This window comes from Colobus angolensis, unplaced genomic scaffold (assembly GCF_000951035.1).
Source record: "Colobus angolensis palliatus isolate OR3802 unplaced genomic scaffold, Cang.pa_1.0 Scaffold281, whole genome shotgun sequence".
NCBI lineage: Eukaryota > Metazoa > Chordata > Mammalia > Primates > Cercopithecidae > Colobus > Colobus angolensis.
The window spans coordinates 2,625,133-2,694,961 of record NW_012116055.1 but is presented as its reverse complement, the minus strand read 5'-3'; the positions used below and the strand labels follow the sequence as shown (position 1 = coordinate 2,694,961).

Below are 69,829 nucleotides of genomic sequence, written 5' to 3'. Positions count from 1 at the left end.
TGGGACCCTCCCGGCCAGGTGTGGGATATAATCTCCTGGTGTGCCCGTTTACTTAAAGCGCAGTATTGGGGTGGGAGTTACCCGATTTTCCAGGCATTGTGTGTCTCAGTTCCCCTGGCTAGGAAAAGGGAATCCCTTCCCCCTTGCACTTCCCAGGTGAGGCGATGCCTCGCCCTGCTTCAGCTCTTGCTGGTCAGCCAGCACCGATTGTCCGGCACTCCCTAGTGAGATAAACCCAGTACCTCAGTTGAAAATGCAGAAATCACCTGCCTTCTGTGTCACTCACGCTGGGAGCTGGAGACTGGAGCTGTTCCTATTTGGCCATCTTGCTCCGCCCCCCCGCCTTTCTTTTTAATGAGAACTTGGAGCTGTGTCCAAGAGTGCATTCCTTGACTTTATGCACCAAGTTGAACATTAAATAATGTGGATCTTAGCTCTGCCTTTCCTTGGGAGTTCATGTTAAAATTATAATATTTCACCAAGGACATTGTAAACAATAGAAAGAAGATATTTATGTTTATTCTAAGCATTTTTATTTGATTATACATGCATAAGTCAATATTATTTTCAGACATTACAATGATTTTTGTTATAAGATATACTTAATTTAGGATAAATTAATCTATTAAAGTTACTTTTACCTACCTCAAAACTATTTTTAATGAATATTATGGGCATTTTGATAGAAATTGATATATATCATATATGTATAATTTGTGTATTTCTACATATGTAGAGAATACAAGATTTCCAAAAACATTGTGTATTAAAAATGAGAATAGATTATATTAGTTAAGAACGGACTATAGAAACAGATGAGTTAAGTTTGTGTCCAAGCATTGCATTTAGAAACTCCAGGACTGGGACAATCACTCCACAGTTTTGTTATTTGATCTCCTTAGGTATGTATTTTCACCAATAATTTTATATCTCTAATCATATTATTGTGGGTTAAACATGATATTATATATAAAATTGTTGTTGCAATGCTTGTAACAGAGTGAAGTCTTAGTAAATATTATCTATCATAGAGTTTAATTTGTTTCCTGATGCTTATTTCTTTTAAATATATCCTTCTATATATTTCAGCCTTTTAAGAAAATAAATACCCATTTTAAGCTATTTTCCCTTTTTGTATCAATCATTGCATGAACTGAGAGTGACTTCATTTTTACCTATAACTTTTTCAATAGGTTATGCTCAATAATATAATATTGTTGAATTTTGATTGATACAGAAAGGACTTTCATGTTTGGAAAATATTCACTTCTTCAATGCTGTGGTGCTCTAAAGAGTTATTTGAAGGAAAATGTTTTTAAAGATTGTAAAATTGTAGATGTTTTTAACGCTTTTAAGCACTTTAGAAGACAGAACTGTATGCATTACACATTAATTTTGGTGATTTTTACCTTATTTTCTCTGGAATCCCCCTTATTAAAGGTAAAAAATCATCAAACTATTAGTTACTGGCTAACCACTTTTTTAAACACTTGTAAGGATTTTTTGTAACATACTCACTTTTTGTTTCAATTCTATTTTTATAAAGGCAAACATATAACATAAAACAGAATTTCTCCCATTAAATTGAGTGAAATAAATTTCAGTACTTGTTCTCTAGTCCTCAGCTGCTCAATGATATCTGTTTTGTTTGCCTTTTCAGTGAATCTCCTGAATAATCTTTTTTTTTTTTTCTTATGCCCTACCGATACAGAGTGGAATTGCTTCCCCCTGGCTTTAATTCTGATTTGCCTTGAATTCATCGATTTTTCATGTATTCTGCCTTCCCCTTTAATGCTGCTATTAATACTTCCTTGAGTTACTTTCATGCCAGGTAACATGTATTGATGGTTTATTATAAGCTACCTATGTACTATCACAAAATCCAATTAAATGTGTGGTCATTTACTCTCCAAAGTCCCTTTTCTGTATCAGTACATGACAAATTGTGCATCGTTCTTTCAAAAGCACTTGTTTTTTCTCTGCCTGGAGGAATTCTAATACAATCATTAACCTACAAGTTAGGGATTGCTGCTATGTTTTTAAGTTGCCGTAGTGAGCTGAGTCTGTATGTCTTAAATACTGCCATAATGTGATTTTTGGAGCAGTTGTATTTTTTGATCGAACTTACAAGTAACTGTCTTACTTTCCTAGTCAATTTTAATTATTTGACATTGTATCACCACAAAGCAAAAACAACAGAAACAAAATTTACCCAAAATATTGATTTCAGCTGTCACAGAAATAGAAGCCACATCTAAAAGGAGTATTACTGTTCTTTCTGTTTGAAATATTTTCAAGAAATCTATCTTGGTGACAAAATTGCAATAGAACTACAGTCTTTGTCTGGGACTATTACTGAAAGCTGAGGGCTAAATGAATGCAAGTCAATGGCAAAATTAGGAAGTCAAAAATTATCTCATGATTTAACTTGACTACACTCTCTGTCATCTCTCATCATGATTAAAAACTGTAAATCTTCATAAACCAGTAGATTATGGTTCAGTATAAATATATGCCTAAAGGATACTGAAGGATTTATTTATATATTATTTGTATGTACAATAATTTTTAAATTTATAAATATGTAATAGTAAATTATCAAAATGTATAGAAAGACATATCTAAATATTGTAATAATCTGTACTTACATATACAAATAAAAAAATATGTGCTTATCTAAATAAAATCACGATTTGTATTTTCGGCTTTGGTACCACATTTCCTGAATATTCACTTAACCTGAAAACTATTTTGGGCTGGGGACGAATGAACCTCTTTTGCCTTCTGTTTTCCTTTGAGTTCTATTTTACTTTGATCTTGGCAATCCAAAAGAAGCTATCTTTGCTTTTCAAAGTAAATTTTGCACCAGATTCATCTTACTATATAGACAGCAAGAGATAAGTAATCCAAAATGAAGACAAAGAGGGTGAGGAAATAGTAAACAAGAACGCTGCATTACTAAAATGTTACTATGCAAAAGACATTTCTGTTTATGTATAATTAAAAATAAATTAGCCCTAGAGCATCCAATGAAAACCCCGTTTCCCAGAGTTACTTAGTGTAGCATCTTTTATCCTAACTCCTGGGAACCACTTTTCAACCACATTTGTACTATAGTTAGATTTATTTGCTACAGTCTTCATTTCACCTTGAGATACTCCAAAATATTGGCAGATTTTTAAAAAAATTTGCAAAGCATTAAATTCATTACTTGTGTTATCGAGATTTATGGGTTTTGGTAAATGCTTACTCTACCACCCTCGCAGCACTACACAGAACCATTCAATCACTGTAAAACTTCCTCTCTACAGCCCCTGGCAGTGAATTCCTTGACCCTTCTCCAACTCTTGACAGATACAGATATATTTTCTATCCCTATGATTTTGGTATTTGTATAGTGGTGTCTCACGTGTTTTAATTTGCTTTTCTCTAATGACTAATAATAATAATCTTTATCATTTTTTCACAATCTTATTTGCCATCCATATGACTTCTTTTACTAACTGCCTGTTCACATCTTTTTTTTTTTTCATTTATTAATTGGGTTGTTGTACGTCTTATGGATGTATTTAAGAGCTCTCTAAAAATTCTGGATACAAATTTTTTATCAGACGTGGGACTTGCAAATGTTTTCTTCCCATTTGAGGCTTGTCTTTGAAGTTCTTTCCCAATATATTTTGCAGAGTGGTTTTTTTTTTTTTATTTTCTTCAATTCCAATTCATTCAATTTTTTTTTTCTCTTTCTCTTGGATGGTACTTTTAGTGTCATATATAAAAACTCATCACTAAAACCAATGTTGTGTATATTGTTATGTTTATTTTCTTCTAGAAATATAAACATTGTATATTCTGCATGTAGATCTAAGATATATGTTATGTTTTGTTATGAATTAACTGTGTGCCCCCAAAATCATATGTTGAAGCCCTAATCTCCCATACATCCGAATGGAATGCATTTGGAGATGAGGACTTTAAACAAGTAATTGGTTAAAATGAGGCTCTTATGGTGGACCCTAATCTAATCTGGCTGGTATCCATATGGAAAATAGAAATTTGGACACACAAGAGACACCAGGGATGTGCATGCACAGAGGCACGACCATGTGAGAAGGCAGCTAGAGGGGGTCTATCTGCAAGTAAAGGAGAGAAGACTCAGAAGAAACCAGGTCTGTCGACACTTTAATTGTGGACTTTCAGAAATGTAAGAAAATAAATTTCTGTTGTTGAAGTCACCTAACTCATGGTATTTGGTTAAGGCAACCTCAGCAAACAAATACATATACTCTATGCAAACAAGTTTTATACAAGTTGTGAGATATATGTTGAGATTGATAATTTTTGCATATGGACATCCACTTGTTCCAACAAAATTTATTGCAAAGACAATCCTTTCTTCATGAAACTGACTTTGAGCTTTTATCAAAAATCAATTGCCTATATCTTTGTATCGATTTTTGAGTTCTTCTTTTGTTTTTTTCTTTTTCAACTTTTATTTTAGATTCAGGGAGCACATGTGCAAGTTGGTTATATGGGTATATTGTGTGATGCTGAGGTTTGGGGTAAAATCAATTACCCAGTACATTGTTTTTCAACCCTTGCCTCCCCCACTTTTCCCCTCTAGTAATCTTCAGTATCTATTAAACTTTCCTTTCTTTCCATGGATATTTTTGTCGTTTGCCAATACCACACTGTTTTTATTATTCTATCATTATGATAATTTTTAAATTCATTTATGTGAATCCTTCAACTTTGTTCTTCAAACTGAAAATTATCTTGGTTATTCTAGTGACTTTTCATATAAACGTTAAACTCTGCTTGTTAATATCTGTAAAAACATTACGAAGATTTTGATTGTAAGTGTCTTGATATCTATAGATCAAACTGGAGAAATGTTAATACCTTAGCAATACTGCGTCCTACAGTTAATATGGATATATGATATTTAAAATTATATAAGTACTTTGTCTTATATTTTCATCTTTCTATCATTGATCTAGAATCTAAGAATCCAGGTTTAGTTTCTGACTAAGGGCTAATCTTTGAGAATTCTTTTACAAAAAAAAGAAATACATATTTTATCAGTAGATTATTTTAATATGTCTATATAATAATTATCAGTGTTTGGACAGATACATATTTTATCAGTAGATTATTTTAATATGTCTATATAATAATTATCAGTGTTTGGACAGTTTTAATGTTTCTTTTCCAACATTTATGAATATCATGTCTAAAGAAAATTGATGAAGAATAAATAATTTTCTCAGAAAGCATGTCAAAATTTGCCATCAACCATTGGTGTGAAACATCTCATCACAATGAAAAGCAGTGATTACAAATCTACTGATGAACTATTAGCATTTATTTTAAAATTATTTATTCAAGTTTGATATTTATCAAGTTATCTCCATTTTTACTTTGTCTTGACCAAACTTTAGCAGGCTTCTTTCCTGCTCATAGATCTTGAACTTCAGGTTGCCCCCAAGCCTGAGCAAGCAGTAAAATAAGGAGTGTGCCCTCTTAGCTCATCCCCAGAATCTACTAACCAGAGTAGAACACATTCTTGCTGAAGGTTGCCAATTGTTCAGTCTGTATACGCACCATCATCTTTCCAACATCCTCTTTCTCACTTCTTACCCCTCTGGTTACAGGAAAACCTTTGCCGGTTTGATTCTGAGATACTTACAGTTCCTGAGTTAGAAGTGTTCTTATGAGAATCGTCTTTCTATATGAAGTACCACATTATGTAATCTGGATTTATTTTTATTTGACAATATAATTGTACCAATGACAAAAATATATGCAGCCCATGGTGTAATAATGTATTATTCATTGACATAAGACTTTTTTTAAAAAAGGAAACTGGGCAGGACGCGGTGGCTCGCGCCTGTAATCCCAGCACTTTGGGAGGCCGAGACGGGTGGATCACGAGGTCAGGAAATTGAGACCCTATTGGCTAACACGATGCAACCCCGTCTCTACCAAAAATACAAAAAATATTAGCTGGGCGTGGTGGCGGGCGCTTGTAGTCCCAGCTACTCGAGAGGTTGAGGCAGGAGAATGGCATGAACCCGGGAGGTGGCGCTTGCAGGGAACTGAGATGGCACCACTGCACTCCAGCCTGGGCAACAGAGCAAGACTCCATCTCAAAAAAAAAAAAAGACTTTGAAATAGATTATACTCATATTTTATATCCTGATTTCAGGCACATGCTAAGAGGTGCTGCTCATCTTTAATGTTTTGGTTCTGTTTAAAGCGGAATTTCACAAATAATTTAATATCTCTACTTTTATATCACTATAATTACATGACTCACAAACAGTATTTATTAATTCCATTAATCTTTTTCATTCAAATCATCAATTTAAGTAGAGTGGTAGGAAGTTTCAGCTTTTTTATATCAAAGAAAATGTTTGACATTAATTTTATGGTTGTTTCAAATTCAGTAAAGTTTAATTTGAAAGAAGGGACATTTGGGTTAAAGTGATGATACACTGGTAAAATTTGGCAGGAAATCATGTTGTGGTAAATAAAAATCATAATAAGAAACAAGATAGCTTAATAGTGAGGTGAAATATCCTGTCATCTGAAATAGAAACTGTGGTTTTCAAAATCCACATATGCATATGTACACCACACACACACAGATACATATTTTAGAGCAGAGTTGGCCAACTTTTTCTGTAGAAAGCAAAAATACATAAATGAATGAGCATGGATATATTTCAATAAAAACATATTTGCATACACTGATTTTAAACTTTATATAATTGTAAATGTCACGAAATATTTTTTTTTCCATTTCAAATGATTTTAAAATGTAAAATCCATTTTTAGCTCATGGGCTACACTAAAACAGGTGGTGTGCCAGATTTGGTATGTAGGTCTACTTTTTTGGATTCCTAATTCGAAGAAATGAAAATACAAAATTTCTGTGATGAAGCTGGTATTAAATATATTTTAAGAAATAACTTAGCGTGGCAATATGCACTATATTTTCTGTCTATCTTAGAATGGATTTCTAATTTAAAGAATTAATATTTAAATCAACCAATGTGTCCTACATTGGGGTTACCAAATAAAATATAGGAGGCATGGTTAAATCTCAATTTTAGATTAAAAAATGCTTTTTACTCTACTTACAAGCCAAATATTATACAGGTCATACTGTTAGTTAAAAAAAAAGAAATCATTTTATAAGAAGTTGAAATTTAACTGTGTAGATTTTTCCTCCTAAATCTAGCAACTTTACCTGCGACTGTACTTAAAATGTAAAATAATTGTGTTTATATTTTGGTTAGATCTTGTTAAAAATCTGCTAGAAATCCCTCAAGTTGTTGAGGGAGCACAAAAATATTTCAGATTTGAAAACTTTCATCATTGAAAGCAAAGTTTGTCAAAATGAGTTCTTCATAATTTTCCTTATAATAGCAAGCTGGTAACTGCAAACCATTAAAATATGAGATTCCAAAGACATAAAATATTTAATATAAACAACTACAACTAACATTGAATTAATCTTTTAAGTTTCTATTTTTAATTGGAAATTTGTATTCTATAAAATGATAAAATGAAATTGAAAGGACCTGTAATTTTGTAGCATTTACTTTTGGTAAACATTCAAAAAATGATAAATAAAGAACTTATGTGATGAGTTTTGGCTTACAATATGTTTCATAAAACAAATGCTCATACAATATGTTTCATACGCATAGTTCATACAAAATGCTCATACAATATGTTTCATCAAGCAAATGAAAAACTCAGTAACCATTTAAATATTTAGGCCAAAGTAGTTATACACTTCTATATGACAATTAGAATTGAGAATATCCTCGATCTAGTAGAAATTTTTCTGAATTTATCAGTACCTGAACACCTAAGAGACAAAAAGTATTTTCTCAAAGCTATAATGGTCCATGAGTAAAGTTGAAAATGGAAACAATTTAAAATATATTAATCATGCAATGCAACTTAGAAGAACATTGAGGTAAGGTTATGGAAACAACAAAATTATAAACCTATATTGAATGAAAAATACACATTTTATGATAATGCTGGTATAAAATATAAAAATGATTTTAGGAAGAAATTTGTCTAAGAAGCTGAAAACAAATGTATGAATATGTACCAAGAATAACTATCTTCTTATGTTACTTTTAATATTCAGAAAATCAATATTAATATTATTTTAGTTGTCCATAAGGCACATATATATACATGAATATATAATATGTGTATAAATACGTTATTTTATGACCAAATTTCTTGTGTGGAAACAGTTTTTGAAATGGACTATTTTGCTTAATAGAGTTAATTTATTGGTGTTTAAATACATGCTTATAAAGTAATATAACTGTAATTATTTTAATGTTCATCTACCCTAAGAAAAAAAAAGTCATCCTGATTTGAACAGTAAATCACATGGCTGTCCTAATTTTTAATCCTTACCTCTTCTGCATGACATCTTTCACCAGGATGGACCTGGTTTTTCTCAGTACTACTGTGCAGTACACAGTTCTATTATTTTTGTGTAATCATGCATTTTATTTACCTATCTGAATGTCACTCTGTTACAGAAGACTTGACAACAGATTTTTTTCATATTTTTATTTCTAGTTCCTAAAATACCATATGTAGAATTGCTCAGTAAATGCTTTATGAACTGAATTAAAGTCATAGCTCTAGAAATAAACTTAAGACTATATTTTCATTTTCATTGCAAATTTATTTTGTATTTAAGTTGCAGGTTTTGGGTTACACATTTTTGGTTTGGGTGCAATAGTGAACATAAAATTTTGGAGAAATATTAAATATCATTTTTCTTGTGTTTTCCTACATAGAAAAAAATTTAAAATTTGGGTTGTCAGAAGTGGTTATATATCTTGTGGTTAGCCCCAGGCAACATAAAACATGAGGTGAGTTTTCTTTTTCTTTTTTGCAACAGAATCTTGCTCTGTCGCCCTGGCTGAAGTGCAGTAGAGCAATCTTGGTTCACTGCAAGCTCTGCCTTTCAGGTTCACTCCATTCTCCTGCCGCAGCCTCCGGAGTAGCTGGGACTACAGGCGCCCGCCACCTCGCCCAGCTAATTTTTTTGTGTTTTTAGTAGAGACGGGGTTTCACCGTGTTAGCCAGGATGGTCTCGATCTCCTGACCTCGTGATCCACCCGTCTCGGCCTCCCAAAGTGCTGGGATTACAGGCTTGAGCCACCGCGCCCGGCCGAGGTGATTTTTCTTTTAACTTATCATTTCAAGGAATGGAGAAGCTTCTGCTGTATTTATTTAGGAATACTCTGCGTACGTACGAAAAGTATTTGGATCAATTTCTATAAAGGTCTTCAAAAATTGTGTTTGTATTGGCAGTGTGGTGAGGTAGATAACGAGCAAAAAATGTTGATAACATCTTGCTACTTTGCTTTCAATTAATGTTTTCCTTGTGTAGTTTCATATTTTATTCTGGAGTTCATGAATATACAGACTTAAAAAATTTATTGTTGTAACTTCGTGGAATTAATTATCGGTTCACAATCCTAATTTTTTAATATCAAATGAGATAGTTCAGCTGTTTACTATCATTCGTGACGTGAAACCACAATAATATTTTAAAATATATATAATGTTTGTTACAAAAGAAAGAAAATTTTAAAGAATATTAAGAAATTAATCATCTAGTAAGAGAATCCGTGTAACTATAAAAGCTTTAATTAGTCCACAGTTCGAAGAACATACAAATATTATACACATACACACAGTATAATTTTTTCCATGATTGTCTAGTTTCTGAAAATTAATATTTCTAATATATGCCTATTTAAATGGAAAAGATGATAGAAGAGTAATATCATTAGAAAAGTCTATCTTCATTTTTAAATGTTTGTTTAGTAGTTTTAACTGAAATACACCAGAACTTAATTACACAAGATAATTATATGTAGTAATAGCATTTCATTTATTATTTATGTATGGTTACAAAATATACTATTATAGTACATTATGTTTATTTTATTCTCAAAACAACCATGTATATAGATAACATTTTATCCTTATTTTGTAGATGAGAAAACTGAGGCAGAAAAATTGTTCCTAAAACTACAAATATTCTAATTGGAGATGATAGAGCTTGATTCCAGTGTTTTTCTCAAATGTTTTATTGCTTCAAGATGAGAAGCAGTTTCACAAATATATATTAGAGTTGTATAGTAATTTTCCAGAGAATTTAAGAGGGCTACTAGTCTTTAAATAATTATGAGAACACTGTAATCTTATATGTTTCTCTTGAGTTTAACAAATGATTTTAAAAGTACTTAAATAATCAAGTTTAAAAAAAGCAGTTAACCTAATATCAGTAAATCAATCATCCTGTTTTACATTACTTCTAAGCATGTAAAGTTTGATATAACAGAATTAATAAAATATATTCACCATGTTAATAATTAAGGAAAAGTAATAGCATAATGTTGTGTTGGTAGCAGAAAATAACTTTGAAAAAATTAAAATTCTTTCATAATAAAAATTCTTACAACATATCAGAGAGAGAAGAAAACTTGTTTAACATAATGGAGGGTATTTACAAAAACCTTCAGTAAACATCACAGTAAAATACTGAAAGAATTTCATTAAAACCTGACCAATAGAAAAGATTACAGCAACTTTGTAATAAAAGATATTGTAAAATACATAATGAAAAATCAAGAATGGGTATAAAGTGTTTAATAAAAAGCTGTGAATATTGGTAGTTTATATTATCTCCTACACAGAAAACTCAAAATACCTACATTAAATATAAATTAAATGCAAAAATAAATTGTATTTATATAAACCAGCAATAGTCATTTAGAAAATATATCTTAATAGAGGATGCCACTTACAATTTTAATAAAAATATAAAATACACAGGCATAAATTCAATAATAAATTTAAGAAAGGTATCCAGAGAAATATAGAAGTATACTGAAAGAAAATATCATGTGAATAACTTAAAATATATAAAAATTTCATGGCTATGAAGTCTCAGTATCATTTAGATATTAATTATACTCATATTTATGTTTACATTCCAGGCAATCCTAATAAATATTATAATCGTTTTTATTTGTTTGGTGCTTGTTTAGTTTAGTATTGGTTTCTTGTTTACATTAAACTTGAAAAACTAATTCTTTTATTTATAAGTTAAGTTTCAAGACTAACTATAAAATAATGGGAGACAATTGTAATTGGAGGACTTGTCCAACCAGACAAGATCACATTATAGTAATTAACAGACTATGCACTTGCCACAGAAATTATAGATTCGCATATTTGGTCTACTTACTAGAGTATCCCACCACTTACTGCTATAGAAAATATGTGAGCACATGAACAGAATTGTAGAATAAATGAAGAATTCATTTGGGACATACTGAGTTTGTGAAACCCATGGAAAAATAAATTATATATCCACTAATCAGTTTAAACGAGTCTAAATTATTAGAGACTAAGTTTTGGTGAGCATCAGCAGCAATAAAACTGTACTCAAAGTCATACATTTGAAAAAGTTAACCTAAGAGAATGTAGACACAAAAATGAGAGCGAATAAACAAAAAGAAAGCATATTAAAGTTCCGACCTTTAAGTGCACAAGCATCTAAGTTGCTGTTTTAGTTTACTAGGTCTGCCATAACAAAATACCACAGATTGGGTAGTTTAAACAACATAAAAATACTTCCTCACAATTATGGAAGCCTGGAAGTTTAAGATCAAGGTGTTGGCATTGGCAAGTTAATTTCCTCTGTGGCCCCTTTTCTTGGCTTGAGGATGGCCACTGTCTAGCTGTGTCCTCACATAGGTTGACCCACTGTGCTGTGTGTATCCTAATTGCCTCTTCTAATAAATCATATTGGATTAGGGTCTATTCTAGAGACAAGATTTTAAATTAATTACCTCTTTAAAGGCCATATGTCCAAAGACAGTGAAATTCTGACGTTTTGGAATATAATTCAACATATGAAGTTTTGGGACGTTCACACGTCAAGCTATAACAGTCGTGAATAAAGTGAGATTAGTCTGGAATGAACTATTTTCAAATAGTAGATTGCATGTCCATAGTATTAGCTTATTATGTGCATAACCACATGATTTGAGCAGAGAGGATTTTACTTTGGCTATACGCTGTGTTCACAGCAATATCCAAAGAAGGAAGAAAGAAAGGAAGCAAGAAAGGAAAGAAGCCAGGAAGGAAGGAAGAAGGAGAGACAGAGAGAGGGAGAGAGAAAGAAAGAAAGGAAAGTCCCATTCAATGATACAATAAGAGAACATTATAATGTCACTTTGATTTTAAAAATATGTCTATATATTGATCTGTATGTTTTTCCTGATTATCTCCTGAGTACTTTAGAAGATTATAATGAAAGTAGCTTTAAATGATCAACTCTTGTATACACAAAAATGTTCTGACAAAAAAAGAGTTACCAATGATACTAAAAAATCAAACACAATGGAATGAAGAAATGGGACCTACTTAATACATATTGTCATTTCTATATTCTTTGTGAACAAAGAAAGGAAAATATACATAAAATGTGAATATAGACAAAGGAAAATAGCATAAGTCATATAGTATATATGAGTTCATAGAGGTGGTCAGGCACAGTGGGTCACACCAGTAATCCCAGCACTGTAAGAGGATGTAGACTTGAGCCCAAGTGTTCCAGATCAGCCTGGGCGCGCCTAACAAAATCCCGTCTCTACAAAAAATACAAAAATTAGTGTGGTGTGGTAACCGTGGTGGCATGGGGCGTGGTGGCGTGGGGCATGGTGATGCGTGCCTGTAGTCCTAGCTACTCAGGAGGCTAAGGTGGGAGGATCGTTTGAGCCTGGGAGTTCAAGGCTGCAGTGAGCCGTGATTGCACCACTGCCCTCCAGCCTGGATGACACAGGAAGAGCATGTCTTGAAAAAACAAAACAAAAAAAACAAAAATCTCATAGTGATTCAGTTAAGTTATAAAAATACTTTCACTACATTTTACATTTTCATAGTGATGGTTAATAAATAATCATAGTCATACACACATTGTCTACATATATATATGTATTTAGGTTGCCCCCAAATATAAAGACATGTGTTTCTAGATTTAATATCATAGTCCTTCATCTTTATGTGCAATCTCTAAGCTATATATAGTAAGTAAAGTACTACACTTTCTATTTTAAAATGAACTAGCTAAACATTTAAGTGGTTATCCTGAGATTAATTCACTGTACTGAAGGTATTATTATTACAAATTCTATTGGTTTATCCTACATGATATAAATGAAATTAGCTCCTTCTTTAAGGCACTGAGTTTTTTTTTTCTATTAATTCTAAATTACATACATGCTTTTACATCCTATTACAATTTCTCCAGGTTTTTTCCTGAAAATATATAGAAACACTTTTGCGTATTATCGACTTTCCACTACTGTACCCTACTTTACCTGTTAAAGCTGACTTTAAATTCAAATATACAAAACTTAGTTTCAGTTTTCTTTGTGTTCCTTGTCCAAAACCTTGTAATTCCTTCAGACCTTCTAATAAAAGTGGCTTATACTAAACCTCTTCAGCCAGTTACTTTTCGAAAGAAATCAGAGTCTCCATTATTGTGTCAAGTCCATAGGGAAGAACCTTTCTTTGGCATAATTAGTTATCTTCTGCCCTGTGTATATATGGCCCTAAGGATATAATAAATAATATTAACAACTTCCTCTCTGGATCCTGAGGGCTCACTCTCCCAAATTATACCTGGAAATAAATGAATGCAATTTTAGAAAAAAAGTGTTCTATCCACTGCTTTTGATTGAAAGAAAATAAGTTAATTTAAGCAGTATCAGCAGAACAAGCAACCACAACAATTAAAATATCTTCCAATTCTATTTCAAAGCTAATCTAAGAAATATTTTTAGATGAGATAAATGTCTGAAATACTGTGGACTATTTTTGGACACTGTAAATATTATGCATTGCCAAACTTAGTACACTTATGAGTTTTGTAAATCATTATTTAATTTTTACAGAATTATAGTTATGTCTTGTCCATTTGGTTAGGTGCATATATTAATTGTTTGCTCTCATTAGAGATTAGCTATGTGTATAAATGTGTGTATTGACTTCTATATCACAGATTCCTTGAGTATATTTTAATTATCTTTAAGTCTATTACCAGAACTTCAGAGATTGTCTTATACATAGTAGGCATTAAATGTTTATAGTTTTGAATAAATCATTTTTAAGTTAGTGGAATTGTCTCTTTCTTAATTTTTACTGTCTTTGTCTCTTCCCCATTTCAAAATCAAACTTGAATATTTGTATCAGTTCACTAAATCTGAGTTAAGAAGCATACTCCAAAAGGCCATGCATTATTCATGCCTTATTATGTAGGTATGATAATAGTAAGAAATTTTCTGTCATTAAATAGTACTTTGTGATTTGTTAATTATAATTCATGCCTTACTTTAAGAGTCATCAAATTTTTGATTTGAGGGAAAGTTTCCTTGGTTTACTTAGTATGGTACAAAGTACTACCTCAGTCTTATTTTTTTCTTTAAATAATTTTAAGCCTATTTTTAAGTTTCAAGGTAAATTTTAATAGGAGATGGAACATGAAATTCAATAAGTAAACCTGCAAATGGTATTTTTGGTTCTGTATTTAAATCATAGTATACCTGGTAAAGACACTGTTTTCTATAGAAAGAGCAATACAAGGCTATAAACTCTGTTAACACTTAATTTTTTTCCCTAAAATGCCTGGTTAATGTTTAATAATGAATTGATTTCAAAATCTATTTTTTTTAGAAATAAATTGGGTTATTCACATTTAAATCAAAATAGGTTTTATTTATACCGATATATTTCCTAGGGACATCAAAATTATTATAACTTTGGAAGAGGTGTACTTTATAGATACATGAAATTTCATAATAACAATACTAAATTTTCATAGAAAATTCAAGTTTTTCTAAAGTGTTTCTAGTCTTCTGAAGAAAATACATGTCTCTCTAATCAAATAAATCACATTACAGTAATCACGATTATCTCCACCACAACCAAATAAAACCCTGGCAGGTTGTGTGCCTCTGTGAAATTTACATATATAAACAGATCTAGTCGGCATTCTTCATGTACCAAGATATATGATGTGCAAAACTGATTAATTAAAAAAGACATTCTCTTTTATCCCCTGACAGAACTTTGCTTGAGTTATACTACAAATTAGGTTTCAGACAATAATAATTAGATCATTATTACCTTTCAGCTAGTTCCTAATAGCAAAAAGAAAAAAAAAAAGTTTCCTGATTTAGGCAGAAGAAAGAAAGACCAACCAAAGAATGGTCACTATTAATGACTGGAGATGAAGATCAAGAGTCAAAAACACCTTATATGGGTATTTACAGAATGCCAGACACTATGGTAAGAATTTTGCATTCATTGCCTCAATTATTTCATCCTATTTAACTATGAAGAATGTACTAATACTATGTCTATTTTAAGGGTGGACATACATAAGTTAAGGGTACTTTGTCTGCATTATATGTATAAAGAATAGACAGGATGCAAACTCACTCTCTGACCTAAGGGCTTATACTGATTTTGGTTTCTATTTGGTTTACAACTGACATATAATAAGTCTACATGTTTATGGGGTACAGTATGATGTTTCAGTATATGTATACATTAATCCTTGTTAAATCAAGGTAGTCAGCACGTTCATCACCTCAAACCCTTTCATTTCTTTGCTTGGTTAACTTTCAAAATCTTCTATTCTGCCAATTTTGAAATGTATAATACATGGCATAAACTAATACTTCTGAGAATGTGAATAACGTATCAAAGCACCTCTTCTTTTCTTGGGAAAAAAAAACCCAAGCAAAAATTCTTATGTAATTTTAATGTTTCTGAATTTTACCACTTATTCTTTTCAAACTCTCAAAATATTATTTATATTTTCTAATAATCGAAATCTAATTTTGGTCAGTAGTGTTGATATTTTTTTAATAACATTGCCATATAAAGTTTTAATACTTCTAGTGGCAAAAGTTTCTACACATACATACTTATACATACAGAAGTAACTACTTTTGGATACATCTGTGTGAATTTGACTTCCTACCATTTCTTACAGTAAAGAAGATGAACCATATCTGTCATTATTTCCCTAACTGTAATAAATTCTTGTAGCAATACTATAATAGCAATGACAACAGCAATGTTGCAACTCTTTGGCATATTAGTCCCATGCTGTAGAAAATGTCCAACTGATAGCAATCAGTTTTACCCCTCCCAGCTGTTATGCTAGAAGGCATATGTGATGATATTGTAATTAAGGAAATTAAGTGATGGAAGAAATTGGAGAAACAACCACTCTGTGATTTAAGCAAATGTTCAAAGGAAACTTCTTTACAATTTCTCATAGTTAAACCGGTGAATATAAGAGGATTTACTAAACTCTGTTTCTCACTTTTGGAGAAAACATAGTAATAAAATTACTTGTCACCAGGTTGAACTTTCAAATGGTCACTGTGATAACCGAAATAGAGAAAATATTGATTAATATTTATAAATCATTCAATTATTATGTACTGTGCTATGTGCTTACTAATTGCCTCTGGGACGTTAGCACTATAGAAAACACATCTTGTTCCTTCTCTCTGGAGTTTACACTGAGGTCGGGTAATAAATGACCATCTTAACAAAGTGATAAGATGAATTTAGGCATTGATATGTATGTTGAAGAAAATTAATGGGATAGAAATTGGATTATCACCTAAATGGGAGAAAAAGGGCAGAAGACAAGTCCCTTATCAAAAAGCATTCCTCATTTATACCACAGGGCATAGAAAATGATTTTAGTTACTGTGTTTCAAGTAATCCCAAGAGGGTTCATCACTAGCCATAGTCTAGTTGCATTGGAAAGATAATTCAATAAAAACAGTGAATATCTTAGAGCAAGAGGGTTTAATTCACTTGAAGAAATCAGATAGAAGAGGAGTTATCAGAAACAGTCTTTGCTGGAGTTGTTATATTTGGCTTAAGACCTGAATGTTAAGAATCTGTCATATTAACGTTATAAAGACCTTGTGCTCTAATCTAGGAAGATGAAACAATACATGGAAAGGGTTGAGGCAGGAATATGTTCGTTCTTTCAGTTGACCCTCTACTAGACGTTTGGTGAATTAGTTCAGCTACTCAAAGGCATACATCTTGGCTCAATGAAAAATAAATATGCAAATATTGATGTAAGATGCTTCTAAATTTTAAGAAGATACCAGTAAAATCTGGATGATTTTTATTTACTATGATATTCTGTGTTTTTATAATAAGAGTTCGTGTTTTTTTCCTGTCCCCCGTTGGATTTCATATCATTCATCAAACTGCTCAACCTAATAACTTCCGAATTGCTATGTTTCTTTTTCTTTCATAATAATGAGATCAAATCAGTTGTCTAATGTACGGTGGAATTATAAAAAGTATATTATTTAAGAAGACATTTGAAAGCTATATCTCATGTTAGTTTTATATTTTTTTCTGAATTGATCACATCATAAATTTCAGACTTGCTTACCTCTCACTGATGCTCTTTTGCTCATCTCCCTGCAGCTGCCAATCTTGTTTTTACTCTTTTACATATTAGAATAATATAGTACCTGAGAGATTCAAAACAAACACAATATATCACACGCTAAGAGCAAATTATAAATAGGAAATATATTATCTAATTCCTGCACAGCTTTCAATAAAATTTGTCATAATAACTTGTGCATATTTATTTACCTTTTAATAACATCTTCTTGGTGGTACCTGCCCACCTCTTTGGTAAATAGTACTATGCTCAACCCTCTCATGTTTCCACTCCTGCCCTCCCCTCCCCCAAATGCAAAGCTGTTTCTGATATAAAATTACATATGCAAGCAGGTTTATGTAACCATTCTTTTAAGGGATTATAAACCCAAGTTATGTGTATGAAAGAAAATATGTGACCTAAGGTGTTGGTGAGACATAGATTCAAATTTCAGTTCTGCAGCTTACTTCTAATCAATTATAAATTAACTTTTTTTAGTTAAACAAAATGAATTATGTAAATTATTGTCACATAAATAGCACTAAAAGTAAACATAAATATGCGGGGTTTTTTTTCTTAATTCCCTCCATTTTTCATGTGAAAAACATTGGAAAATTTTTGCATTACAATTCCAATCTTGTCAAAATCCTTCTTAAATTATGCCCCAAAACACATCAATATTTAAATTCAAATCTCTACCCTATTCAAAACTATGCCTTTTAACCTATTTAACTGCAAGCCAATTCCAATTCTGTGCCCTGTGTCAAATAATCAGTGTAAACTGGTCACTGAATCTAGAACAAGCGAAAAATTCAAGACCCCTTTTTTTACTTTTTCCTTACACTCCTATTGTTAATCTCCATATGCAGCTATTCTACTCCTAATTAAATTCAAATTTATACCTTTTATCCATTTTAATGGCCTGCTCAAGCTCAGGACTTTATTTTCTCTTTTCCATGCTCTTCTAATAAGAGCACATATAAGATAAACATTTATGTTTCTCATATATATAAACTATATATGAACTATGTATAAAACATATATGAACTATAAATAATGTATATATGATTCATATATAGTTCTTATCAAAATAAGACATGCATATAGCAATAATTATCTACTACAGAATAGCTATTAGAGGAAAGCAAATATTTCTAAATTCATACCTTTGTAAATGTAATTATATTTCTCAAAATTATATTTTATTATTTAGGAGATTATCTCCATAATGCTACACAGTAGGCTTACACCACCATTTTATTAACTAACTTAGACCATTTCTGTTTAATTCTCAATATGAAAGATGAGGATTTACATTACTGAAGCTAACTACACCTATCTTTTCTCCTCAGAATTTGAATTTCTGTTTTACTGTTGGATTGCTTTGTATTTGTAATAATTTGAATATCTGAAAATATGTCTAACTTCCCATTTTGTAACAGAAATATAACTTCCACTACCCTTTCCCTCACCTTCTTTATCACAAACACACACACACACACACACACACACACATTCCTTAATTGATTTATCAGCTATGTCTTTGTAACTTTTAATTTAGTAACTTAAGAAGACTACAGTTTTTTTTCTGATGTTATCTGTTCTTTATTTTGTGTGCTTAGTATTCTCCTTAAACATTAATCAGAAATGTTACTGTTTAATTTTCTCTTCTCTTTTCTCTCTATTAAATTTCATTTTTTATTTGTTGATTTTGATTTTCAACTTTTATGTCTGTGAATCTGCTCAAATGTTGAATTACCCTGGCTATCTACTGAAATTTAAGAAAGAACTAGTGTTGTTTTCTAAATCTCTAGTTTCCACAATGCTGTTTCCCAGTGGCTGTCTCTCCTAAATTTTTCTGATTTGCAACTTAAACTATTTATGAAATTTGTTGACATAATCTATAACATTCTACTACATCATAAAGACATCTTGAAATCTACCAATTATTAAGCTTTTTGGTTATGTCAAAAAGATAAATACATAAATTTAACATTAAAACTGCTATTTGAATGATAGCCATTTCCCAATTTTATTTCTAGAATTCAGAGAAAATCACTTAGCAGCTCACATGATAATGTAATGTTCTAATTACATAAATTAATAAACTCAATGCATAAAAGATATATCTATATATACTTAGTTTTCTTAACTAAATCTTTGTAATACTTAGTGTTAGCCCACAAGGCAGTGTCAGAACAAAAATTATTCTTGCTCAGAAATGAAAGACTTTCTCTCCGTTAATTATTAAAAAGGCAAAAACAGGAGCTCTTACAAAAAAAAAGAAAAACCAATGTCATAAATTTTCAGCAGCAGTTACCACTTGTGATTAATAAAATATAGTTAGAACAAAATCTTGCATTCCTCACCAATGCCTAAATGTCTTTAACCATTTAAAGGCTTTATTTCCATTAGTTACTTTATAGTACTAAGAATCACTGGGATTTTGATGTGTATATATGCAATAAATTTATGTATCTTTTCTCATTTAGAAGGTCTGAATCTGATCAATGGGAAGTTTGTGAATTATTGCATTTATATGTATATTTGCTTTAATATTAACAAAGGGGTGAAAATATGGAATTTTTATATGTTTAAATTCATGAGAATGAGAAAGTTTGTAATGACATTTAAAAGATAGTTCGAAAGCATGGAGTAGACAACACTGCTAGAAATTCAACAAGTTTGGCAACGCCACAAGACAAAGAACTAAAATCAAATTCACTTTTTCCAATTCATTAAATTTAATAAAACTTCAGAAACTATTGTGATTTTAATTTGGAGGTAGATATTGCATTCTTTTTAAATAAAATCTCTTTAATATTTTACCCATGTAAATTTAGAAATTAAACCAGAGTATTTTCCCATAAATGATTCAGACATCTTTTTTCTCAGTTAGATAAAATTAAAGTATCAGTTATATGAAAATTTGTGTGATATTTTCAAAATTACCTAAGAAAAACTTTTATGTAAGTATACCTACGTATTAACTATAAATTCTCAATAAAGTTTGCTAAATATTCAAGACTGAGTATCATTTTGTGTGAGGAGAAAAATAAATATCTTAGGTTATATAAACCCTGTCTTTTTATCTTAATGAGAAAAGAGAAAAGGACATGTCTTCTTTCAACCATTAAAAAGCTTATAAAGTTGTTTAAGTTTGAAATTTATACTTATGGGTGACATTTTGGCTTTTACCTCTGTATTTGTGTTTAAGAGCAAAATTTTGGGAATATAAATGTATGGCATATCATTATCATTAACAAAATAATAAAAAAAGAAAAAGAAAAATACTCTGATTTGGTTCTTTATGAACAATTGGTCAGGACAGCATAAAGCAAATGTTTAGTTTTGCTTTAGGTTGAGAATGTAGGGAGCATTAATATCAGAACTGAATGAATGCAGTTATCAATATACAGATTTTGTAAGAAATCTGCACATTCAGCACAAGTATCCCAGAACTTAAAGTAACATTTTTAAAAAAGTGAGAAGTAAAAAAGTGAAAAAAAAATTAAAATACCAGATATTTTTTTCTGAATACTTGGATTTTATCACGAAACAAAGAGAGAAATATTTATGCCTTTGGGGAGTTTACATTCTGTTGGGGGAAGAGAGTAAAAAACACAATAAATATAATAAGTATGTGATAGAAGGTGGTAAGCACTATGTTAAGAAGAAAAAATAATGGAATAGATAAGCACTATGTTAAGAAGAAAAAATAATGGAATAGATTAAGGATGCAATCTGAAATTCCCCATACAAACAAAAATGTATTTATAGTATATATATGTGTATAGTTTTAACTAACAATAAAACCTACTCTTTTATGTAAATGAAATACTATATGAGGAAATAAATATAATATGTCTGGTACATGACATTACTTAAATCAGTGAAAAAATAATTTTTTTCCATCAAGGTTACAAAAATCTTGTTTGCTTATGTGCAGTCTTTCACTGGAAATTGCTCTACTTTATTCATTTCTCAGTATAATTATGTATATTCAGCTAAAAATCACTTTTTCCTCCTTAAGAAAAAACATCGGTTTTGAAAGGTGGATTCAATTATTAAACCTTTATATTATTAAGATATGATATATATATGTGTATATCTACATATGTAAACATTTATATTTGTATATATGTATGAATACACATGCACTCATACTACTTGTCTTTTATAGGAGGCAAAGAGAATTAAAATGCACTAATGTAGAAATATAAAATTTGATCCCTAATTTCCATTTCCTTCAAGGTAGCACTTTTACAGAATCACATGAAAAAAGAATGACATCATGAGAATTTTTGACATCACGCCAAGAACCAGTGTAAATTGAAATAAAAATGTATAAAAATACCACATTACCTCAAAATTCTAAGATAATCATTCTGTACTGATTCTGTTTACTTCCCTGAAAACCACACTATCAGAAACATTAACAATCTTTATTTTTGTTAAGCAAAGATTAACCTATTAATGGGTGGAAATTAAACTTAGAAAGAATACACACACATTTAAGATATTTAATATTTAACATCTGTGTCTGACTAACAGAAGATATTTACCTTTTCTTTCTTTCCAACTACACTGCCATAAAAATACAGATAATAATTTTGTTAATAATATTTATAACAATGGCATAAAACCAGAAAGTATAGTCCAGAATATGAGAATAATAAAAAATGTATGAAGTGAAAAATAATTAAAAGATGACCATCATCATAATAAAGAAACTATATTCCTGTGGGTGGGGAAATAGAATATATAAAAATGTATCTTTTCAGCAAAATTTTAGAATTTATCCAAAGTGTTTGAGGAGCTGATACTTAGAGAAAGAGTGAGTTATAGGCAATCTATCCTCAAAGACATTAAGGAAAATCCAGATAGGTCTTTCCCAAACTTTCAGTGCTATTTCCATCTTTAAGAGCTTTTAAATGTCTCCTTCTCTGAGAAAGGTGCCCAATAATATTAAATTTCATGAGGACTGACACCATATCTTCCTTGTTAATCATTGCAACCACAGCTCATAACGAAATAACTGTGTGGCAGGGTTAATTATGTCAACCTAGTGAAGCTGGAACAAATTGCCCAGAATCCCCTGTCTTGCCTAATTTTAGATTCATATAGACTACAAGAGATGTTGCGGTCTTCATTTGGAAGGGTGAGTGAAGCTGCAGCCATCGTTTTACACACAGAAAATCAATGAAGAACAGAAGGTCATTGTCATTTGTGTGTCATTTCTGCTGGCTCAAAGGAGAGCAACAGGATCTACAACTCCTATAACTCTGACCAGATCTTCAGCTTAAGATGCTCTGATTTTTGGGCCTAGCATCATGTAAGAATTCAGCATCTCTTGTAGGACACCTGGAGCACTGAAGTTGGAGGACTGAAAGAGGTGAAATGCCATCATAAGTTCCAACTGTCCTTACAGTTTTCAGAACAGCCTAGCCAATTCTGGTTTGTTCTTGCTTCCCTAATTTACATCCAATTTCTGCTCCCAACAGTCTGCTCAGAACTAGACAAAGAAACATAGCCTGGCTGGCATAGCCCTTTTAACCAGGCTGCTCCATTGAGTAAAGTCAAATCCCTACACTGAAACTCTGATTTTGTATAAATTGCTTGGTGCTCTAGATGAACCATCACCGATTTAATCTAATTTTAGATTTTCAATAAGTATTAATTATATTAATGAATAAATCCTTTAGAGAATTTCTGCATTTCTAGTGTCTAGAATGGAGACTGTCCAGAATGTGACATCAGAAATTATTTGTAAATAAATGTAAAATAAATGAGTAAGCTAATCAATCAATAAATAAATGAGAGTCCCCTTCAGAGGACAAATTAAAGTAGGATACAGGAAACCTTGGAGAAGATTGTCATGATTTATTTCTACTAAGAGATCCTTTAGCATATAATAAAAGAACAATATAAAACATTGGTTTGAGAAATAATGATGAAGGAATTGAATTTTTCCTATTATGCTATTTACTTACCCTGTTCATCTATTTGTAAAAGAATTAATAAAATAAAATACTTGAGACAATGTTGTTGTTACATATCATATGTTATTAAATTCATTATGTGATAGTCGCAGTTTGAAATTCTCAATGAAATATTGATTTTTCTGAATAACTATAAATATGGTAATTATTGTAAAAGCACTAAGAACTGTGTCAAAACCCTGGATGTCTTACTTGATATAAGAAAGGATTTATGCTTAAATAAAACAGTTTAAAAATATTTGGAGCAGAGTTTCACATCAGGATAATGTTTATCTTGATACTATATATCAAAATGCATTTAAATGCATTAAGTGATGGTGCTGGAAAACAGTAAAAATGTTGACCTGCCTTATTCTAGTGAACACATCAACTGTGGAAAGTCATAAAATCCATATTCTAGTAATAATAGACATTGTTCTAAGGAGAAATCTAGACAGCCTTCTTATAAATGGTAAAGTACTGTGTAACTCTGATAGCTCTTGTCTTGAAAACAGCATAAAAGAAACTCAACTTACATGAAAATAAGCTTTTTATGATAAATGTCTCCATAAGACAATCATCTCTATTTAAAGTGCAGTTCAAATTATCTTTTTCATTAATTTGAAAAGTAAGTATATACACGCAAAAGTATTAATACTAATTCAAACGGAAAAACTAAATGTTTCATCTCAACATTATGATACGCAAAGCCACGTTTAGAATCGTAAGGTGAAATATTATTGAGCAATAAAAATAAGATGAACCATTGCCATTTACGGCAATGTGGATAAATATCACAAGCATAATATTGAGCAAAGAAGTCCAGTCACAAAATACTGTACACTCTATGCTTTGGATAAAATAAGTTTCAAAATGGACAGACAGATGACATTATTGTAAGTCAGGATAGAGGTTAGCCTTTCTTAGGTATTGATGACTGTAAGGAGCAACAAGGGAACTTTCTAGGTTAGCAATACTATTTTTTCTGTTTATGTCCATTTTTTGAAAAACCTATTGGTATGTGTACTTACATTTTGTACATTTTTATATGCATTTTGTAGTCTAATATAATATTTTAAATATGTGCAAAGAGAAGAAAATAATACTTGTCTCATAGCAAAGATGACTCAAGATGTCTAAGATATATTTCAAAAATGTATTTTCTATTAGATAAATTAACTTTGTAATCAATAAAGACTATCATGCACCCTTTTAAAAACTATATATGCATTTAAAATTGTGCACAGAGTTGATCCCCATTATCTAGATAATTTTCCCTGATTTAATAATTTTGGATGTTTAAGTAGCCAAATATAAAATTTTCTCCCAGTGTATGAATTATACATAAATAATCTCAACTCATCATTGTTTGGTGTACAAGTTTCCCCTTAATGATTTAAACTGGTTAATTGCTCTTTAATGAATTTTAAATCAAGTCGGTTATTTATAAGCGTTGACATAATTTTTTAAAATACCCAGCAGATATAATTTTCTAACAATGTTTAGATGAAGAATCTTCAGATAAAGCACAATTATTTTTAAAATAATTCTCATTTCCTTTATGCGGAAAAACCATGATGCCTCAAGAAATTACCTTGCTTAAAATTATGGAAAATGGTCATAATATGTTAAACACACTTACTTTCAAGCAGAAGAACAAATACTTGTGTAATAAGAGTGAGGCATATCTCAGGCTACATATGGAGACCCCTCCAGTCTCACCAAGGTCATCCCAAGCTCCAAGGAAAATGCAACTATATAAGCATAGCATAAGTGGAGGATCAGCTGCATAGTTTTAGAGGCCCAGTGCAAAATGAAAAACGTGTACTTTTGTTCAAATATTATGAAAAAGTTTCAAGATGGAGGTAGCAGAGCATTAAGCCAAGTGCAAAGCCCTCTTAAGAAGGGAGCACCATGGCTGCTTAGGTCACAAACCCATGGACCAGCCCTGCATAAGTGTTTTGCCCCCTAGAGCTTTTTTTCCTCACATCACTCTTTTTTAAAAAATTCAAAACGGCAATGATAATATACAAATTAAGGGAAAAATGCTTTGGTTTGGCATTATTTCAAGCCTTTAATTTTAGCCACAAATATATGTTGCAACATTTTCTTCTCTCAGAACAATTCTTCAATTGGATATTTGTAGGCCATAGGCTACATAAATCTTTATTTCTGCTTTTATCCCCATTACCTACATCCTAGCCACCTGCTTACCTACCTACTTAAAGTCCAGCCATTTAAATGTTCTAATTTTCAATCACAAGACTAAAGGCACGTGATGGATAATTTTATGTGTCAACTTGACTGGTCATTTCGGTGCGCCTGTGAGGGTGTTTCTGGATGAGATTAGCATTTGAATCAGTGAACTCAGTGAAGCAGGTTGCCTTTCCGAATGTAGATGGACACCTTCCAATCCATCAAGGGCCAGGATGGAACAAAAGTTGGGGAAGAAGAAATTTGACCTTCTGTTTTTCCTGCTTCACTGATATACTGGGACATCTTATCTCCTCTTCTTCTGCTCTTAGACTAGGTAGGATTTACAACATCAGCTCCGCTAGTTCTCAAGCCTTCAGATGTGACAGAATAACACCAATGGCTTTCATGGGTCTTCAGTTTTCAGACAATAAAGTGGGGAGTGTCTCAGTCTTCATAATTATTTGAGCCAATTCTTCATAATGTATATATGTCTCTATCTCTTTGTAAATATAGGAAGTCCTTATAAACCATGACTGTAACTCAAGTGAAACATTAAGTTTTCAAAGAAGTTTCTACTCCCCACCCTTCCACTGAACGTCCTTTCCACACTGATACAATGGGAAAGTAACCCTCACCAGTATGTGAAATCTCTCACAGCAGCTTTCCAATTCTGAGGGAGATATCATCTTGCACCATTTTCTCAGAGGGAACACAGGATTGGATGAGTAGTTATGAAACTCATTGTAAACAAAAATATGTATGGGTAAAAATGATATTCTATTTGAAATACCCAAATAGAGATATCTTAAGGTCTTTGCACAGCCTTCTCCTTAGCAATGCCCAGCTTAATCTTGCCCTCAGACTGTCTCTGTGGCAGCTAAAAACCTGCTTCTTTTTTTAAGGATATAAGTTGTAAAAATACAAAATGGCTCTCAGTATTGAAATCCAAAGGAAAATTTCAGTTGACATAGGATAACTACATCATTAAACTTGTATAGAAAAGATAAAGAGATTTCAAAGAAGTGGCAATGTAATGCATATTCAAAGAAAGAACAAAAAGATAGTAAGTACAATAATCAACAAAGGAGAAGATTCCTGGATACTATTGGCCTTTTTTTCTCCTTATTTTCACACTCAGCATTTACCTTTCTTAACAGAAATAACACAACTCAAAATATGAATGATTTATGAGAAAGCTTGACCATAAATATAATAAACCAAAAGACCTTAATCCTGCAAAAAACACAGAACATTTCAGGCTATGTTTTATGAGACCATTAATAGATGTCGTGGCCAATTGAAGAAAATCCCTTTCTGAGTCTTGTCCCCCAAAGGAATCAGTGTCTGCTTTGTGGCTTTCTGTACTATAATACTTTGACATTCATTACAGCTTAATTAATTCAGATTTTTATTTTCTGATAAAAAAAGAAATGTGTAAATATATGGAAGCAGGCTCTGCTAAAATTTTCAATGTAAATTTAGGTAAACTCATTATTTTTGAATACCATTAAAGCCTGGTTTTAGAGAACCATTTTAAAGCAGCCCTTCTAATGTAAACATTTTAATTCTAAGATAGCCCCTAGTGGATTGTGTGAAGTTCATGTTTTGAAGAAAGATTAAACATAGATTCATGAATATAGAACTGTAATTTTATAAAAGTATTTTATCAATAACACATTTATAATTTTAAAAATTGTATCAATATTGGATGGCAAAGAATACTACCTCCTTGTATTTTTCTAAAGCATAAGTAATACCACTGCCAAATTGATACTTCTTAGAGCAATGAGGAAGTTTAATTGACTCTTGCCTTCTAAAGGCAAATATGAAATAAGGATGATATCATTACAACCAAGACTGCCTTTTGGTGGGCTTCTGGGTCAAGTAGGTAATGCTAGCTCAGGTATTTTAGATTTAAAAAGTATAAATGATATCTGAAGAGAATAGTGAAGTATAGTTATGTAATAAAATGTGTTTTAGAAAAGGACTTAAATTCAGAGGCAATTCTGTGTCTCTAGAGTTTATTAGTATTTTTGCGACCATTTTGTTTACAAAGCACAGAGATCATTCACTGACAACTTCACACTTTGACCAAATGAAAAAATATTTCACTTTAATAAGCTACCTAAACCTTTAGCATTAATCTTAATCAATAAGGAGTTAAGTCTCAAGTTATTACCTCAGTAGATCAGTAATATGTAATGCCCTAGAATTTAAATACCATGTAAGAACTGAGACATAATTATGAAACACATTTCTAATATTATCTCAGGAATTATAAGCATGTTAAATGAGTCATTAAATTAGACATGGAAAAATAGAGATATAAATATTGAAGCAATAGTTTCTTCTTCAGACTTGTCAAATGAGCATCCCCACACATCAGATTTCTATCACTAGTGCACAGGAATGCTCCATCATTTTCTCCAGGGACAAAAGCTCTTCCTGATACTTGTTTTCCTACTTAAGCCTTATTATTATTAACATTTATTACAATCTAAAGAGAAATGTTGAATGACAAAATTACAATTTACTTGAAGCCTTCCAAAGCAATTGGATAATTTATATTTGTAGCTGATGGTTGATATTTAATGTGTATCTCTGTAGTGAGCATGTTAATAAAAACATATTGTGAGAAGCTTTATGGTTAAAATCTGCTTTTATGTACACACAAATGCAAAATTCTTATTTTTGATCAATTGACTGTTGATTTTATATATTAACGCTCACTCAGAAGTTAATATTTAAGTAGTTACAACATTTAAGCAGCATAGAGTGTGTTTCTTACAACTATCCCTGCAAGCTCCCTCCAAATGAAAGAATAAAGTTCTTCAAAATTTACTTTTTTGAGAGGATCACTTTCAAAGAAAAAGAAATTCAATTTTTTGAAAAGTTTGTTGCAAACAGCAGTTATTAATACTTCATTCTGGCACATGGTCCTCCTATTTTTTGTGATTACAATAAAAGGCACACAATCTATATAAAGCATATAATACAGTACAATGCACTAGATAGCAGAGATCTATAACTAAAAATTGAAGGTGACTCTACAAGGTAACTCCATAAATAACATAAAACTTTCATTATAAGATATTCTTACTGGTTAGGTAATCCCCAGAATGGAATTCAAGACATTATATCAATAAGATAATAATAAATATCTACATATTTTAAAGATTACAAAGCACTCACCTATACATTATATTCAATAATCTTATGACATTGGACTACTCTTATCTGAATTTTACAGCTTAGGAAATTGAGATTTATAAAGCTTGTGACTCATCCAGTTTTACAACTAATAATGGCAAGAGTCAATATTTTAAGTTGGTATTTAAATCACACTCCATATGTTACAGTAAGTTGCCTCCAATTTAAATATGATAGACTAAATGATATATAATTTAAATTATAACTAATATTTTTTTCTTTATAAACACAAACAACCTAAATACGTTAGATTTATTTGAAATTCCAATTTATTACAAGTTCACCCTTTAATGGGGCCTTTCCTTATTGAAGACAATAAAGAAAAAATCCAGGTGTCCCTGAAGTGGGAACACAGGATTCTCATAATGAACAAGACTGGATCTAGGATAAGAGGCAGGGGAAGCTGGCGGTGGTAGGGGTTATGAAGTTGTGATGTCAGTGCCAACTCTATGACTGTAGAAGGGATGGTAAACTACCCACCAGTCCTATAGCAATTCCCACTGTCCTTGGGAAAGGAGGATGGGAGAAGCAGGGGTCACACTCTGCAGAATTATAACTAATATTTATATTGATTAATATATTAATTTTAAAAGACTTTGAGGTGTAGTGGTTGGGAAAATTGAAATAGGATACATCTAAAAGATTTTTTCAGGTTCACTGCAAAGTTGTACTGAAGTGTTTTCCATAAGACCCTCATTTTATTTATCTGTTTATCAGGTTTTGCTCCCTAGTACAACATATAGAGAATAAAGGGTATTGTCAGAGATAATTGCTAAACTTAATAGAATTATGAAACTGCTTTTTAGGTATATTCATTAAAGATACCACTTAATATTGTACTTCTATCTGCTTTTTCATTTAACATTGAGTTACATAAGAATATTTGAATGTCAACTCGCTAGACATTACTTTAATTGAAAACCTGAGGAATTAAAGTAATTTAAAAGAAGAAGAAGTGGAAGTGATGGCAAATGAGGAGGAAATTTTATTATGGTACTCCTTTCAGGACTTAGCGTTTTGCTTGTGTTGCAGGTATATAGGTAATGATGGTGGGTGTAAGGGTCGTCGTTGGTGTGACACTGTGTGCTACTTACTTGCTATGTGAGCTTGGGCCATTTGTTTAAGACTCTCATTGACTCAGTTTTCTCATTTACAATATACACATGCTAATACACCTAACTCATTGGTCTGTGGTAAAATGTATCTGAGTTTATGTAGGTAAGGAATTTAAAACAGGACTTGGTTCATATTAAGTATTCTACAAGCGTCAGTTATTTGATTGTTATATGTGTTTGGTTTGTGAGTTTATAAAGATAAAAGTATGACATGTCTAAATTTTATTGTTTTACCTAGTTGATACTATCTTCATATAGATATAAACAAATTTTATTTCACAAAAGTATTCTCACAAATCACAAAAAATATGCACACACTGCATACTTTTATGCAGTTCATCTCCTGGGTACAGCGTATGATATTCTATTGCCTGATAGTTACTAGAATAGTTTATCTTTGCGACTGGTTTCAGTAACTGTTAAAGTAATAATTTGAATTTATTAATTAGCTTACTGACTGATGACCCAAGGGAAAATATACCATAATGTTTCAAGATTCAAGTCTTTTTTCATGTTTTTGAAACATGATGCATTTTGAGTACATGACTTTCACTAGTTTAGATTTCTGAGCAACAATAATTGCAAACTTGCATTTTATATTTAAAATAAAGTGTATTACATAAAGGTATAAATGTTACCTATTGAAATTAACTTTAAAATTAATAATAGGCACAATTGCTTATCATGCAACAAGTGAATTTATTTTTTATTTTTATTTTTAGATAAATTAGTACCTTTTATTATTTATTTATTTACTTTTTTATTATACTTTAAGTTCTAGGGTACATGTGCACAATGTGCAGGTTTGTTACATATGTATACTTGTGCCATGTTGGTGTGCTGCACCCATCAACTAGTCAGCACCCATCAACTCATCATTTACATCAGGTATAACTCCCAATGCCATCCCTCCCCCTCTCCCCTCACCATAATAGGCCCCGGTGTATGATGTTCCCCTTCCAGAGTCCAAGTGATCTCATTGTTCAGTTCCCATCTATGAGTGAGAACATGTGGTGTTTGGTTTTCTGTTCTTGTGACAGTTTGCTGAGAATGATGGTTTCCAGCTGCATCCATGTCCTTACAAAGGACACGAACTCATCCTTTTATATGGCTGCATAGTATTCCATGGTGTATATGTGCCACATTTTCTTAATCCATTCTGTCACTGATGGACATTTGGGTTGATTCCAAGTCTTTGCTACTGTGAATAGTGCCACAATAAACATACATGTGCATGTGTCTTTATAGCAGCATGATTTATAATCCTTTGGATATATACCTAGTAATGGGATGGCTGGGTCATATGGTATTTCTAGTTCTAGATCCTTGAGGAATCGCCATACTGTTTTCCACAATGGTTGAGCCAGTTTACAATCTGACCAATAGTGTAAAAGTGTTCCTTTTACCTATAAAGCTCTGCAAAAGATATATTAGTACCTATGTTCTTTTTGTGAGCTGAGCAAAATCAGTTTCAGAAAGAAAAAGATATCCCGAAAGCAGGAGCTAGAAAATTGAAAATCTGAGATTTGAACTGTATCAACTTTACTTCTTTGAAAGATAATATTGAATTGTCTAAATCTATCAAAACACAATTAGGTGAGAATTGTGGGCAACGACAGAAAATTATAAACAAAGTTGGAGAAAATGTCATAGTTTAGCATAAAATTGAGGGAATAAATATCCACTATATGCAGGTTTTTATAATATGTCTGTCATTCCCCATTATTTCTTTAAATTTTATCTTCAAATGTGTAAAAAATATTTTCAATCTATGACATATTTTGAAATAACACTTCTTGTTTGTGATACCAATTAAATGTTATAAATTAGCTATTTTTGAATTATATTTTAGGCTTTTGTTTCCAACAGGCTGATAACATTGCTAACATTTAGAATCTTACCCATTCTAAAAGCCTTAGATTGTTTTAAATCTACATAACACAAATATATATGAATATATGTATCCTATTTGACAGAACATTTATCTAAAACAGATATTAACATATACAATACAAAGATATACGCCATTATGAGTTTTTATTTCAAGAATTAGATATTATGCTGACCATCACCTGAAAAATACACAAACTTGATTTTGGGTATTTATTTTCATAGTTGTAAACTTCAGTAATACATAGTTTTCTATAAATGAGCTTTTTCACAATTTAAGAAGTGAATTTGACACTTAAAATTGAACTATCTATTACAAACAATTGTTTGCAAATAGCTTTGAAAGTAGCATCTTTCCTTTTTCCCCAATATAAATAAATCATATCATCATGCTACTTTGAATCTATTGCTACATTTCAATGTCACAGTATGTGCATTTGTTTTATTTGCATTATGCATTTGTACACAGCATTTTTGTGGTAGAAACTGAGTGTAAAAGCTAACATGTAAATCTGTGCTAAATTGTAAATTTTAAGTAAGACTATTGGGTTTTATTATGCTATCTATTATTAAAATTACCAATATTATAAAAGCAGGCCATATATATATATATGTGTGTACACACACACATTTCTATACATACACGTATACATAGTTTGTATATATGCATAGTTCTATATTTCTATATATGCATAGTTCCATTCCTTTTAATGACAAAACCACAATTACTTTTGCACCAACCTATATATTCACACAAATATGTGTCTATATACAGATGTATACATACACACACATATTTATATTCTATTGAATCACACATATTTATTTGTATGTTCTGTCTTTTGCTTAGATGTTTGCTAATAACACATTTTGTTTATTGATTTTTCTTCAGGAAAAAAAGAAAATCACAAACTCATGAAAACCAGCAAAAGTAGCAGGAAAGATTTAGACAGAGTCTTCAAAACAAAACATTGATAAACAATATATTTACTCAGTTGAGCAATTTCATAAAATAAATCATTTTAGAGAAATTAATGCCAGCTCAGTTAACACAGTTAAACAAACAACTGCAAGTTGGTGTCATGAAACATTACTTAGCAGTTGTTTCCACAGTACCTTGTCCTTCAAAGAAATGAGGTATCACAGTAGAGATCTGCACACTTACTATTTTCAGTGGCACTATTTAGGAATTTTACATTATATTGTTGTTTTATCATTGTTTCTACCCTCACTTAACGTTCCAGTCTCAGCAATTCTCCATCATCTAGTGAGACATGGACATGCCCTTTCCAATAAATTGGATCCCAGTTCTGGGGTAAGAGGGGCACAGTCTTCACTGAGTGTTTTATCTCAGGCGTAGGAAGAGTGGCTGGTCTTTATATCTGTTATTCCTATACATAATTATTTGTACTACTTTTTTTTGTTTGTTTGTTTGAGACAGAGTCTCGCTCTGTCGCCCAGGCTGGAATGCAGTAGCCAGATCTCAGCTCACTGCAAGCTCCGCCTCCCGGGTTTATGCCATTCTCCTGCCTCAGCCTCCTGAGTGGCTGGGACTACAGGCGCCCGCCACCACACCCAGCTAATTTTTTTGTATTTTTAGTAGAGACAGGTTTCACCGTGTTAGCCAGGATGGTCTCGATCTTCTGACCTCGTGATCCCCTGTCTCGGCCTCCCAAAGTGCTGGGATTACAGGCTTGAGCCACTGCGCCCGGCCTATTTGTACTTCTTATTTGCCAATTCTTCGTTATTATAACTTTCTGATACAGTAAATAATTACTTACATTAAACTATTTTTATTTAAATTACTATGTAGTTTATGCCTTCTAGGTGGATGCTGAATTATACAATATATCTGAATTAAAATTATATGTATTTATCCAGTTGCAACTTTAAGAGTAGACTCATGGAGGACTAAAATAGAAGCAGGTTGTTCAATCAGTAAGCTATAACAATTAAACAATCAAAAATCTATAGCAGCTTAGATCAAATTTGTATCAGTCTGGGAGTGGAAAGTGCTCAGATTCTAGATGTAATTTAAATGTAGAGTAACAAGATTTACTGACGTATCAAATGTGAACATGTTACAAAGGAGGTTTCAAGATTGACTCTAGGCCATTGACCTGAGCAATTGGAAAAATGAAGTTACCTGTATCACAATGAAGAAGTCTGTGAGAAGAGCACATGTTGAGAAAAATATCCGGAGCTCAGTTTTTATATAGTTAAGTTTGAAATGTTTATTAAATATACAAGGAACATGTTATATTGACAGTTTGGTATATCAGTCTAGATATATATAAGTAGATAAATAAATTTGATGATCATTATCATACTCACAGCCATAAAGCAAAGAAGAGCTAGAAGGCTGAGTTCTGGAACATCTTAATATTCAAAAATAAGGAATACATGGGAAGCAAGAGAGACCACTGAAAATTGAGCAAGACCTTGCCCTAGAAGCACAGGTTTGTCAAAGGAGAAAAAAGTAATTGGCCCTAACAAAAACTATTTGTAGGTCAACGGATATGAGAGACAAAACAATGTCATTGGATTTAGCAATTTGAAGTCATTGGTAAATCATTAGCAACACTATACACAGAAGACAAAATAAGAGGAGAAACATTTGACACCATGAGTAACAAATATAATCTATTTGAAGGAGTTTTGCTAAGAAGAAAAACAGGGAAAAGTGTTTGTGGCTCTAGAGAGAAGAGGGATCAAGATGAAGCTTTTTACAAATATGTTTAGGGACCTCATGAATAAGATTAGTGCTCCTATCAAAGGTACCACAAAGAGCTCCCTCATTCCTTCTGTCATGTGAGGACACAGTAAAAACGTGTCTGTCTATGAACCAGGAAGCCACCTCTCGGCAGACACAGAATCTGCTGACCATTTCACCTTGGATTTTACTATCCCCAGAACTATGAGAAATAAATTTTATATGCGACCTGGTCTATGGCATTCTGTTTTTGGCACCTGGATTAGCTAAAGTACCAGCATATCAGCTTGTACACATAATTTTTGGAAACTCTGATGCCAAATCCTTGATGTCAAAACGTGATTGATCTGCTGGAGAAATGAATGTACATGATCCCTCTTTCCACAATAAACCGGAGAGTCAAAACTGGCAAAAGTAGGTCAGGGTTTTCTAAAAGCCATACCTGAAAGGTTTCCAATAACAGTTGATTTGATGGTAATTCAATCACACAAACAACCACAACAAAAAGACACAGCTATCAGAGATTTTCAGGATAGCCTCAAAAACACCATCAAACACTAAGGAGTTAAAGAAGGCATGAAGTTTCAAAAAGTCAAGCTTTATTTAAACATCGTTGTATAAACTTGTAATTCTTTTTTTTTTTTTGAGATGCAGTCTCGCTCTGTCGCCCAGCCTGGAGTTCAGTGGTGCGATCTTGGCTCACTGCAAGCTCGGCCTCCAGGGTTTAAGCCATTCTCCTGCCTCAGCCTCCCGAGTAGCTGGGACTACAGGCGCCCGCCACCACGCCCAGCTATAAACTTGTAATTCTAATACTATGAACAAATCCTAAGGCAGGTGGCAGCATAGAGACCCCGGGGCACAAGTGCTGAGTTTGGAAGCTTTGGTTCCTGTGCACTTTGCAGCTGCCCCCTGGTCCCCTGAACCCCTGCCTGCCTGTTAAGAAGATCCGATCCCTGGCAGCAGATCGGGGGCAAACAGCCCAGATGCCCAGTTGCGGGCAGACCTCCATGCATGGAGGAGGAGGCCGCCTCTGGGAACAGGAGGAGCTGCTGGAACCCCTCCTCGCAGGCTCCTTTTCCTGCTCTCAATCACCTCCTGCCAGCATATATACACCCCCAGCACCAGCAGAATGAACAGGTCCTGCGCAGCAGGGCTGCAACTCTGCTGAATGAGAGAAGCCTCTCTCCAGCGAGATAGAGAAACCCAGGCTACACACCCTGATCTCTGTCTCCATGGCTCCTACCGTGCCCACGACTGGGAGCAGCATGGGAGCTGCTGGCTGGGGCTCTGCTGACCACCCCCACTCTGTCACTGCTAGTTCCACCCATGCTTTCAGCTCCAGGACTGAGGCCAGTGGCTACAGCAAGTTCCATGATGTCAGGCAGCTCCTCTTTGAGCTAGTCCTTGGCTGTACCAGGGCAGGGGCAGGAAGGCTCTGGAGCTGCCTCTAGTTCCAGTGCTGTCCCTGGAGGGAACTCTTCCCCTGGTGCTGGCACTAGCTCAACAGCTGGCACTGGAATTTCCTGTATTGCTGTATATGGAGCAGGAGCTGAAAAAGGAGAAAGAGTCATCAACAACAGTCACTTTCCACTGGAATTTCCAAACGTGGAAACAACCTCACTGAATTTAAAGGAATTCTAGCCCCCAAAGAAAGACTCCCACAAAGTCTTCCAGACTGCAGGCCACCTCACCATATGCCTGTGCCTTGATGGGCTCCAGAATCTCCAGCCAGACAGGGACAATGTGCAGATGTGGCCCAGATGGGATCATTGGTAAAACCTGGCCTGGTAAATGGCCAGAGGCCTCTGGGGTGAGCAATGAGCTACATAGGCATCATTGGAAAAGGCTGTCACTCTTTCCATTCCTGAAGCAGGACCCTCGAAATGTGGGCCAAGAACATCTTGCTCTCCTGAACATCTCCCACCAAGTAAGCTGGCTACCAGGCTGGCTCTAGGATATGGGTGTCTGGTTACCAGAGTTCTAAGTTTTGTTCAGGTCTGTCGTCAAGGAAGTGAGGTTGCCTCTTTAAGTTTCCATCCCCTCGGCCCCTACCTGCCATAAGACCTACTAAGGACCCCACTGGACTGCTGACTCCTCATCCTCCCCACAGGTCAATTCTGTACCTGTACACAGTTATGTCCACCCAGGGCCTGCTTGGACACCTGTGCCTGATGTTCACCAGGGGCTAGATGTCCTCCTCAGACCTGAGTGTTCACCTAGGGCCTGGTGTCCACCTTAGGCCTATGTTTCACTTGGGGCCTTGTGTTTACCTGAGGACTGGTATCCAGCTGTGGACTGATGGCCTATTGGGTCCCGTTGTTAACCTAAGGCCTGGTGTCCACCAGGGGCCTGGTGATCACCTGGGATTTGGGTTTCAACCTGGGGCCTGGGTGTCTACTTCAGGCCGGATGTGCGCCGAAGGCCTGCGTTTTCACCTGGGCCTGATGTTCTCCTGGGAACTGGCTGTGTACCTTGGGTCTAATGCCCACCTGGAGCCTATGTATCTACTTAAGGCATGGTGTCTACCTGCAGCCTAATGTCCACATGACTCTGGAGTTCGACATGGGCCTGTTTTACACCTAGGGCTTTGGTGTACCTCTGGGGCTGATTGTCATTTTGGAGCCTGGTGTGCACCTTGAGATCAGTGTCCACCTGGGGCCTGATGTCTGCCTGAGGACTGGTATCCTTCTGAGGTGGGAGCATAGCTGGAGCAATATATATACACACACATATACATATATATATATATAATATATGTATTATATATATATTTTATATATTTTTTTAATGGGGTAAAATTACATACTTTGAGGAATATTTCAATAGGGGAGGAAAAATCAATTGTACATAAAAGAGACAGAAGAGAATTGCTGCAGCAATATTCTTGAGTTTTCAGGGGATATTAGCTTAATTGCATACGATTAGGGGTTGTTCGTATCCAAAGGCACTGAGTATCTACAGTAGTGAACGAGAAGGTAGTAGATATGATTAGGTGAAAGTTGTTGGTGGAGATAGTAGTGAAAACCTAGACAAGTTCTTTTCTATTTACATTTACTCGACTTTGTAGAGCGAGGATAAAGCAGTATTCTAGTAGGAGACCGGGAGGGTACATAGACAAGGGAAACATAGAATGAAGTATTGTGGGTCCATTTGTGGTTAGTGAATCATATATTTAAAGTGAAACCAACCAGCCAGCATTGTTCTGGATATGTAGAGTTAATGTGTCATTCCAACCACTTTCACTTACACAGAGGCAGACAAGATATAAGTAGAATGTTGCATTTAAATAAGGCTGTATCAAAAGCCTAACATAAAGTGATTGAGAAACTAGGGTGGAATCGTATGAATGACAGTGATAATGATTGATCATGAAATTCAAACTGAGGAATGAGAAAAGTGAAGATGTGATTGGGCAAAAAAATAGTAAAAGAGTAAACTTGCGATTGATTGAGTGAGGATATGATTGGGTGAAAGATAGTTGGATCCATGGGTCAATGTCCCTAAATGGTTAAATTATTTTTGGAGCTGGGAGGCTAGAGAGAGTGAGCTGGAAATACAGAAGGTGGTATTTGGGAAAAAGAATGTTTGAAATTGATTATGGAGAGGTGGTAGTTTAATGGCAATATAAAAGTCTAGGATGTGGTGACAATAAGATGACTAATAGGGAGAAAAAGGCTTATAGTAGCAGACTTCTAAGGTATTAGAAATATCATCTCTATGGATCATTGGCATGGTGATCCCTGGGTACATAAGGACTGATTCCCTTAGAAAATTGGATTGAAATGATGTCTGTGGCATTTCAATGTTTTATTTGCTGAGATAGCTGAGAGTTTCTGGTGCATATTGGTCTGCCCAATGTATTAATGTATTTATAGCCTACAGAAACAATGGTCAGAAAGTCTTTTTTAGAATACACATCAAAGGGGTAATTATTTTTCTTCTGCTCATTGAAAATAACCAAATATTACTTATGAGAGTCAGATGGTCTCTCTAGCACAGATATAAATGTCTTGCACTACTTGACAAGTGTTATTTCATCGTGTAAGATCAGTCCATTTCAATACACATTTTTAAAATCTCATATTCTGATTTAAATAACTATGGAATGCAGAGGAAACCAATGACATGCTGTATAGAACAAAATGCCAAGATAATGCAGGTTTGCAAATATGAGGATTCACAACCCATTTTTAGTCTAGCTAATATAATTTTGGACTATTTTTATTCCTTATTTCTATGTTCATAATATGTAGTTATTTCCATTTTCAACTAAGAGAGTATAAATGGTTTATTTTTTAGAAAATATAAAAAATTATGACTGTCATACAGTGGAATACTTAAAGCTTTTAATAAATGGAAAAATATTTTTTCTATTGCATTTTTTAAAATTTTTACTGTTATATTTAACCTGTCATACTGAAAGAATGTTGGCTAACATAACCCAAATTTAATATAAGAGCAATTTGTATATAATATTAATAGAAACAATTGTATGTTGTTCAGTTCCTGTTACCTTTAATGGCAAGCCAATTTATTTCAATACCAAAGAATTTTGTTAACCATTTATTGTATTTAAGTAACTGTGCTTGATATGGGGCAATCTTTAAATAATATAAAAGGAGGCATCACAATTCAGTGAAAATAGATGTTTTTGCATATATAAAATGTAAAAGAATTAGAATATTTAATCTTTGGTGAAGGATTTTAAGGCATAAAATTAATGAAAAATATGTATAAGTAGACATGACAAACATTTAAAATGATGTCTTAATATTTTAAAGAAAACAAAATTATTGAAAACAGAATTAAAATTGAATGACTTTTTAAAATTGCAAATATAGGGTGGAAAACTGATCAATATCCTTGATATATACTGTACAAATAATTCAGTAAAATGGCAATAAAAATTTCCCAGTAGAAACACTGCAGAGAGGGCAAGGACGAACAGATAGAATCAAAAGATTAACTGGAGAATTCTCTTGGATTCAAGGTAGAAAAGTGATAAATGTTTTGTATATTTTAAGAGAAATGAGAGAAGTAGTAATATTTTTGAAAGATAGCTTTGAATTTTAATGGAACAAGAGGGAAGCCAAAATTCTCGAAGGTATGAGTGCTTTGTTGTCAATGAAGTGTTATTTAGAAGATTTTAATATGTTTGCCTCATGATAGCAAATCCTAAGGTCATATAACTGGTTGGGTTTGGATAATAGAAGGGATTACTGATAATATTCTTAAGTTTTCCTGTATAAACTTATGATTATGATTACAGGAGAAGACAGTAGACTGGAGATTGTCACTTAGGGTGTTGATTGTGCAGCATATTATGCACACACTATAACTGATATAATAAATATAGTGTCATAATCATGTTAGGATTTCTGAATATGCATAATTTGAAATTTATTCTCAGAGTCTCAAATTTAACCGTAGTGGAATTTTACTAGCTATTGCATTTTGCTGATTCAAGGTGCTTGATATTAATTGCTTGTCCTATCTTCCAGTAGAAATGTAGGATGCTGGTACTATTAAGCATGACAGCTCACTTTCTGTATCTCCACTCTTGAAACACGTTTATAAATCAATTTATTTTTTTCTCTAACTATTATAGATCGCTTTATTTTCCTTCTCTCTAAGTGATCAATTAAATATTGAATATTTTAGTTTTCATTCAGCTCAATAATTTCATTCTTTGTTAATTTACAAATATTATCAATGACATATAATCAAGTGGAGTTAACAGGCTTTTACTATTCTGCAATTTCTTGGAATAATATAAATTATTTGCATTTAGTATCAGTGGGCCTTAACCAACTAGAATTATAATTTCCAGCTGTGTCTTAAGCAGAGAATTAAACTTGGGAGCTATATATCTATATATATACTTATATTTCTGATTTCTTTTTCTGGAAGCTATGTTTAAATTTTAACAGAGCAGAAACTTGCCTGCAATAACTTTAGAAAAGTAATTTCACAGTATGACGCATTGGTATTTTCAGAATTGGTTTAGATTCAATAATTCAGTTACTAAGACCTTCAGTCACAAAACAGTCTCTACTAGTGCTGCCTTTGACCATCATAGATTTCAGGTAGTCTATTTCCCTGCCAAGTTTAATGTCTCATCATATATCTCTGCCTTGTTATTTCATATGGCTGACCTTGTTCTTTCTCACAATATTATGGGCCTCAGACCTCAGCACATTAATTTTCATCTTGTAAAACTTTCCTACTCATCCAGAAAAACAAAGATTTTAGGCAAATGTTTGAATTTAAAGTCTACTGCAATATATTACTGTTATACACAGTTCCTTGAATCATTTATGGTAAGGAGGATTACTGTCAAACTGACAGCAGGATTTGTAACGTCAATAGAGGTAAACTGTGAGAAATATGTCATTAGCTTTTTATTCAATCCCTTTTAAATGAAAATACAGAAGGAAGTGGTAATCCTAATGCACAAAAATGAGCAAAATATGTTTTAAATTGTTTTGTAACAGGTTTTGTTAACCACTGATTACAAAAATCCAATTGCAATATTCTCACTGATTATAAGGAACCAAATGCTTAAGAACTCTGTTTGCTATAAATACCACAGGGAAATGAAATATCACAGGTTACATGAATGAGCAGGAACATAAAACAGCTGACAGCTATTTTGTGATTGAATTGACTGTAATGTCAATCAAAATATTCTGCATCCGAGTAGGAAAACTAGTCATTAGTGCCAGTAGTTATTTTAGGGTTGACTTATCTTGCATTTGCTTCCCTTAGCCAGAAAACTCAATCAGTACACATCAACTCTTTTAGTTCAAGTAATATTATATCAAAGAGGTCCTATTTGATTGTTAATGCTATAAACAGTCATAACAATCTTAGATAAGATTTATCAATGAAACAGTCACCAAGATAGAAATGGAAAACAACCCAGTTGAATTTTAGAGTGGTTTTAACAGAGAAAAGGGAGAACTCTAGTACATGGTTGGTTTTCTTTGTTGGGTATACACATGTCTGAGACCTGATTCTGATCAATGCAGAAATAGAAAAAGGCCCTAAATGTCTGGATGGAATCTCTGGTACAATACTACTATTGGAACCTCAATCTTGATCCCTTTGGGTCCTAATGTTCAGATTTGCTCTTTGAAGTTCTTTGGGCTTGAGAATCATCCTTCACTCTACTTCATTAACCCTGAATACTTCTCAGTTATTTCAGCTTGAACTCAATCCTGGTTGCTTTGGGTTAAACCACTGAATTAACTCATGCCCCTTACACCCAACTCTGTTAATGATCAATTTGGTCAGGTCCACCAGGAGTGAAGTAGTTCTGACCTAGAAATTGTGGGTACTAATAGCTTAACATATAGGAATGTTTTATATTTTTATTTATAGAAATTAAATATATAAATGATGTCCAAATATGTAATTTGCAGTTAATGTCTGGTTAAAAAGTATGATATATACACACATAGATAAATAATGTAAACCTGAAAATTGTATATGAATAAGATGTTTCTAAAAATGCAAAACTCTCTATGAAATTACATTAGACAAAAATCTAATGTAAATAAAGTCTGTTATATAGTTGTTTAGACGATTTCATTTGAATTCAGTATCTCCAGCAATGCCTGGTACATAGTAGGCCCTCAATATCGATTTCTTGAATTAATAAATAAATGTTTTAAGCAAAATTAATAAAATTTATCATTAATTTATCTTTATCTCTGCACAAAAACACAAAGATAAAACAATAGAATAACAATACATTTATTTTCTGGTTGGTGAGATTGTAAGTCAATTTATGGTTTATTGTCCCCAAAATTCTTTGTTATTGTTCTAATCTTCTATAAAGTCACTGATTATTATTTATAATCTCTCTCCCACACACAATCGAATGATTACAAGTAGGGGTATGGCCATATCTCAAGTAGAGGGAAATGCCACGAAAATTACAGATATAAATAAAGTTTTTTAGGAGCAAACTTAAAAGTAGAATAGTTGAAAGAAGTATAATGTCCAAAGTTCCCAATGTAACACACTTTAAGTTAGATATAGATAGTCTGCATGCACAGTGACCAAAATATTTCAATTGAGAGGGAACCCACACATTTAATATTCTGCACATAATGGTGCATAAGAAACCACTCCCATTTCAGTGGCTTAAAATTATATGTTTTTGTTTAGCTCATGAAGCTATAGGTAGAAAATTTATCTTCGTTTGGCTGGGTAACTTTTCTAGTCATTGTTGTATTCCCCTACGAAAGTGTCATTTTACTCATTGTTGTCTAGGACAATAGAGGTAATTAAACCATACATTTCTCTTCTTTCATCAGCCTAGTTTGGACATCATCTTCTCTTAGAGATGGAAAAATTCAGGAAGAGCGAATGGACAGTTGAAAAAGTTTCTTATGGTATAACATTTACAATTATCCCTTTGTACAAAGAGAGTTACATGGCTGAGTACAACGTCAGAAAAGCAGAACTGTGGAAAGTTATCTATAATGATAAATATCTACACAGGGAAGGGTAAAAATTGAGGCCATTAATATTATCATCACACAGCAGCTATGTAACAGTGTAAACTTCTTCATCTGGTAACTGACCTTGTCAAATGGGCCAGGTTTTAGAACCTAGCGATTGTTATCAGCCTCAGTTTCTCTTGTGCTAACTCAGATTTGCAGTTAAATTTCCTAAGTTACTAAAAACACAGTTAATGAGACTTCAGACCTTATTCAGTCCATCTTTGATTCTTGGGCATTCATTAAATATATCAAGTGGCTCTGACTAATGTTAGATCATGGTTTTCCAGTGATGTCTGTGGACGGGACATGCAAAAATTGACCATCTAGTTGGGCCATGTGGAAAGTGAAGTCTGCAACATCATCCCAAGACATTTGTCGACATAGATGGGGAGCACTTTGTCAATACATATCATAGAATATTTAAAAAGTGATTCAAACCCTTTCGGCCCTATACTAATCTATTAGGGTTATATGCATTGATTTGCAATAAATCAAGGTCTGCCACTCTAAACTGGGATAAACCATAATGCTGTTTGCTTTCCCCAAACAATTCTTCCACAGGATTACCAAGATTTATTTTTATTATTTTTTCATCAGAAGCAGGGAAGTGTGGGCATGTAACCACCCAAGGCAAGGTCAGTATCCAATTTCATGTAGGTTTTACATCTTTGATCTAAGTAATATGAACGGTCAATCCATTCATTGAAGTCATATAAATTATCCGCAAATCTACAGAAGTCAAACCAGGCATAAAATGAACTACCCATCCATCAACTGAGACTTAAAAAAGAGAAGTTTCATCTTCCTTGTGGAAATAAAAAAGATACATACAATGTTCTTCCTCAAATTCCCTTCATTACCCTACTAATTTCTGTGCCTAGAAAGTAAACCAAAGTAGATGGAAGTATGGCTGTAAATAGCCTATAAATAGCTGACTAAAAAGACAATGCATTGGTTTATTGAGTTTTTGTGACTGGCTATGTGCCTTAATTTTGTTGTTGTTGTTGTTGTTGAATATACCTAATGCTTTTACATTTCATGCAAATATTTTCATGATTTTTCAAATTACATCAACAATATTGTGTACGATGCCCTTTTTGATATATTTCCTAAGGCATTTACATTTGTCTACCATCACGGTGCCCCTCAGTTACCTGAAGAAATTCTAACCATACTTTTGTTTGAAATTTTTCTTTTTTGCTTTTAAAATAAATTGCACCAAGACTGTCAAGTAAAATACGTTAAAATCGTCATTGTGTTTGTTTTTCCATGAGTGGGTGGCCACAAGCATTACTTGGCCAGGATACTGAGGGCACCTCAAAGAAGTCTGTTCCAGATACTAAGATGGTGTCAGCAAAGTTGTATATCCATCAACAAAGGTCTACAACAAATAGGTAATTTAAAAGAGAGGTGAATTACTGCAGTAGGAAATTCCCAGCTTGCCATGCTGCTAGCATGCAGAGAACAAGAGACCAGGCCTTTCCACAGTTCTATCCCTGAAGGAAAAACAAATACACACAAACAGAAGCAAACAAACCCCACATGAATTTGAATGTTTTATAGCCGAAGGGTAAAGGACAAAAAAAAAAAAAAAATTAAAGCAACAAGGGAAACTTGTCAAGATGGGGCATTCTCTAGCTGCTCAAAGAGCAGCAAAGCAAATGGGCTGATTAAGCACACGCACACACACAAATTCGATTTGGCTGCTCTTTTTAGAACATACTCCAGCAAGCCACGTGCTGATATCAAAATCACACTGGACGTTAGAGACTTACAAGGATTATATGAAGAAAGAAGATCTACGTCTGGGGGCCAGTCAACCTACTTCTCTCTCAGGAGGAGGCTCTAATTATTCCATTTGTTATAGAGCTTTCATTGTGTGTGTGTGTGTGTGTGTGTGTGTGTGTGTGTGTGTGTTTGTGTATGTGTGTATGTGTATGTATTAATTCTGCTTGCATTTTTATTTTTGAGTTTTATTTTTACCACTTTGGTAACATAATTTCCTGTAGAAGACCAGTCAGTTTACAGAGAATATGCTCAGTGTATTTTAAAATAGTTACTGTATTAGTTTACCAAAGTTTCTATTAAAAAGTATCACCGAGCAGGGGACGTAAAAAAACAGAAATGTATTTTCCCACAGGTCTGGAGACTAGATGTCAAGGTATCCACAGAACTGCCTTCTTCTGAGCGTCTCTCTCCTTGGCTTCTAGATGACCACCTTCCAGTTTCTTCACATGGTTTTCCTGTTATGCCTGTCTGTGTTCTAACCTTTTATTACAAAGACACCAGGCATATTGAGTTGAAACCCAGCCTTAGGATTTCATTGTAAAGGTTCTCTTTCCCAGTGTGAAACAACTCCTAGTCATATTAAGATGAGAATTCACACTAAAAGCCTAATTATCCTCATGTAATGGGAATGCCAGAATGACAAGTAAGGGAAAAAAAGGCAGACAACATATTTGATGCAACCATGGCAAATATTTTTAAAATATTAATAGAGGCACCAAATAATAAATTCAGAAAGTTTAGAGAGAACTACACAACAGAATAAAAAAAAAAATCCACAACCAGATTTTTCATATTCAACTGCAGTAAACCAAGGATAAAGAAAAAGTCTTGAATAGCACCAACGGGGGAGGAAAATACCCATCTATACAGTATCAAGGCTGAGAATTCCACTGGATTTATTGTCAGAACCCATGAAAGCATGAAGATAGTGGAGTGAAATATTTAAAACATTGAAAGAAAGAAAACATCAACTTAGAATTCTGCATCCAGTAAAATTATTTATAAAAGTGGAGAAGAAAGACCCTCAGAAAACAAAATCTGAGGGACGTTGACTTTAGTAGACATACCTGTATTATGAACTAATACATAAAAGATTTTTAAATTAATACTACCCAGAATATATTGAGTAATTATAGCACATGGATAAGCTAAATGAATGGCAATAATGTTATAACAGGTGAGAAGAAAAATCGAGAATATACTGTTATAAGTTACCTGCACTACTTCTGGAGTGGTATAGTGTTATTTGAAAGTGGACTTAGGTTAGTTGTAACTCTATATTACTGAAGTAATTTAGTAATTCTGGGGCAATTACTAAATTTTTAAAATGTGTAATTAATATGATGAAAGAGAAGAGAAAATGGAATCATGAATAAAATGCTCAATTAAAACCAGAGAAGACAGAGAAAGAGGGGAAGACTAAAAAGAAAATACGGAACAGCCGCAAGTATTAAAAAATTAAACATGGAAGATTATTTAATGTATCTTAAGCAAGGGTAAATTAGCTGGAAGCATAGTCATTTGGCTTCTTCTATCCACAATGGCCAATGCAAGAAATACAGGTAATCCAGTGTGAGTTAAAATGTTTTAGCGGGTAGTCAAAATTTAGATCTACAACCTGGTGATCCTGAACCTGGCAGCTACAATGATAACATCATTTAAGTGATTCTCAAATGAGCATGTTTAGTTCCCTTTATATTGGCAACCCAAGGTTTTTGAGGGTTTTTTGGGTGGAGGAGTGTATAAATTGCATAACCAATGTGGTTTGAGGTAAGTTACAGTGAAAAGATTAAAAGTAAAATTGGACATTTCTCAACCCTAATTATTCAACACTTTTTAAAATAAAAATAAGGATGTTGATTAAAAATAAGATAGAATTATCTTACTTTTTACTAGTATGTTACTATGATCTTGAAATTGTGATTATTTTGCGAGCTAATTTGAATTTACTTTAATTGGATTCAGAGAATATTATCTCAGCAATAATTTTCTATTTTGAAAAGGTTACATTTAATTAGAAATATGAAAATAACTATTTGAAATAATATACTGATTACTTAAATATGTTAAATACTAACGTCTTGTTCTTCAATCCTGACTTTCCTCCAAAATATGACCTTGTAGATTCAAAGCCATGCGAAGTAAAAGGGGTATAACACTATGGCTACAAAACGGTTATTACAAGTTCTTCTTAAATAATGCCTTCAGGGAATATAAGTGGGAAAAAATTTATAGTCAAGACACAGAAAACATGCACAAAAATTTAAAAAAATTATTAACAAGGCTTTGTAAGAATTAAAACTTTTGATTTTCAAAAACATATTTAAGCAAATGAAAATGTAAGCTACCTGTTGGGGAAACACACACACACACACACACACACATTTACACACACAAGCATATATATGTTTGATGGGAATCCCACATACACACACACACACACACACACACATATCTTACCATGACATACTTTGCAGAATACATGATGGCATAAATAACTCAAAAAGTCAATACAGAAAAAATCAACTAAAAATGGACAAAATATTTTGAACATGTATTTACAAAAGAATATATAACCAATAAACACATAGAAAGATTCTTAACATTATTAGTTATCAGAGACATTCAAATTAAAGTAGGAATGAGGTAACATGCTTACCAGCTAGAATGGCTAAAATATATATATATATAAAATTCAAAGTTTTGTCAAGAATATGGAGCTCTAACTCATTCTCACATTTGTAGTAGGAACGAAAAATGATTCAATAACTTCAGAAAACATTTTGGCATTGTTTCATGAAGCTAAACATAGTCCTAGCTAATCATGTAGTCATTCTACTCCTAGTTTTTTACCCAAGAGAAAAGAAAATATATTTTTACAAAAATACGTATCCAATAATTTGCACACAATTTATATTAGTTTTCTCTTGCTGTGAAAAAAAAATCATCTGAAAATGAGCAGCTTAAAACAACACCCATGAATTATCTCACAGCTCGCTAAGTCAGAAGTGCAAACAGGTTTGATTTTGTTTTCTCCTTAGTGTCTCACAAGGCTTAAATCAAAGTCTATTCCGTAATAATTTACTTTGTGAAATATCTAGGGAAAAATCTACTTCCAGTTTCATTCAGATTGTTGATAGTCTTCATTTCTGTGCAGTTATAAGAGAGAGGCATACCCTCCTCAGTTTTCTTGCTGGCTATTATCTCAGAGTCTTTTATCTAGGGATTGTTCTTCACTCTTTGCATATAAAACTGTCCATCTTCAAGCCTTAATAGTATGACAAATCCTTCCAGTCCCTTAAAATGCTATGACTTTCTCCTCTGCTATCAGATAGAGGAAACTCTGTACTTTAAAGGGGCCTTGAGAAATCGCCACACTGTCTTCCACAACGGTTGAAGTAATTTACACTCACACCAACAGTGTAAAAGCATTCCTGTTTATCCACATCCTCGCCAGCATCTGTTGTTTCCAGACTTTTTAATGATCACTATTCTAACTGGCGTGAGATGGTCTCTCATTGTGGTTTTGATTTGCATTTCTGTACTGTCCAGTGATGAAGATCTAGAAGCAGAAATACCATTTGACCCCGCAATCTCAATCCTGGGTATATACCCAAAGGATTATAAATCTTTCTACTATAAAGACACATGCAGCCAGGTGTGGTGGCTCACGGTCGTAATCCCAGCACTTTGGACGGCCAAGATGGGCGGATCACGAGGTCAGGAAATCAAGAGCATACTGGCTAACATGGTGAAGCCCTGTCTCTACTACAAATACAAAAAAAATTAGCCGGGCATAGTGGTGGGTGCCTGTAATCCTAGCTACTCGGGAGGCTGAGGCAGGAGAATGGCATGAACCCAGGAGGCACAGTTTGCAGTGAGCCGAGATCTTGCCACTGCACCCCAGCCTGGATGACAGAGAGAGACTCTGTCTCAAAAAAAGAAGAAAAAGAAAAAAGACACATGCACATGTATGTTTATTGCAGCACTACTTACAATAGCAAAGACTTGGCACCAACCCAAATGCCCATCAATGATAGACTGAATAAAGAAAATGTGGCACATATGCACCATGGAATACTATGCAGCCATAGAAAAGAACGAGTTCATGTCCTTTGCAAGCACAGGGATGAAGCTAGAAACCATCATCCTCAGCAAACTAATACAGGAACAGAAAACCAAACACTGCATGTTCTCATGGGAGTTGAACAGTGAGAACATATGGACACAGGGAAGGGAACATCACACTGAGGACTGTCGGGGGGTTGGGAGAAGGGGGAGTGAGAGCATTAGAACCAATACCTAGTGCATGCGGGGCTTAAAACCTAGATGACTGATTGATAGGTGCAGCAAACCACCATGACATATGTATACCTATGTAGCAAACCTGCAAGTTCAGCACATATATCCCAGAACTTAAAGAAAAACAAAGGTGGAGGAGCGGGGGATGTGACTACATAAGGCAAAGCCAGACCATCTTCCTTTTAGTTAACTCCAGATCAACTGATTAGTAACTTTAATTATATCTGTAAAATTCCTTTTACCCTGTAGTCTTACAAAACCTTGAGGGTGATAATCTCTTCATAATCACAGTCCCTGAAATGTGGGTGGGGATATTGTACAGGGAGGCATTTTAGAATCCTACTTCCTACATCATTTTATTCACAATAACCCAAAGCTGGAAATAAAATAAATTGTCTGAAGCCAGTGTTTTAGAATTTTGTTATGGTACTACACCAATTGCAAGCACCAAATTTGGTTCCAGTATTGATTGTTTTATAACAGACAAAACACGTGGTGGCTTAAAACAACAGCAAATATTTATTTAAGCCAGAATCTGTTACTTAGAATATGGACGGGAAACTATGGAGACACTTATGTATGCTTTAATGTTTTAGCTGACATGACACAACGGTTGAGTGCTGGACAATCATCTCTCCACATTGACTTGTCCAAGTAGCTAGCCTAACTTTCCCCCACAGCATGATACTCCAAGGGGATTAAGACTATTTACATTGTAATTAATAGCTTCAACAGTTATTGTACCTATGTATCAGAAGTAGAAGATACTGAGAAATTGAAACAACCTCACTTCTACCATGTTCTATTGATTATGAACTCACAGAGTCCCATAATCAAGAGAGACAGACATAAATTCTGTCAATGGGAAGAACATTTAGTAATTATCAGAATTTTGGGGGAAGAATTAAAATATTTGATAACTCACACTTTTAAGCAGTAAAAATTACAGAAAAAAATGGAATACTTGGAATGAAGGAATGATAGCTGCAGAATGCTGAAATTCTGAAATACTTTTAATTGAGAAAAACATTTTTTGAGATATAAAGACTTTAGTAATTAAGATTTTTGATTTGTTTGATAATTTTGATGCAACTTCCTGGTCAATTCACATAAATTCCAATCTCAATTATTTTTTTCTGAATGAACTGAAAAATTATTCAATGTCATATGCATGTGCCTTTTACAACTATCGCTGACTTAGAGTTTAATGCAATATGATTAAAAATTGGGACTATAAATGTAATAACATATCAAACCTGTTATTGTGTTACATTACATGCTGCCTTAGTCCATTTAGGTTGCCATAACAAATGTCTTAGATTGGGTGATTAATAAGCTACTGATTCTTTTTGGCTTACAGTTCTAGAGGTTGGGAAGTCCAAGATCAAGTTTCCAGCAGATTTGGTTTCTGGTGAGACCTTGCTTTCTGCTTCCAAGATGGCACCTTGTTGCTGTGTCCTCACATGGTGAAAGGGCAAAAAGGGGTAAAGAAGTTCCCTCAAGGGTCTTTTATAGGGGCACCAATCCTTTCAAGAGGGTAGAACTTTCATGATTGAATCACCCCCTGAAGGGCTATGCTTTCAATCATATTACACTGGGTGTTGAATTAGTCTGTTCTTGCACAGCTATAAAGAAATATCCAAGACTGGGTAATTTGTAAATAAAGGAAGTTTAATTGACTTACAGTTCCATAGGCTGTATAGAAGACATGGTTGGGGAGACCTCAGGAAATTTCCATTCATGGCAGAAGGTGAAGAGGAAGCAGACACATCCTACACGGGTGGAACAGGAGGAAGAAAAAGAAAGGGGAGGGGCTACACATTTTTGAACAACCAGATCTCATGAGAACTCACTCACTGTTATGAGAACAGTAATGCGGAAATCTGGCCATGTGACCCAATTATCTTCAACCAGGCCCCTCTCCCAACATTGAAGATTTCTATTTGACATGAGATTTAGGTGGGGACACAAATGCAAAGTATATCAGGTACTATGTTCCAACATGAATTTTAGAGATAAATCGACATTCAGATCATAGCACATGGCAAGAATAATTTGCAGGTATAAGTATTGGTTTTTAATTATGTTCACCCATATATACAATTAGACATAAAAGTAAAACTCTTTCCAGCATGCAGCTGTATGAATCATTTTAAAATATTAGGTAACTATAAATAAAATCTTACTCCATTTTTAATTTTTGACTGATACATCTTTCAGGGCCCATGATCTCCCTGTTTCTCCATGAGAAAACCACAAAGCAATTGGCATAATGAGCAGGGTGTCTTAGGCAATGACCACCACCAGTGGTGTTTCTTCTGTTGCTTTGACTTACAATGTGGCACTGCTACCTGCCACTGTGCATGCATTTTGGGCTGATTCCTGTAGCTATTTGTATTTTTTAGCTCTGCTATTGCCCATTCACAAGCATGCACTTTGAATTATGCTGCTGTTTGCTGAATTTGCTCAGCTTGACCAAGATTCTGTTATTGATTTAGCTAACTTAAGTGGGAAATTTTGATTGACATTTAGGCACAGTGATATGATATTAGGGCCCCTTTTATAGTGGCTCTGAGTCATGTGTATTTGTATGGACCTATCAGGTGTATTAGATTGAATTGTGCTCCTCAATTTTAGCATAAGATGTAGTTACCAATTTTAGCATAAGTCATGGGAAGGACTCTTGCCCTGTGACCACTAGTAGTGTGTTTCAGCCAAATGTCTGGGTGATACTATTAAGTGCTCAGGGAAAAGAATATATCCTATGCAGTATGAACCCTTGGGTGGTCACTTAGATTTGAAAGAGAAGTTGCTATCTGGCTTGCTGAATTCTACACTCCTAAAACCAAAAGGCTCACTGGCAGCCTATAAAAAGCCTTTGCTGCCTTCAGTACCACTTCCACCAAAAAGGAACCTCTCTATTAGAGTTATAGGGTAAAACATCCATAGCTCACCCATGAGATAGACTCTTATGAAAAGCGACCTCCAAAAGTTTTACTCTACCACTCTTAAAGGGCCAGAGGACATAATCACTCTATTTGATAACTATAAAACATACAACAACAAATGTGCTGGGTTTCATTGAGTGTCATGGCTCATAAACATGCCAGAGAGCTAATTTATACTCAATTCATAAGCCCAATAAAGCAACATTTGCCACTGGAAAGGCCTGTAACTATAATGATACAGATTTGGAAATTTATGAAGGAAGACTCTTATAAATATATGATGCATTTTATGCACTTTTTCAGGACATAAAAACACTCAAAAAGGAGCTCTCTCTCCCTCACACACACACAAAACAAAAAAACCTGATGAACCACTGACCCAAAGTAAATGGTCCTGCCACCTCAATAAACATTTCTAGGCTTTATTTGGTTAAATTATTTCTTGCTACTTTTAAGAAATATGTGAGAAATAATTTTTTACCCCCTTAGAACTCACAACATTTAAACAAGCCCAATATTATGTAAGTCATTTGCTTTCTGAAAACTACCTAGTCCCCATTTAGAAATTACAATTAAGCCTATTTATGCTAATATTTCTAACTCAGTCATTTTAGAATGAGACTGCTACTAAAAAGAAAACTCTAGAATCTGTACAAATTGCAGTACAACAGACATTCCTGTTAGACTTCCTCTGTCCCTCAGAGATTTTTCTTACAGAGGCTTTAGTGATCTCCTCTCATGTCTGCTGGAATCTCTCGTCCAACAATGGACTTCTGATACAAAAACTGACTTTCTTGGCCCCGCACTACATACCATTAGAGCACTATCTGATAGCTACATGCTGCGTTCTTCTGGGAATGGATGCTATTACATGTCTTGAGACTATGGGTTTCCATACTTGGCTGCCCATTATGACTGAGTCATGGAGGCAGCAACTGAGGCAGATTCAAAAAAACAAAAAGCTTTCTGAATTTAAACCCATAATATGCTAAAGCATGAAAGATTTTCATGTGCTATGGAAGAGAAAGTGGTACTTTAAATGATAGACTAGAATCTAGGACCTCTGGCATATTCATCCCAGCTAGAATTAGAAATTGCTTCCCTTGCTAGATGCAATGAAACAATAGAAGGCCACGTGGAGAATGACTGGAGAACAACTTGAGAAAACTAAGTGGACAGAAACTGGAGTCCTGCATACTGTATGGATGACAATGATATCATCATGCATGATGAAAGCCATTGGAGAACTGCTGCCTTCCATCTCCTAACCAGGATATCTCTCATTAAGGGTAATACCTAAGGGTCAGAAATATTGGCTAAATTTCAGGCAGTCATCTTAGTGTTAGAGAATTCCCTGACCAACAATAGACTCCATCTTCACATTTTATAGACTCTTGGGCCATTGCTAATAGCCTGAGTTCTGGTCCAGCCAATGGCAACAATTCTTTATTCAAGTTGCTCCTTTAGGGTAAAGAACTCTGGTAATTTCTTGCCCTAACAGATAGCCAAAAATATAAATTAAAGCCACACACATCTCTGCACATTCTAAAGTCACAACACAAGTCATTGACAACAAACTCTTTATGCCCTTCAAAGTTCACGACATCATTTATGGTGACCAAGACACACATTCTCCTTCACAAAATGCCAAATGATTGGCTCCATTACATGGCATTCAACAGAACATTAACCTTTCTTACTGGTTTCAAGTTGTGTGCTTCAATGCCTTACTTAAGTAAGTTCAAATTTAAACATCAAGGGTAGAAAATAATGTAACTTAATATTGGATGTTTGATTCCTGATAAATTTTATATCCTGCTGTTTACCTTTTTGTCTCACATCTGGACAAGTTGTTAAGAAAGACCAGAAACTCAATCCCTTGAACCAACAAGGACATTCAAGCAAGACAAACCCAACCAGTGTGTGGGAACTCTGACTCAGGCCCCACCACCTATTATACACACACACACACAAAAGCCGCTTGCTCTTTCCTTTGTTGAAGTCATTTTTTCACTAACACAGGAGTCTTCTCTACTATCAAAAAGCTTCAATATGTGAGTAACACATCTTTTTATAACATCTTGGCATGTGTCCATCTCAACATCAAACAAAATTTGTGTAAAGGTCAGTCCAATCTTCTATGGGAACACTAAAAAAAACTGGATCCTTTAAAGAATGGAAAAAAAGGATGAGTTCATGTCCTTTGTAGGGACATGGATGCAGCTGGAAACCATGATTTTCAGCAAACTATTGCAAGAACAGAAAACCAAACCCTGCATGTTCTCAATCATAGGTGGGAATTGAACAATGAGATCACTTGGACACAGGAAGGGGAACATCACACACCCGGGCCTGTTGTGGGGTTGGGGGAGAGGGGAGGGATAGCATTAGGAGATACACTTAAAGTGAATCTAATGTAAATGACGAGTTAATGGGTGCAGCACACCAACATGGCACATGTATACATATGTAACAAACCTGCATGTTGTGCACATATACCCTAGAACTTCAAGTATGATATAAATAAATAAATAAAATAAAAAGGAAAAATTACATGCAAAAAAAAAAAAGAATGGATAGATAGATGGCACAGAGCTAATCACTATATAGCTGCCAAAAATTACTTCGCTATAACTATTTTATTGTACATTGAAATCCATGCATTGTTGTAAAACTGTGGAGCTCTTTATGGGGCATACTTATCTTTTATGTTCCACAAAGTCATAATATGTGGTATGAATAAAAAATTAATATTTGATTAAATGAAAATTTGTTTAATATGTATCATGTATGTAGTATACAGGATAAAATATAATAATTAAATTTTATTTCTCTGTAATAAAATACTGTATAACTCTCAGGGAGTATAATAAAGTTCACTGGATTTAAACCTATTACGTGTCAAGTTGTGAAATATTTTCAATGTTTAATTCAAAATTAAGGTAGTCAAATTCTGAAAACTCACATGACTGGATAATTTTAAACTCCTAATTGTGTGTATAGATTGAATTTTTCTATAGTCATGAGCTTCCTTATGAGAAGCTGAGCTTCCTTTTTAGAAGTTGGTCTGATCCAAAAAAATTGCGTGGAAATTAAACAGTGTTTGAGACTACACAACCAGAAATAATATCAATAGGAAAGGTGAGGAATGGAAGGTCCTATTTTGAAGGGAAAAGCTCTTATTGTATCTGGTAAATGCATTAAATATAAAACTTCATTAAAATATTAGAAAAACAGCTAGAAATAAATTGTTAAACACTGAGGAAGACTCAAATGCAGCATAATACATTACATAGAGATTTTATGAATAAACAAACAAGGGAAATTTCATTTATTCAGTACTTAGGGTGCTCTGCGAGTGTGGGCATAAATGATCCCATTTAATTAGCAAATCATTATGTGTTAAATTCTGTTTTTAATAACATAAAGACAAGTACAAATAAATTTATTTTTCAGTCACTGTATGTCAGTTGCCATGCCAAGAAATTTATAGACCAATATCAAACATTATACAAATGTTTTAACAAAGGACTTAATTTCTCCAATTTCTTAATGAAAAACCCAACTTCTGCAGCTATGTTTTGCAGATGATGTGAAATTAGGGGTCAAACTCTCAGTAGACAAGATACCACTGAATCATCACAATAAATTTCAAAAAGGAAATTGGTAAATATGCATCTTGAGATTATACAAAATAAACATGAAAACATAAATCATTTTGTTTACTTCTATCAAAGCAGCATGGTAACAGAAAGATTGATAGTTGTAGAAATAAACAGAAATATTTCCTATTTTATTTTTCATGCTTCAAATACTTGATTTTCTAAACTTAAATACAAATAAAATAGTATGCATGATAACTTATATTAAAACATCAATATGTTATGCATGGAACCCTATATATCAAATCCTGATAATAATCATTTTATAAACCACCAAGTTATATGTGTGCATGCCCATGCTCTGTATTCTATGCTTTAAATTATTTAATGTTCAATATTATTATAAAACTCATTATGTTATCAGTACAAATAAAAAGGCAGCTTTCAAATTCTTCTCAAATTAGCACATAATAAGCAACCAAATAGTAACTTTGTATTTTTTTTTAGCAACAAACTCTTAATTTTGTGAGGACAAAGTCCTCCCCATCTTTTACTCACAATTATAACTGTGATGCTTGAAATATGACATCAAACATAATAGACACAAATAGATTTGCTTAATGGACACCAACAAATAAATGGATGAATTAATTAAATGTATACACACATATTTCATAGTTTCCCAAAATTTGTGTATTTTAGAATAATTATTAAACTTTATATTGAAATAGTAAATTTTAGCATTTCCTACACCATACCTTTTCAATTAGGTTTATTCCTTTACATTTAATTTCAAATCTGCTTTCCTCAGTACATGGTGTTCTCACGTACAATGAGAATTACACAGATACACAGTTGACCCTTGAACAACACAAATTTGAGCTCCCTGGGTCTGCTCATATATGGATTTTTTTCAATACAAGTTGCATGGAATGCGCCTGCGTTTCTTGCCTCCCATGCAACCTGCTCCACCTGTTCTGCTCCTGCCAACTCTGAGAAAGCAACCAACCCCTCCTCTCCCTCATCCTCCTCAGCTTATTCAATGTGAAGACAATGAAGGTAATGACATTTATGATGGTTCACTTCCACTTAATGAATAGTAAATGTATTTTCTCTTTCTTATGATTATCTGAATAATATTTTCTGATCTCTAGCTTACTTTATTGTAAGGATGCAGTATGGAATACATATAACAAACAAAATATGTGTTAATTTACTGTGTTATCAGTAGGGTTTCCAGTCAACAATAGGCTATTAATAGTTAAGTTTGGGGGAATCAAAAGTTATATGTGGATTTTTGACTGTTTAATCTTCTGTACCTCTAACTTTCAGGTTGTTCAAGGGTCAACTCTAATATCAAAAAAAAAGGAAGCATAATTTAACAAACAGTTCAAGTCCTTTCAGGAAATTATATTATTTGTCCAGTAATATCTTGAGATAGTTTTCTGATAAGTCAAATATACTGGGATGAAATAAAACATTTTTGTTGCAAATTATAATAGTTTCTTTCACACAGTATGTGAATACAAGTAATTCACTTATTTAGGCTTTCATTTCTATATTTGAAAAATAAAGTTATTTAAGTAGATTATTTTTATATGAAACATTTTGTATTTCAGTTCAATGCAATTCCACTGCATCCAATTTAATCTAATAAATGTTGATTAAACACAAATCACATATCAGATACTGCCAGCTGAGGATAGGAAAGATAAGTAAGACATGGTTCAAGAAATACAGCCCAAATTGCTCATTCATCTATGTGCCAACTACAAATACCTTTGTGTTATAGTCGCAGAGTAGAGTAATTGCAAGATACTACATGGACCACAATCCTGAAATATTTACTATCTGGACTTTGAAAAAGAAAGTTTGCCGATGCCTTTTGAAGATAATGATGTTTTGCTTGTTTATTATATCCACATACCTGGAGATTCAGAATGAGCATGTCGGGGGCCCGGAAAAGCAATTCAAACAATAAATACCAAGCTGATAGTGACATTTCTCTTCTCCGACAATCCCCCAAGCCTGGCTTCACTACTGCATGCTTCTGACTGACGACCTCTCACTTAAATGAACAGAGTTTAGAAGATATATATAAGTATACTACATAAAATGAAGAACCAGTAATGGAACTTCATTCTAAAGGGGATATTTTGACATATTTATATATCTCTAAGGGGATCAACTGTGTCTACTCTACAACTGATAAGTGAAAGAAAATAATACATAAATACATCTAATAGCTAACAAAAATGTCATTATATAAAAAACTTTCAAAAAACATTAGTAATATTTTTAAATACTTATCAAGAGAAATCCCGTTATCAAATATTTCTTGGAACAATATTGTCTGAAAATACAAAATGACCCTTTGAAGTGGATAAACTCTCTCTAAAATGGATAAAATCCCTTTTCAAGATTTTATGAGGACAACATTACTTTGAGAATTCCAGTATTCACATAAAATTTAATCATGAAAAAATCCTACAGGCCATCCTTTATCACACAAACTTTAGGCACAGGAGCAGATTGTATTATTTTACTATTAATCATCCAGCTTTTACATATGTATCTTAGCCAGATTTATATATAGTGTAGAAAGTTGTTGAAATCGAGAGCCAGAATTCAAATTAACCATAGTAGTCCAAATATTCTGAACCTTCCCTTTTAATACTTTATGTGGCTTACCTGTCAGTGAAAGGGATATAACTCTTACTATCTTGTATTAATTATGCATTGAAAGTATAACATAATTTTACTGCCCCAATTCCATAGCAATGCAAATTATTGTGAAATACTTATATCTAAAACTTAAAGTATTATGTCTAAAATGAGTCGTGTGTGTGTGTGTGTGTGTATGTGTGTGTGTTCTTTGTGTATTATTGCTGGTGTTTGTTTGCTTATATTCTTTGCTTCATCTTAGGTATCCGTTATATATTCAATCATCAGTATTTTTAAATTAAACTGAAATAAGATCATTGAGGAAATTGTGTGATAGGATAGATTTCTAGAAATGTTGATTTTTCCGCAAAAGCAGGAAGTAAACAAAATTAATCTTATTTTGTTAACACTTCTCAAAATGACAAAGTTAACAGGGTGTAGAGAATGGCAAGTCTGAACAGTTTTCATCTTCTCAAAAAGCAGCGCCAAAGTTTCTAATGCCATAGAACTGAGAGGGAGCAATGTTATCATCAAAGACCAGCTATGATGTGTTTCCTCTTCTTTAGAAATTATATGGAAATAGGGATGAATCCAATTGTTAAGATCTCGTTAGTGCTATTTTTACAACCAGCTCTCAAACTGTAGTCTTAGTTTCTTTTCCCAGTTTATTAAGGCATATATATAAAATAAAAATTTTATATATTTAAGGTATATAGCATGTTTTCATACATTTATACATTATGAAATATTCAAAAGCAAGGTAATTCACCTATCATGTCAAAAGCTTATCAATTTTTCTGGGGAGAATTTGAAAGTTATTCTCTGTTAGCAATTTTCAAGTATAAAATATATTATTATTTAATATAATCACCACACTATATAATATTTAAGAACTTAATCATCTTAAGTAACTGAAACCTATCTTTTGATCAACATCCCCCTATACCCTTCCTTCAGCCACTGGTAAGTGCCATTCCACTCTGCTTCTAAGAGTTACATATTTTTTAGATTCCACATATGAGCTTATGCAGTACATTTTTCTATGTTAGTTCATTATTGCACTGCTGTGAATAAATGCCTGAAACTATACAATTTATAAAGAAAAAAGGTTTAATTGGCTCGTGATTCCATGGATTGTACAGGAAACATGGCTGCAGAGGCCTCAGGAAACTTGCAATTATGGCAGAAGTCGAAGGGGAAATCAGGCATGTCTTAAATGGCCAGGGCAGAAGCTAGAGAGAGAAGGGAAAAGTGCTGTACACTTTTAAACAACCAGTTGTTGTGAGAACTCACTCACTATAATGAGAACAGCAAGGGAGAAATCTGCCCCCATGATCCAATCACCTTCCACTAGGCCCCTCCTCTAACACTGAGGATTACAACTGGACATGAGATTTGAGTGAGGACACAAATCTAAACCATATCACTTCCAAAAGCCCCACCTCTAATCAACATATAAATTTGGGAATTATGATTCCAACATATGAAATTCTATTGACACATTTACATTCAAATGATAGTAGATTTTTTTTATGTGTAGAATGTTGGTTCTAAATCTCATAACTTTTTCAGATTTGTTGAGAATTTTGTATAATTCGGATAAGATATTTTTGAGGTAAAATGTATCTTCTTATGTAATTTAGCATATCTGTGCACAGAACTGTCATGAAGAAATCTTCTTGAAATTCCTCTCTAATGTGTGGGACTTGTAATGAATTTTGTAATTCATCTCTAATGTGTGGGACTTATTGCCTAAAGCAATATACCATAGCATTGTCCACATACTTTTGAGCTTACCTACATCCTGATAGGCACAACGAAACGTGTGTTAAAACAATCTTGCCCTTACAATATTTACTAAATGTATAATAGTTTGAATTTCTAATAACATTGATTTAAATGCTTAAGGGTAAGATTGATGAAAATACAATTTAGATAGCCTAAGTGACTGTAATGAAGTCTTCACCAAAAAATAGTATTAAAGTATTATTATAGATAGAGGGCTTCCTAGTGTTCACAATAACAACGAATGTATAAGTTTAATTCACATATTATTCTAAATTACTGAGATAAAAATTAAATAGGAAGGGCTTAAGGAACAACATTGTATTACCCCATTAGAAGTCAATTTTTTCTGATGACGATCATCAAGGTTAATTTAGTTTACATGGCTTTATTATCATGCAGGTTTTCACTATTCATTGAAAAACTTAGTCTCATAGAATAGTCATTATAAAGAAAAATAAATCAGTATTATATTAATTGTTAAAAATTTCTCTGTGAAATAAGACAAAATATGAGTGTTGAATTATTTACATACACAATCTCATGTAAAATATTTGGATGAAAAGCTCAGAGTTGCTGATTCTAGAAGAAAAATTTAATGGATTTTGCTATGTTCAGATGGGAAAAAAGTAATAGAGAATATTAAGTAGATTGATGAGTGCTTGGAATTACTAATAATGTATTATGTAGATAGGATAATAGTCTTTAGAGTCTATAGTTTGTGAACTATGAGAACAATCATGCTGATGATTATTTTTTAGTTTAAATCATTGTAAGACAACATGTAAAGCAATAATTTAAAGCATAGTAAAATATTTATAATTGATGAATATATTTCTATTTTCTATAGTTAGAGAAATGTAGCTATATGCCGCCAAAGAAATGCTAATTTATATTAAAAAGTGCAATCACCAGAACTTTTATAGAAAGTTAGATATTACTCTTCTGGTATTATTGAAGGTGAATGTGTATATGCAGAAGGTAGACAAGGAGAGACAGACAGAGAGAGACAGAGAGAGAGAAAAAATATGAAATTATTATATGTTGATATACATGTGATTTGAAGTCCAAGCAGTTGTTAACGGTGCCATCATTTAACATTGAGTATCCTCAAGGAGTTTCTCCATCCATCTCTAGTACATAACATGGCATTTTTATTAAATAATCTTATAGACCAGGCGCGGTGGCTCATGCCTGTAATCCTAGCACTTTGGGAGGCTGAGGCGGGTGTATTGCCTGAGTTCAGGAGTTTGAGACCAGCCTAGACAACATGGTGAAATCCTGTCTCTACTAAATATACAAAAAAATTAGCCGGACATGATGGCGGACACCTGTAATCCCAGCTACTCAAGAGGCTGAAGCAGGAGAATTGCTTGAATCCGGGAGGCAGAGGCTGCAATGAGCCGAGATCGCGCCGTTGCACTCCAACCTGGTGACAGAGTGAGACTCCGTCTCAGTAATCATCATCATTATCATCATCTTTTATAGCACTTCTTAGAGTTTTTTTTTTTTAATATACAATGTGATTTTTTTTCTTCTACTTCTAATTTCCTTGGGTACAGGTGCAGGTTTATTACATGGATAAATTGTGTGTTGCTGAAGCTTGGTGTACCGGTGATCCAGTCACCCAGGTAGTGAACACAGTACCCAATAGGTAGCCTTCCAACACAGCTTCTTCTCCCACTCTACCCTCTCAAGCAGTCCCTGTGTCTATTGTTCTCATCTGTGTTTCCATGTGTTTTCAATGTTTAGCTCCCACTTCTAAGTGAGATCATGTGATATTTGGTTCTCTGTTTCTCTATTAGTTTGCTTGAGATAATGGCCTCCAGCTGCATTCATGTTGCTGTAAAGGACACAATTTTATTCTTTTTTTAAGGCTATGTAGTATTTCATGGTGTCTATGTACCATATTTTCTTTATCCATTCCACAGTTTGGGCATCTTGGCTGAATCTATGTCTTTGCTATTGTGAACAGTACTGCAGTGAACATGAGTGTGCATATATCTTTTTGGTAAAACAATTTATATTCCTTTGGGTATATATCCAGTAGTGGGATTGCTGAATCAAATGTCGGTTTTAAGTACTTGGAGAAATTTCTGCACTGCTTTCTATGGTGGATGAACTAACTTACTCTAACACTAGCAATGTATAAATGTTCCTGTTTCTTCACAACTTTGCCACCATCTGTTGGTTTTTGACTTTTTATTAATAGTCATTCTGACTGGTGTGATATGGTATCTCAGTATTGTTTTGATTTGCATTTCTCTAATGATTAGTAATGATAGGTATTTTTAAATGTATTTGTTGGCTACATGTATGTCTTTTTTTTGAAAAAGTTCTGTTTATGTTCTTTTCCCTATTTTTAATAGGGTTGTTTTTGTTTCATGAATACTTAAAATTTCTTAAAGGTCCTGGATATTAGATCTTTGTCAGATGATTAGTTTGTGGATATTTTCTTCCATTCTGTAGGTTTTCTGTTAATAGTTTTTTTTATCTTTGTTGTTCAGAAGCTCTTGAATTTAATTAGGTCCTACTTGTCTATTTTTGTTTTGCAATTGATTTGGTGGACTTAGTCATAAATTCTTTGTCATGGCCAATGTTTATAATGGCATTTACTTGGTTTTCTCCCAGGGATTTTTATTGTTTTAGGTTTTACATTTAAATGTTAAATCCATCTTGAGTGAATTTTTGTATAAGGTGAAAGAAAGGGGCCCAATATTAATCTTCTGCATATTGCTAGCCACTTATCCCATCACCAATTATTGACTAGGTAGTCCTTCTCCATACTGTTTGGTAATCTTTTAGTCAGAAATCAGGTGATTGTAGGCATATGGCTTTATTTCTGGGTCTCTATCCTGATCCATTAGTCTATGTGTACATTTTTGTACCAGTACCATGCTGTTTTAGTTGCAATAGCCTTGTCATATAGTTTAAAGTTGGGTAATAAAATGCCTCAGGCTTTGCTCTTTTTGCTTAGGATTGTTTTGGGGATTCAAGCTTTTTTTGGTTCCTTATGAATTTTATGATATTCAAGAGCAAATAAATATATTTACGATGGTGATAGTGCCATCAATGACTAAGGTTTTGGAAAATCTCTCCAAATTGACAGGATGACAAAAAGGAGGGAGTCGTTAAATCAAGTTTAGCCTAAAACTGCCTCCTTATATATTTTAAGTTTGGCCTAAATGTTTCTCTGTACATCATAAACTATAGCATAAATTGAAGTGTAAACAGACTGTAATCTACTCTTGTGCCAATCACTGAGTTTTGGCCAATCAAATCTGGCCAAGTGTTGACTGTGTTCAATTAAGACAAATGCCAAGCTGTAACCTATCTGGCTGTTTCTGGACCTCACTTTCACTTTCTATAAGCCACTTTCCTTTTTCTATCTGCAAGTTCTCTTCCACCATGTGACTGCACTGGAGTCTCTGAGCCTACTCTGGCTTGGGAGGTTGCTTGATTTGCAAATCATTCTTTGCTCAATAAAATGCTTGTAAATTTAATTTGGCTGAAGTTTTTCTTTTAACACAAGCTACCTTTATCCAGAACAGTTTTAATGTAGGCAAAGACTGAGACACTTTGAAAAGAATTCTACTCTTCAACTAAAGTTTTTTTCTACCCTAGAATGGTTGGCCTCTTTCCCAAAATTTTAAGGCACTTAGATTGTAAAGCACGACATGCTTTTCTCATACTGACCTATACCTAATGGTCACTTTGCCATCTCAAAAAACTATATATATCAAATTTTATCCATCCCTCTCCTATTTAAAAAATCTTCTCTTTTATTTATTCTACCAAGTTACTTTGAACATGACTTCACAAAGTTTTTGGAGAGTCAATTGAGGTACTATGTAGGGACTTACTATGAAAACATTGAAGCACTAAGTAAGCAAATGATACTATTTTTGGAAAAGAGTGCAGTAAATTATGTGAGATCATGTATGTTGAAATACATTCTCAAGCAGCACAAACTATTACAAGTACAATATAAGTGTTTTACATGCAAAACAATTACCAGTAATTTCTTTCTAAAAGCACTAAGTCAATCTTCAAAGAAGACCTTGAGAAGAGTCAATACCATTCTAATCTTCTTCTGTTATTTGTAGTCACATCTGCCTTTCGCATGAGAATATACATTTTTTTTTTAGGACAGGGCTCTGTCTTACTCCTTTATCTGTTTCCTCAGCACAATGCCTCACCCACAATATAAGTGCAAAAAATTTAAATTTGTTTTTTAATTTTAAAAAATTGAAGGAATTAAGTAGATCTTTAGTATATACCACTTATACAGAAGCCACGAGAGAATTTTACTTCCAATCTAGCAGTAATATCAAAGTAGATAAATTATAAAATTAGATTTTTTGAGCCTATGAGAGAACTGAGGTCACAAGGTAACCCAGTAAACTGAAATCCAAAGAATGACAATATTTTCTATAGAGACCATTAGCTGCTTAAAGTATAAAGAATACAAAAACATTTACATCTTTTCTAGAAGAAAAGCCTATAGAAATAAGAACATAATGAATGAGCAGATAATCCTCTCATTGTTATGAATTTCATAAATTGGAAATGCTTTATAATGAAGTTTTAAATTGTTTGTGAATTTTGATAATTTTAGATGTAGACTGTGATAGTTATAAATTTATTTTGTAAATACCAAAAAAACCAATAAAATAAGAAGAAATAATAGTTAAAAAAAGTATGAAAAAAATAAAAGGGTATACAACATAATTAATTTATCAAAAATAAGACACAAAATTAGGAAATGAGGAAAAAGAGTGTATAAGAAGTGTAGAAATTAAACCTCAAGAGAGTAGACTTTAACTCATTGAGATAGAGACTAAAATGATGGTTACTAGAGGCCAGTGTTGGAAGGGGAGCATGAGAAAATTTAGAAAAATATTGATCAAACGAAATGAAATTTTAGGTAGATAGAAAATATTCAAGAAATGTATTATACAATAAGATGACTATTGTTAATAAGAATGTATTATAATCTTAAAAATGGTAAGAGAATAGATTTTAAGTGTTTTTACTACAAAAAAATGTTAAGGATGAGGTAACTCATAATTAGCTCAATTTAGCCATTTTACCATGTACACATACTTTAAAACATTATGCTGTACATGATAAATATATACAATTTTTACTTGTCAATTGGAGAGAGAAGTAAATTATAAAAGATCCAGGCTGGGCGCGGTGGCTCAAGCCTGTAATCCCAGCACTTTGGGAGGCCGAGACGGGCGGATCACAAGGTCAGGAGATCGAGACCATCCTGGCTAACACGGTGAAACCCCGTCTCTACTAAAAACATACAAAAAACTAGCCGGGCGAGGTGGCGGGCGCCTATAGTCCCAGCTACTCGGGAGGCTGAGGCAGGAGAATGGCGTGAACCCGAAAGGCGGAGCTTGCAGTGAGCTGAGATCCCGCCACTGCACTCCAGTTTGGGCGACAGAGCGAGACTCCGTCTCAAAAAAAAAAAAAAAGATCCAAACATATCAATAATTAAAATAAATTCATCAAAGGCTCCAATTAAATGGGATAGCATAATAATAGATATAAAACAAGATTAATTATGTGTTTGTAAGGTACAAATGAGTTGAAAATAAAAGGATGGCAGAAAATTACAATATGAGCACTAAACCGCAGGAAGCTAGTGTGACCTGCTAATAACAGACAAAATAAAGTTCAAGGTAAAGAGTATTATTAGAGCTAAAAAGTCCACCATTCTGCAATCAAGGAATAGTTTGATAATAAAGAAAACATAATGCCAAATGTATATGTACCCTATAACAAACTTCCCACGTATAGAAAAAGGATTTAACAAAACTATAGGGAACTAGAGACAAATCTCCAAATCATATTTGAAGACATTAAGATGCCTCTTTCAATAATAAATAAAACAAATAAAAAAATTCATGAAAATGTGGACACCATAAAGTGAACCTCAGTAACCTGAACTCACCTCATGAGTTATCATAGATAAGCAAATAAAACCAAAATGAGATACTACTGGATACCCACTATAATAGAAAAAATAAAAAAATAATTGACAACACTATTTCTAGAATATGTGGAGCAACCAGAACTCTCAAATAAAGAGAAATGAGATCTTAAGGGTTTCTTTTTCATAGGACCCTCGTCTGCCTTGACTGGAAAAGTGCCCATGGGAACACTGCATGGTGATGGAAAGATACTCTGTCTTGATATTCTGTCATCAAATCTGATTGAGTGTTACATTTAAGATTTAAATCTTTCATAGTATGTAAATTACACTACAATAAAAATAATAGTCTTAAAATGCATTTAAAATGCATCCCTCTTTAAAAAATCAATTTAAAGTATTTAGAAAAAGCTGAAAGGAATGGTACAAGCTTGACTTTACAGATTAGCTCAAAATAGTGCTATCAAGAATGAGTTCCAACCTTAAATATACATTTATGAATATGAAAGACGTCATTACTTCCTTCATATGGCAGACAGTCTGCACCATGTCATATATGCATATACTTCTGCCCTATTTCTCCATAACTTGAATTTGCTTGAAGACAATGCTAGTTTTTTTGAGTGCTGAAGCTAGATCATGTGCTTATAGAGAACCTGTGACCTCCTACCTTAGATCTTTTCAGGCAGAGGGCTTGATTTTCATTTAAATTATTCTCCCAGTGAATATATTAACTGAACTTATTCTGCTAAGGTAATCAAATTATATACCATATACTGTATAATATATACTATTAATATATATACACACACACAAAATTACTGACCACGGATTATATGCCAGGCATTTCACAACAAATTTATCTACCTTTTCAATATAATATAACATAACATAATATAATATAATATGATCTTTTAATAGAAGATTATTTTGTCCCTTAAAATGACAAAAAAATGATTCTCCAATAGGTAAATGCTTAAAGTATCACAGATTTTTTTTTAGTAAGTAAATAAGTCTAAGATAAAAATTAGATTCAAACCTGGTTTTGCCTTATTCTGAGAACATGTGTTTATCCCTATTTATATATAACCTCCCAAACGGTAAACACACTACCCTTGAAAAATAAAATTGACTATCGTGTTTTACACACTTTTGTATCCCAAGCATAAAACATGTCCCTGACAAAAGAAAAATCACATATAAATATTTCATATGTTGATCTGTACAGAATAGAACACACAATAATTGAGGGAAAAAAAGACAAAAGCAAAGAAGAAAAAATAAGACATTTTGGCCTCAAACAGGCAATGCCATTTCTACAAAATACGGGGGAAACAGAGCTTCTTTGCTTTATTTTTTCCTTTAATCTTTTGATCCTAAGGTCAGGTCCTTAGAAGAGTACCTGTAAAGACTTCAAAGGTCTATACTTGAAGTAAACATTGGAACAACACCTATTTCTTCTTTCAGATTAGAATGAAGGAGTGTTCATTGTCTTAGCTGTTCATGAGATTCAAAAAGAGAGAAGAGTATCTCTAAAAGGTTTGGAGCTGAAATATAGTGGAGTCTGTCATTTTTAACTTTCTTTAGTCCGTTTATCTACAAAAGAAACAGAAGTACACTTTAGTAAAAGTTTAGAGTGCCCATAACCTTGGGATAAAAATATTTTTAATATTTTCAAATATGTTGGATTTGTTTTACTTTTCAATTTTTATTTTCAAATCAGAGGGTACATGTGCAGGTTTGTTACAGAGGTATATTGTGTGCTGCTGATATTTGCAGTATGAATAAATCCATCAATATTTGAAGCCTAATTAACTCATACTTATTTTACTATTAACATAATAATTTGCTGGAGAAAATAATCTCAGCTCAGCGTTGGAATTGATATATTTTACAAGGTAGAAAATCAGTTTGTCATAAAATTTAGGGGAAAGTTACTAAATTTATTCATAGTATTACTTATTATTTAAAACATTTTTAGGATCAAACTTTAGCATATTCAAATTTGACAAATGATTTTGAGACAGAAAATCTATAGGATATACAAATTTACAAAAAGTTGATGGTAAAGCCCTCTTTTTTTTTCCAAAGCAAGAAATGTATGCAAATATTTTTAAAATCCTTTGTCAGTAAAAATGAAGAAAATTAAAATGAAGAAAACAAAAATCAAAAGAAGAATGAGAGTCTATATCTCCAGTGATCATATGTGATGTAGCAACATTTACAGAAGACATGTGTAACTGTGTTTAATAAAAACATGAGGTATTTAATCTCTAGATTAAACTGTCAAAATGTCTGTGATGAATATTGGTTTTGGGAGAGTTCAATACAGACTTTCACAAAGTTTATGCCTCTCTAGTTATGTAGTCAAGCCAGGCTGACAAAGCAGTTAGACCATATGAAAGTCAGCACCAAATTGACTCTGGGTATCAACAGGAAAGTTCTGAACTTTACCCAGCACATCATAGTTGATTAGTTAGTTGGCTAGTTAGTATACAGCCTTGACAGTCCAAAGCAGGTATCCAGGTACTACTGGAGATAAGCTTAAAGCTGTTCCAATCCAGCTGCAATACCATTCTAACCTATGTAACATTCATAATCTAAGTTTGACTTTAAGATGCTGGAAAATAAACAAGAAATTAAATCCAAAATAAGTAGGAGGAAGTATGGGATACATAATAAAAAGAAAAATCAATGAAAGAGAATAAAATAATGAAAACTGACAAACCCAATATTATTTATTTTAAAGGATGAATAGAATATATAAAAAATAGGATATACATAGAAAATGTACTACACAGAAAAGAATGGAAGATGCACCTATCTGATTTCAAAGCTCACCAAATAGCTACAGAGGTCAAGAAAGTTTTGTATTTGTGTTAGGGTAGACAAATAGACTCCATACCTAGATCCACCTTTATATGATCAACAAATTTTGGCAAGGCAATTCACTGGGGAAAGGAAAGTATTTTAAACAAATCATGCTTGTGACTTGAATAAATTGTTCAGAATCAGTCGAGCCCAGAAAGTGGCTGACTTCATGATCTAATTTCAATCATGTCTTTCATTATATTTTTGAAATTAAAGGTAAATTGAAGGTTATATAATATACACACAACCACACACACACACACACACACACACATATCTCACACGTCCATGTGAAGAGACCACCAAACAGGCTTTGTGTGAGCAACAAGGCTGTTTATTTCACCTGGATGCAGGCAGGCTGAGTCCAAAAAAGGCGTCAGCAAAGGGTGGTGAATTATTATCAGTTCTTATAGGTTTTGGGATAGGTGGTGGAGTTAGGAACAATGTTTTGCAGGCAGGGGTGGATCTCACAAAGTACATTCTCAAGGGTGGGGAGAATTACAAAGAAACTTCTTAAGGGTGGGGGAGATTACAAAGTACATTGATCAGTTAAGGTGGGACAGAAACAAATTACAATGGTGGAATGTCATTAGTTAAGGCTATTTTCACTTCTTTTATGGGTCTTCAGTTGCTTCAGGCGATCAGGATGTACACGTGCAGGTCACAGGGGATATGATGGCTTAGCTTGGGTTCAGAGGCGTGACAATACAGACATACATATATGAACACACACACACA

At 33.3% G+C, this 69,829-nt stretch overlaps 1 pseudogene; it reads right to left on the bottom strand.

The window, feature by feature from the left end:
- Nucleotides 1-35,464: 35,464 nt before the first annotated feature.
- On the bottom strand, nucleotides 35,465-36,444 carry LOC105516461 (annotated as a pseudogene).
- Between the last annotated feature and the right edge of the window lie 33,385 nt (nucleotides 36,445-69,829).